Raw genomic sequence first — 71,674 nt, 5'->3', positions numbered from 1 at the left:
TTGGAATCAAATTTTAAAATTTTTGCTCTGCCTAAAGCCGATGTTTCTTCTTCTTCTTCTCGTGTTTTTCTTTTTATCTTTTATTTTATTTTGTTTTATTTTGTTTATTTTTATTTCTTTTATAAAAAGAAAAAAATTACTTTACCCACCAATTATTATTGCTCTACTAGATGGCTTGAGAATTTTTTTTATTTTTTATTTTTATTTAATAATTAAGGAAATAATTTTAAATATATTAATATATATTTTTTATTTTTTAAAAATATTAAAAAATATATAAATAAAAAAGATTTTAAAAAAATTTAATAACTTTCGGTCCGGTAGAGTAGCCGACTCTTGTAAAAAAAGCCCCTGCCATGTCGGCTTCGTGTCCGTCAAAACGCCTGTACCTGGACGGATTGTTAAATAACCACGAAATTCTTCTCAAAAAAAAAAAAAAAAAAAAAAGAAAACCCACGAAATTCTCAGCTTCGGGAAAATTTCCCGAAATTTTCTCACCAAACATTCGCTTTCCCGAGAAAATTTCCCGGCTACACCGAGTCTAAGCTATAGTCTAATTCATTCCCCGCCCCCTCAATTTCCCTCGTCGGCCACTAGATATATCCCTTCCCTTTGTATTTCTGCAGCTTTTGGTACTAGGTTTTATTTTTTTGGATCCGATTCTCGTGGCTTGGGGATGGGAAAGGTTCTTAGAGAAAGCCCCAATTCCAGGCCGTCTTTTTCTTATTCTTCTTCCTCTTCTTCTCCTTCGCCTTCCACTACGACATCGACGTCCATCACCGAGACCGTGAACGGCTCTCACCAGTTCAAGATCTCGGGGTACTCGCTCTCCAAGGGGATGGGAATTGGGAAGTATATGGCCTCCGATACCTTCGTCGTTGGCGGCTACTCGTGGGCGATCTATTTCTACCCCGATGGGAAGAGCGTTGAAGACAATGCCGCCTACGTTTCTCTCTTCATCGCGCTGGCCAGCGAAGGGACCGACGTCAGGGCGCTCTTCGAATTGACGCTCTTCGACCAGAGTGGCAAGGAGAGGCACAAGGTGCACACCCACTTCGGGAGGACTCCGGACAGTGGACCCTATACGCTCAAATATCGTGGTAGCATGTGGTAGGTTTTTCTAATTTTAGATTTCTTGATCATCGTCATAATGATGATGACGATGATGATGATTGATGATGAGTCTCGTGTTCAAATATTGCAAGCTGTGTATTTTGGCTCATAGATTGTTTTAATTAAAAATATGTTGTGAACGAGCAATTACCAAGCTTAAGGAATAAATATGATTCTTCTTTTCGTCTTTGGGAATTCTTTAATGATGTTGAGATGTCGAAGTGGGTGGTTTGCTGAATTAATTTTATAGGTTATGAGTTGTATTGGCGTCGTTTTCATTTTTCCAAATAAAATTGTTAGTGACAGAATCTCTTCTTGTTAGTGCAACGACGTAATTTTTCTTCGAACATTATACACATTATATGACTACGAGAAAGCCTTTATTCCAAATATTTGGAGTTGCCTACAGGGGCAATTTTCCCAGTTAATACTTACATGAATTTTCTTTCTTTTCCGCCACTTAGATATACCATAAACATAAGATTGACATACCAAATATTTGGAGTTGCCTACAAGGGCAATTTTCCCAATTAATACTTACATGAATTTTCTTTCTTTTCTGCCACCTAGACATACCATAAACATAAGATTGACGAATCGTTATAAGGTATAAAGCAATGATCATCTATTATTGGAGTCAGAAACTTCTAGAGAGCCTAGGATGCGGACAAGGGTTCAGCAAACATATTAGATCAATGGACTTAAGACTTTCTTATTATGCCATTTTTTGCTATAAATGGTACCACAAGATAGCTTTCCTAATTCATTGAATTTTTGGAGTACATATGCCAAGCCTTTTAACGCTTATTTATAATTCATTGGATGGATGTTTTATTTCATGAAGGATTACTTGTGAAAAAGTAGTGTTCTTATAAAATTTTTGTGTTTAGATTTATTTTGAGCTAGGCAGGAGTATATTAGAAGCCAGCGATTATTCATTTTAGGTTTCTACATTGCACCTGTACACTGTTTGATGTAATTGAACTGATTTTGGTCGGTTAAGTGGAAAGTACTGTATAATGGGTTTCTTTGTTGGATGCTGCAGGGGTTACAAGCGGTTTTTGAAAAGAACTGCTCTAGAGACATCCGACTACCTTAAAGATGATTGCCTTTCGGTTCACTGTAGCGTTGGTGTTGTGAGATCTTATACAGAGGGGCCTAAGATTTACTCCATTGCACCACCACCTTCTAGTATTGGTCAACATTTTGGGAAACTACTAGAAAGTGGAAAGGGAACGGATGTGAATTTTGAAGTTGATGGGGAAACGTTTGCAGCTCATAAGTTGGTACTTGCAGCTCGTTCACCTGTGTTTAGGGCTCAACTTGTTGGTCCAATGAGGGACCAGAATACCCAGTGTATAAAGGTTGAAGACATGGAGGCTCCTGTTTTTAAGGTTCAAAACAATACTCTTCTATTTTGGGTCCATTTTATGTATTAGTCAATTTGCATACGTGTGAATGTGGCTGTACTCTCTGTTAAACTGCCAGTAATGACTGTTTGCACTATTGTTATTTTCCATAATAATAATTTTCCAATATTTCCATCTACTTTTTCTTTTTGCGAGGCATGGATGCGTATTACCTTTTTTGCAGCATCCATTTGACTCTTCACTAGACAAAGATAATATAGCACCCTTTTCAAAGCCCCATTGTTGGGTTGGTCAATGATGCAGACACAATTTAATTCCTGTTTTGACTTGCTTGCCGATGCAGACTTTGCTTCATTTTATATACTGGGACTCTCTACCTGACATGCAAGAACTTACTGGTTTGAATTCAAAATGGGCTTCTACTTTGATGGCTCAGCATCTGCTTGCAGCAGCTGATCGGTATGGCCTTGAAAGACTCAGGATGCTATGTGAGGCCAAACTTTGTGAAGGTGTCGCAATAAACACAGTAGCAACGACGTTAGCTTTGGCAGAGCAGCATCACTGTTTCCAGCTGAAAGCTGTGTGTCTCAAATTTGTTGCAATGCTTGAAAATCTGAAAGGTGAGTTTTTTCTTTCTTATTGTTCTTGGAAATTTATAAATGAAGAATTGTAAAAATCCAGTATTTATAAGAAGAAAAAAAAGAAGAAAAACATCCAGAGGTCCTACTTTGTAACTAAGGACAGCAGCGATTTGATGCTTATGGTGTCGGTGTGTTTTCAGGGTTTATGATGATTAGAACTAGAGTTCTGTGGTGGAAAAGAGATAGGTAAAGACTAATGAATTTGAAATAAAAAGGGAAGGTAAGGGAAAGGATTTGGAGTCAACTTATGGTGGGAGAGGGCAAAAAGGTAGAGGCTGTTTTTGTGTTGTGAGCACTAACCTGAGAATGTTATTCTTATTTTATCTGTTTGGTTTGGGTGCTCATTAATGGGAAATGGACTAGAGTTTTTATCATAGGAGTGAAAATTAAAGGTGGAATTATGAGGTTTGAAGGTTGGATGGGTTGTCGGAAATTAAAAGACAAAAAGGATTGAATCATAGCTAATAAGAAATGCCTCTGGACATTGCCCTTATATTTCCTAGATTATACCTATGATTTCCTTGGCATCATACTTTGGAGAACATCTCACGGGTCACAAATCTCAAAGAATACTTTGTTGTTTTGAAATTTAAGATACTCTTCCTTGAATACCATGTACTTGGGCAATGCCTGTGTACTTGATTTTATAAAATTTTATCTTACAAAAAAAAATAAAGGAAAGATACTCTCCCTTCAATGGGAAAGTTTTATCTATATAGCTCGATGACAAATGCTTTACACTAATAAGTGGACTTAGGCTGCGTTTGGATATTGAGCTGAGCTCAACTGAATTTAGTTCTTTATGAATAGTAGTGAGTTGAGTAGTGAAGATAGTTATGTGAGATCCATCTAAACTGAGTTTAAAGTGTGTTTGAATGTTAAGATGAATTTAGTACTTTTTATGGGAAATTGAAAAAGGTTGTGGGTCCCATGTATAAAGATGTTTTAAGTTGAAAAAGGTTGTGGGTCTCACGTGTAAGAAGGTTTTGAGTTGATATGAGTTTAGTAATTTGAGAGTTGGGTATTTGGATGTTAAACTCAGTTTAAAATTAGACTGAACTCAGCTGAGCTCAGCAACCAAACGGAGCTTTAATAGGCTTTGATTATTAAGCGGACCAAATAACCGGCATAACCCACAATGAAAATGGCAATAACATGATAGAATCCAAAAAAAGAGATCTAGTAGAAAAAAATTGTAGCTCATTTTCCATAGTGGAAATTCTGAAAATGCTCATGACTCTTTAAGTTAGTGAAAATTGTAATATAAAACTGGCTTTTGGCTTCCTGCATCATTCTTCTCTGGTTGGAGAAAATTGTCTGTAAGTTTTAAAATGTTGGATAGAGAGTACTCTTGGTTCTTGAATTTCAACATCAAATAAAAGGCTGAACTGGTAGTTGGAATTTTCAGGAATGAAAAAATCAATGGCGTGCATGTTTCGAATAGGCAGTGCACTTTTTGTTTGCTTTGGTACCTGAACTTGGTATTAATCTCCAAGTTGTCCCCCATTTATTATGTTTTTAGTCACTTGTTCCCCCATTTTTCTGTATATATCTTACTGCACTAACTGTGAAGAATTTAGAACCTTCTTTTGGCACTACCTTACACTTGTCAGCTGCCACATCCCGTTTTTCTTTGGCTAAACGTTAGAGCAGTGTTGTAGAAAATCTCAGGTCGTTTAGTTGCTTATTATGGCACAATAGGGGCCTGACTGGAATCTGATTTGTCAATTTCTTCTGCCAAAACAGTGCATTCAACCCCTTTTCCTGTCTCATGTTCAAACTTTATTTTGTCCAGCAATTTGGGATCTTTCTTTCCAATGATATATGTCATATTTGACATTCTAGCAGTTGTGTCAACTCTTGTTGGCGGTTTAGGTAGTTTAGCTTGTTGAAGCTTTCCGCAAACTTTTGTCCCACATGGTTCTTTCTTACCTATCGAAAAAAAAAGTCTCACGTTATGATACTGTTTTGGAAACTCAGTTCATACATGTTACTCAAACTTTATTCTAGACAGTTCTAGCTTTTTAGCTTGCTTTCTTGTTAGTTCATTTCTGTGTTTAGGTTTGAAAACTGTTTCCTCCAATTTATTTTCATATCTCTAAATTGGTGATTTTCTTCCACACGATAATAGCTACCTGGACATAAGAAAACTTACTGGAGACATTTTCTTTTGACTTTCAAATCTCAACTGACCCTTGGATTGAGCAATTATTATATGCTCACCTTGGGTAAAAACCCTCATTATTAAGCATCTCTTGAAGTTTGTCTTGAAACATTTTTTCTTTAGGATGCATCTTCAGCTTTCTACCACATATAAATTGTAGGATCTTCCACAATGTGGAAATGTAGGGGCGTAACTGACTGATATCTAATGGACTTGGGATAAAGATCCCACCCATGGGTAGTCCAAGTGGTAAGGGCGAACTTGTGTGCATGAGCCTCATGTCACAGGTTTGATTCCCCCCGGGGATCAAACTGCGATTTAAGTGGGAGGTTATGGCTGTGGGTTGGTGCTAGTCTCCTCAGGGGTTTAGGTTTCATGGTTGAGTCCTAAGAGCTCTACCGTGGGGTGGTCATCACAAAAAAAAAAGGTCTCAAGAAATCAAATGTAATTTAGAATAGCAGCAACTTGAGTTTTTAGAATAAGTGATTGTATAGTTATGGTGAAAAGATTGAGGTCTTGATGTTCTATAGTTGCAGAATTCTTTTGGAAGCAATGGATTTTGGGGTTTTAGATTGTTAGGGTTAGGGTTTTGTGTTGGGGAGGAGAGATAAGGACTATTGATTTGGAGTTTCAAAAGGAAAAGGTATGGAATGGATTTGATGTCAAATTACGGTTACAGAATGGAAAAATCAGAGGCTTTTCTAGTGCTGTGAACATAATCCAAGAACAGTGTTTTAATGTTCTTGGAGACATTTTAGGAATTTTTTTTTTGATAAGTAAAAATATTATATTTATATATAAAAAAGGAGTAACCAAGTACACTGAATGTATACAAGAAAACACTTTGCCCATAATAGAAAAACCCCCTAATAACCCAAAAAGCCCGTGAAAAACAACCCAAAATATACCAAGCCCGACCCCAACCCCAACCCCAACTCTTTGCTTTCCGTTGAACTAAAACTCTACCCAGAAACCCCACCCCAACCTCTTGTTACCCTGTCTTCACAATGCCCTCCCTTTAGACTTCCCTCTAGTTGAGCTATCACCCTTAGCATTATAATTGATTGCCGAAAAAAGATGCCGTAACTCCCTGCTTTTCTTGAAACTTGATTTGGTTTCAAGTGCGCAGCTTACCTCAATCGATGGGGACATTTTAGGAATTTAGATATAATCAACTGGTTTTCCAAAGTATTTTGGTGATTATTCTTGTACTGTTTTGGAAATTTTCTCTGAATATTTGGCTGCTGCTGATCGTTATCATCTTTTTTTTTTTTTTTGACAGCTGTGATGCAGACAGATGGTTTTGAATACTTAAAGCAGAGCTGCCCCTCTGTCCTGACAGAACTCTTGGAGTATGTGGCTAGAGTTAGCGAACACTCTATCATTGTATGCAGGCATGGGAATGAAGCTATCCTCGATGGCAGCGACGTGAATGGTAGGCGGGTGAAGCAAAGACTATATAGTTAGCAGGTTTCCACAATTCTTTGTAGCCAAAGAAAGAAAGAAAAAAAGAAAATGACAATAACGTTTTCTAGGGATTAGAAACAATTTGCTAGCTTTCGGTTTTCATATCTGTAAGCGAATGTAAATTGAGATATGTTCATTTGTTGTCCCATTTTAGCTCCTATTGTGTATGCCTCCTTTTGTAGTTTGCCACTTCCACTTCCTCCCCCCTCCTTGCTCAAACTCTGCTTCTTTTTATATAATATATATATATATATATATATATATATATAATTTCTGTCTTGTAGTTCCACTTTTTTCGTGTATTTAAACCCCAATTTTTTTTGGATTACTGCTGTGTTTGGTTGCCATTCAGTTCAGTTCTGCTACGCATTTTTTAGTCTCAACCAAAGCTATTGCTTCTTATTTATTTTTTGTTTTTTTTTCCCTTACTGTTTGAGCAACCCCTGTTACAAAATTAGTGCTGGTTATGTCAAAAGAAGTAGCTGTTCCAACTTCCAAAGGTGCAACATCAAGGGAGGAGTTGGGAAATTGAGTAGGGCAGGACCAATGAAGAAAACTCCCATCTTATTTAGGGCTGCTACATGCCCTATACGGGGTGGGTAGCTGATCTTCCTAGCCCCTGCACCCGCCTGGGCGGGGGGCCAGGTTTTCAGCCCCGCCACCTGGCCTCACTATGGGCTCAGAAATGGCTTTCCATAAAAAATATATCCATTTCAAGCTAAAAATAAATAAAGTTTACATGTAAAGTATTACAATTCCTAAATAAAGTTTATAAATAAAAATTTAAAAATATTACAAATTAATATAAAATTATTACAAATAACTCCAAGAATGAGAAATTTATCTCTAACTGACTTTGATTCTTTTCAAGTAGGGCACATCGTATATAACTTTTCTTGCATTAGTCTTGTATATGGTTTTTCATTTGACAAATGCCATGTCGTTTACAGTGATAACTATAAATGACACCACAACAGTTACATTTTATCTGTGGGTCATTAAGGTCACCATTCTCTAATTTGATAAAATGATCTCACACTATAGAGGCATTTGTTTTCTTAGGTGGACTCATAGAAGTTTGGGTAGGGGTAGAGATAGGTGTAAGGGCGGTAACACTAGCACTAGTGTTTGGAGAGTTGACATGATCAATCACACTATTAGAATCATCGCTATCCATTTCAAAGTATCAAACAATTGACATAGCAGAAAGAATCAACCACACAAACTAAAATCACACAAAGTCACAAAGAATCAACCAATTTAGGTTTAGTTTAAATTGAAACCCTAACCAAAATCGGACATCAATTAAATCTAATTCTAAATCGAGATTCGAAGTATCCAAATCACAAATCAACTCCACAACATCCAAAAACAACCTCATCCTCCATTGAACATACAAAATAATCCAAAAACTATTAGCATTTTAGGGTTTTGAGTTACTTATACTAGAAACGACAATGAATTCTTGGCGACGAAGTGGAGATTTCAATGAAGGTGAGAGTAACCAAGAAGCGAGAGAGAGTGAGATAGAGAGAAGACCGAGAGGCGAGAGATTGAGAGGCAAGAGAGAGATAGAAAGGTAAGCGGATAGGGTTTATGGGTTCATTGGAGAGGGAGAATGTTTTATGTTTTTTCACATCTATCCCTACTTTTTCCCCGCTCGAAGGGGGGGGGGGGTGTACATGCCCTTCCACCTACCTTATGCTGGCGGGCTACCCGCTCATTCTAGGTAGGGCCCGAGCAAGTGTGCCAGGTAGGCCAGGTGCAGATACCCGGTCCCACCCCTAACCTTATTGGCCATCATGTTTTAAGATTTGAATGGGTTCATGTCCTCCACTTTACCTGTGTACAAATGACTTCTTTTACATTTTCTATTACGAGAATTTATTTTTGACTTAACAATGTCAATTTTCAAAACTTTAGAGATTTCTAGAGTCTCCCACCAAAAGAAAAGGTCTTTAACTCATTGAACAATTGGCTTAAACAATAAATATTTTTTTAATGAGGAATTCCTATTGAATTTGAAGTATTCTTCTTATTAATTGCCAAAATACCATCTAAATGCAAATTATCAGTCCTTGTAATGTCCTCTTAGTAGTTTCGTACCCTTAAAATATCGTAACATCATTGATGAAATGCATTTAATGTTACCTTCTGTTTTTTTTTATATATATATTTTTTAAGTTTTTTTATACTTAAGAGTAATGCCATTTACCAATGGTCTTTTAAAATAGCTTGTTGTATTTATCCCTTCTTTAAAAATCATACTTTCTTCATTCATTTTTAAAAAAATTATACTTATCTCCTCTACTACCAATAAATTTACAATATTCTTATCTTTTAATATTTTTGCAATGAGCCAGTATACTAATATGATAATAGTGTATCCTCCCCACCAAAAAAACACCAAAATAATCTTTATAAAAAATCTTTAAAAAATCACTCATCCTAAATTTTTTCCAAAATATTTTTATTTTATAACATTGTTTTATGAAGTTTTAATCATGACTCGATATTAAAATACAATATCTTTATAATAAAAATTATATTCATCATCTTCTAAATCACGATCCGTGATATTAAATAATTGGAAGATAAGTAATGAATGATAAATAATTTTTTAATTACTTAGTGTCACATTAGAAGATGATGGCAAAATAAATGATAAAAATAATATGATTGTGAAGATAAAAGAAAAGAGAGGGAAAATGAAAAAAATAATAAAAAAAGACTTAAATGATTAAATAGTGTTTATTCAAATGCAATGAATTATCGTAGGACGGTGCTAGAGCCACGGATCAAAGGTACCAAATTCGGTACCGACAATGTAATTTTTTTAAATCATTTGTGTTAATTAAAAAAAAACTAATACACACAAATGTTTTAAAGAAAAAATATTGATCGGCACACTTTGTCGGTGGAGAATCATTTTTCATTATCATAACACCAATGAATTTTACATTTATAAGACTATTTTCATTTGCTATTTTGCATTTAGATGAAGAATTTTTTTTTTGAACGCATAAGTTCTTCATTGCTTCAAACTGTATTATGGCCTTCAACCGTTACAAGAGACATAATCTCTGGGTTTACATAGTCTATATCTAAAACTTCATAACCCAATGAGAACTTTTTGAACCAGTTGATGTGCTACCTTATTTGCCTCCCTCTTAACATGCTGAATTTCCCATCTTATATCCATCAAGGCAGCTTTAGCATCCCCTACCATGCAGCTGAGTATGCCATTTGGCACTTTGCTTTGTATCATAGTATTGACTACTTAAGTTGAGTCCCCTCCTAAGACCACATTTTGCAGGTCCAGATTTTTACACAACATTGCTGCTGTGACCATACCCCTTGCTTCTGTAGTGGTTGATTGTGAACAAAAAGAAAGAGGTTGCATTAAAGTGGCTAGAACCTTACCTTCATTGTCTCGAATGACCATTCCAATACCAATTTTGTAGTTTGCTTCTCTGATAGTAACATCTCAATTCAATTTGAGCCAAGTTGGTGGTGAAGCTTTCCATATTGTGTTGACTTGTTGATTTATTAGTCTTTGTGAACCTCCATGCAATCCTTGTGCTTGTCTAAACTCTTGTTGTGCCTGTTGAGCTCTATTGAATAAAGATACTGGAGATAAGAAACCACCTTCAAAATTCCATTGATTTCTTCTAGTCCACAATGCCCTTGCTATTTTTGCAAATGAACATATTTCATCCTGGCCTATTCTTTGAAACATAGATAGAAAAATGGACTGAAAGTCTTCGTCTGTAATTGCAGCTTTTTATATTTTCCTGCTTCCTAAACTCCATACATCTTGTGCAGATGGGCATGACCAGAGAATATGTGTTGGAGTTTCACTTGCATTTTGAAAAATGAGGCATAATGGATCTGTTGTGATCTTCTTTTTATACAATTTCCATTTTGTAGGTAAAGCATCCGTACTTGCACGCCATATGAAACTTTAACTTAATTTCTTGTTTGTAACTTCCATATATGTTTCCATAAGTCTCTTTGGTCCCCTTTTGTTGAGGATTCTCCTATCTTACTTCTTTGTTGCTAATTATACAGATGATATGCACTTCTAACTGAGAAGTCCCCATTTGATGTACCTTTCCACACCAATTTATCTTCACTAGCATTCTGTGAAACAGGTATTTTCAGTATCTCTTTTACCTCTTCCTCATTGAAAGCATCTTTTAGAAGTTGTATGTTCCACCACCCATTGTTTTGATCAATTAATTCTGCAACCCTTGCATTTTTTGTTAAGACTTTCATTGGTGACTGAATGCTACATATCCCAGGTCTTGGAATCCATTTATCCTTCCACACTTTAATTTTTTGTCAATCTGCAACTCTCCATATGCATTATTCCTTTACTATATCAATTGCTGAGAATATGCTTTTCCAAGCAAAGGAGGGTCTTGATCCTAATTTAGCATGTAGAATAGAAGAGTTAGGAAAATAGTTTGCCTTCGATATTTTGGCTGCAAGTGATGTTGAATTCGTGAGTATTCTTCATACTTGTTTAAGTAGAAGAGCTAGATTGAAGCTCACCAAATCCATAAATCCCTAAATCCCATTCCTCATTCTGTTTTGCTTATGCTTAGGCTGTCCCAATTTTTTCAATGAATTTTTGAAGAGTTTTCTTGAGATCCCCACCAGAAATTTACCATCAAAGCATTCGGTTTATTACAAAATACATTTGGTAAAGAAAACACATTCATATTATATGTTGGAATGACCTAAATGACAACCTTAATTAGAATCACCTTGATAGCATGTGAAAGGAATTTGTTCTTCCAATTCTCAATTCTTTTATTGACTCTTTCAACTATGCTCTGAAATTCTCTAACTTTTGACCTTCCAATTAAAGATGGCAATCCCAAATATTTTTCCAAGTTAGAGGAGGCTCTTAAACTAGCTATCTCCATGATGTAATTCCTTGTTGATTGCTTAGTGTTTGTACTAAAAAATAATGATGTTTTCTCTCTGTTTAGTTGCTACCCGGATGCCTTCTCATAACCATATAAAATTTGATTTAACCTAGCCCATTCTTGCATAGATACCTAGCAAAACAGTAGGCTGTCATCTACAAAAAACACATGATTCATCCTTATCTTTCCCCTAGCCATTGGAACTCCTGAAATGAGACCTTTTTGTTCTGCTTGTTGCAGTTTGGTAGTTAAGGCTTCAGCACAAATAATGAATAAAAAAGGAGATAATGGACATCCTTGTCTTAATCCTCTTGAGGGTTTAAACACATCTTGAGGCACCCTATTAAGTAAAACTGAGAATGAAGATGATGTGATACACCTTTGAATTAAGTCAGTCCACTTTGTGTCAAATCCTATTTTGAGCATTGGTTCTTTAAGAAAAATCCACTTTACTTTATCATAAGCCTTGCTCATGTACAATTTCATTGCCATATAACCTTTTTTTTCCATGTATCTTTGTTTTCATTATGTGAAGTGTCTCATGTGCAGCCAAAATGTTGTCTGAAATTAGTCTTCATGGAACAAAGGCACACTGGTTTTGTAAAATGATAGCAGGCATAATTTCCTTCAATCGATTGGCCAACACTTTTGTTATAATTTTGTAAAGCACATTACAAAGACTTATAGGTCTATACTCTATGATATTCTTTGGATTGTTGTGCTTTGGTATCATCACTAAGTATGTATAGTTAATTGTTGACATATTTTGCTCAAAGTTTAAAAAGGGTAGGATAGCTCACATACCTCATCTCTCACTACTAGCCAATATCTTTTATAAAAACAGGCCCCATAACCATCTAGGCCAGGAGCTTTGTAGGGACCCGTTTGGAAAAGTGCCTCTTTGATTTCCTCTTTGTTGAAAGGTAACAGTAATTTGTCATTCATTTGTTGGGTTACTTTCCTTCCAGTTGCATTGAGAAAAGTCTCAATGTTAGCAGGCTTAGAGGTTGTAAACAAGCCCCTATAGAACTGAGTAAAAGCCTTCTCCATTTGTTCAGTGTCTGATATTCTTACACCATTCTCATCCATGATTTGTAGAATTGTGTTTCTCTTCTTTTTTTGAGTTGCACATAGATGATAATACTTTGTGTTTCGATCCCCTTGGTGTAGCCATGTCACCTTAGCTCTCTGCTTTCATTTTAAATGGTCTGTTTCAAGCAAATAATCTCTTTCTTGTTGAATCTGTTTCATCTACTGTACTGAGTCTGCAGTGAGTGTTTGCTGCATTTGTTGCAATATTTTGGTTTTCTGAAGTAAGCAACCTTTTGCCTCATATTCTTTTTTGTAACTCCATCTCCTTAATTCACTCATGCAACTCTCTAGTTTTTCCTTTATATTTTACAATCCATTTCATCTCACTTGCTGCCATGTCTTCTTTATCACATATTCACAATTAGAAAATGTTGACTATCTATCTTCATATCTTCTCAATTGAGTGTTTCTATTTGCCATATTATATTGCTGGCCTAGTGACATCAAAATAGGACAATGATCAGATGTAGAAGTAGCCATCACTTGCACCTCTTCTTCACCAAATGTTGCACACCATTCAGAATTTGCAAATGCTCTGTCAAGCCTCTCCTTAGTAAATGATTGGTCTGATCTATTATTAGCCTATGCATACTTGCCTTTTATTGAACCCAAATTAGTTAGCTTGTAATCTTGTAACACCTTTATGAATATTTCCATATGTTTTTCTTCTCTTCTAGACCCTTCATACTTCTCACTTTGATATAGGATCTCGTTGAAATATCCTATACAAAGCCACCTTTTAGGATGTTGAAATTTAAGGTGTCTCAAAATACTCCACCCTTGGTCCCTATTTTATGTTTGAGGGTGACCATAGAAACATGTCATCATCCAAGAGAAGTTTTTTTTATCAATCCATGAGTTAATATGCCTCTATGAATAAGTCTGGATTCTGAGATTGACATCTTCCTTCCAAAACAAAGCCAGTCCTCCAGTCATTCCTACTCCTTCAACTGAAAATAAACTTTTGAAACCCAACCTGTTTTTGATAACCTCTAGTTTATTTTTATGCATCTTGGTTTCCATAAGAAACAAGATGCTAGGCTGATGAGTCTTAACCAAAAGGTTAAGATCTCTAACTGTCTGAGGGTTGCCAAACCCTTAGTAGTTCCAACTTAAAAGCCTCATTTCTCCCGACGGGGCTGATTAACAGCTTCTGCCGATATATTCATTGCAGCTGCCATAGCTGGTTTTTTTTCCCTAACATCTTGATTATTCTCCAATGCAAAGAGAATCTTTTCATCTTCTGTTTTCCTTTTCCTTCTGGCATAAGGAATGGTAGGTACCATCTCAACATTAACCTGTCCCATTGCCCTCCTCTTCCATTTATTTACAGTAGCCTCAGAAATTTGTTGTGATATACTATGTTGATATTGATTTGTTGTGCCCTCCACAGTATTAGCCATCAGCTCTGGTGTGGAATCTATACTAGGTGTGTTCACTATGTTGTTTTCCATATCCAGAGCTAACATAGGTAAAACCTATTGCACCTATGATTCTGTCTTACTCTCCTTCATGTCATTATGTGGTGAGAGCTGCATCAAAAGCTTACTTCCTTCCTCGCTTAGTATACTGCCAGTTTGTATAAGACTATTTTCCCCTTTTTTCCTGGCCTTCAGAACTGGACATAGTGATACTTGCAAATTGTCTGCTTGAGCTACTGCCATAGCTTGAAGTGGTTCCTGAACTAGTTGGACTTATTCTTGAGTTAGTAGCCCTAAGCCATGTTCCATATTGATTTGTACTAGTATGCTTGGATGTATCTAATTTAGTATTTTGACCACTACAACCACTAGAAGCATGTTTAATTACTCCACAAGTAAAGAAAAACTTAGGGAGTTTTTCAATTTTAAATTGTACAAAACCTCTGTAGCCTAACATCTCCATCACTTTCCCTCTTGCCAATGGTTTCATCAAGTCCACTTCAATAAGAACTCTTAACCATATTCCCCAACAATTTTCATTCATGTAAGCATCCACCTTTAAAACAGTATCAATCGAGGATCCAATTCTACTCCCAACTTCCTTGTTCATGCATCCCAAAGGTAAGTTATGTAGTTGAACCCACAATTTAGTATGCGTAAAAGTCATTTCATTCGGTGGAGTGCAACCCTCAAAATTTTTTAAACATATCAAATTCATGTCAAACATCCATGGTTGGTCTTCCCATATCCTATTTAATTATGTTTCAGGTTGGAATTCAAATATGTAAAGATTCTCACCCACTTCTATGATCTTGGTCCCAATACAGAATTTCCAAATCTTAAGCATAGTATTTTTTAAGGCCTCTCTATTTATCTTCTTATCTGCTATTACTTTCCCCACTAAAGAAATCTTACATTTATCCATAGTTTTCTTGATATCCTTTGCAGTAATAACAATTTCATCATTTTCTTCCTCAAATAGTGAGAGTTTATTCCATAATTCAGTTATCTCTTCTGTCATCTTGTACCCAGGCATGGTTTAACTATTCTTGTGTGAAGCTCAGTTCTAGAATTCTATTTCTCTTCTCTCAGAAATTACCATTGGCAAAAAAACCTTCCACCAGAGTGAATGATGTTCTTCCACCTTGCTAGAGCACTCTAGAAACGAGAGGAAAAAGGTACCCCTGATAGTTCCTTGCATTTAAATAAAGATTATACAGTATTGCTACAGAGTAACCACTGTAGTTGTGCACACATTGCACACACTATGTGGCTATTTTTGGTCCTTTAGTTTTTTTATTTTTTTTGGTAAAAAACGCACCAGACCTTCCTTTCTCTCTCTCATCAGATCTCTCTCATTGACTCTCTCTCTCATCCGGCTCTCTCTCTTGCCGGGTCTCTCTCTCTCATCTGCTCTGTCTCTCATCTCAGCTCTCTCTCTCTTTCTCTAAAAAAGAAATGAATTCAAAATGTCAAATAGATCGTAGACGTCAATCAATCACTCAACAAAACACATCGTTTCAGACACGTCAAGTGTGTGCCAGCAGCTGTACTGTGGCTACTCTAAAGATTTATTCAAATGAAAAGTGACCAATCCTATATGCAAATTGGTGACGTCAGTAACTAAATTATTTAATAAAAAATAATTCAATAATAAAAAATATATCATATCTTACTAGTTTTTATAGAATTTTAATTTGTAGGTGTATTTCTGGGGGTCCCTTCGCTCTTTTCTCAGCTACAAGTGTAGTAGAAACCTCGACTCCGCCACCGGACTTCCTCTCCAGCGTACACACCAAATCCAAGTCCAAATCTCTTTCTCTCTCTCCGAAGAAAATATGGTAGACATTTTCTTTATTCACTTCTTTCTTTCTCTGTTGGTTTTGCTTTTGCTTTTTCTTAATTCCGTTTTTGTGTTATTATTTCCAGTATCCAATTTTCTGATGTCCCTCTCCATTTCTCTCAAATTCTTCTTTCCCGAGCCATTCATTTGGATTTAATTTTTCTGGGTGCAGTTGTTCTTCTCGTACTTCAAGGACTTGGTGGGGCGAGAAGTGACGGTGGAGTTGAAGAATGACCTTGCAATCAGGGGGACTCTACACTCCGTTGATCAATACCTCAACATCAAGCTCGAGAACACTAGGGTTGTCGACCAGGACAAGTATCCCCACATGGTATTTCTCATTCTTTTTTCTTTTTTCAATTTTCTATGCTTTAGTGTTTTCATGATCTAGGGTTTATTACACTTTTATGATTCTGTGGGTCAATCTATGCGTGCATATATTCTTCTAATTTTTTTAGGAAATATATTCTTCTAACTGATATGTGGTGTAGTGTTTTTAAATTATGAGTCTTTGTTATTGTATGTTCTTGGTCGGACTAGTTGCATTTTAAATGCCAGCGGGTTTACTGGTAGCAGTTAGACAGTATACTATTGTAGTTTGAAAATATGGATTTGGGAATTTCAGCTGTTTATGTTTCCTATACTGCTAAGATTGTGTTTTGAAACCTCTAGGGGTTGGCTCAAGTGGTAAAGGCCTTGGGCTTGGGGTATGCTCCCTGGTCTAAGGTTCAAATTTTCGTGGGTGCAAACAATCTCTAGGGGCCATCGGACGTGGGAATTTTTTCCTTGAATTACCCAAAGTGTACTTGTTGAAAACTCTTTGCAGAGGGCCGGTGCACCCCTGGGATTATTCGGGACGCTGTTCCCGGACACCTGGTGCCAATAAAAAAGGATAAATTACACTTTATCCTTTCGAACTTTCATTTAATTCACAATGTGGCTCCAAAACTACTAATTACATCAAAGTGAACTCTTGAACTTTCAAAACTTTCCAATGCCCCCCCTCTTCCGTCTACGAGCGGCGTTAAATCTAACAGAAATTCACTGCACGTGCTGCTCATGTGCATAATATTTACTGCAAAGATGTAATTTTCATCTAATTTATTATCATTGATCATATAAAATATAAAATAATATATGATATCAATTAATAATAAATCATAAATCATTAAATAATGAGGTATTATGAGGTATTCTGTAAATAGTAATGAAAAAGTAATAATAAAATATTGAATAATAGTGAAAAGTAGATAAAAAGTAATAATAAATCGTTAATTGATGAAAATTAGATGGTTAGATGAAAATTATATCTTTGTAGTGAATTTCCGTTAGATTTAATGCTATTGGTAGACAGTAGGGGGGGATTGAGAAGTTTTGAAAGTTTGAGGGTCTACTTTGATGCAATTAGTAGTTTCGGAGGCACATTGTGAATTGAATGAAAGTTCGAGGGGGCAAAGTGTAATTAACCCTAAAAAAAAAGATTGTGTTTTGATATTTGTGTTGTTCTGATATAATATTTGCTAATTCTTCAAATGATGGAAGGTTATTTTTTATGATCGTAGTTGCAAATAAGGGGGTAGTCTGGTGTCTGATCTAATAATCTGGGCTTTGGTACTTGTTTTGGCAGTAGTAAATATGAAAAAAGAAGTAAATGGAGAAAAGGGATCTAGGGCCCATATTTGAGCGAGCCTGAATGAAGATTTTATGTTTTGTGGGTTAACTTCTAGTGATGGACTCTGTTAGAGCTAGTTGCAACTCTTAAAAGGTTTTCTTTCATTTATTGCTTTTTGCAAAAGCTTATTTTTACTTTTAGTTAATCGTAGTTGGATATCCATGAGAGTGATGTCTTCCTGTATGGGGAGTTATGGATGTAATATGATAAGTCTTGAGTTTATAGATATCCGAAAGATCTCTCCCCATAACCACCCCACCCGCCCCCCCCCCCAAAAAAAAAAAAACCACCCCAACACACAAGAACAAATGTTCCAATAATATTTTTTGCTCAGTCTGACAACAGAAATTGAAGATTCATGGGTTTTGTAAAGACAATAATGAGACTATTGGTAGGAGGAGTTAGCCTTGACACATTAAGAACAGCTCATACAACTCCTTGTAAATCACAAGCCCTTTTCTGTACCTGAAGTGAGTGCTTTGGCTTCTAATTTCTCCTTACTTGGAGGTCTGAAAATAGTGCACCTTTTTTTTTTCCAAATGAAAGGTATGGCTAGTCAGATTACTTATAATCCTTCAAGTTTTCATTTTCTAACGCTGTTCTCTTTCCATCAACAAACTAATCAAGGTTCAAGGGTCTTTCTGTTTAGACTATTTAGCCCTCCAAAGAAAGTTTTAACCTTTTTATTTTAATAACTGTTGGCTGTCAAAAGAATTTTTATTTTGAACCCCCGAAGCCTTCAAGACCAGTATCCATATGGGCAAGCTTTTCAAGAGCTGAGAAGTGGGACTTGAGAGTTAATATTTTCTTGCATTTGGAATGATTTGAACTTCTTAACTTTGGGGAAAAGTGCAGAGAAAGATTTGAATTGGCTTCTGAAATTATAATTATGTACACACCAAGTTCATTGGAATATGATTAATTGGAAAATTAGACCCATTTAGTTTTATTGTGCTGAAAAAAACTTATTTACGTAAGTAATTTATTGAGGTTCTGTAAGTATGTTACTTCTCCTTTTGTTCTGGGCGATCTTATAAAATCTCTAGGTGAATTAAATAATAATTTTTGCTTCGTGGCTGGCAGCTTTCAGTGAGGAACTGTTTCATCAGGGGGTCAGTTGTGAGATATGTTCAACTACCTCCGGAGGGAGTTGACATTGAGCTACTTCATGATGCCACTAGAAGGGAAGCCCGGGGTGGATGAGTATTGTATTTGCTGTATTCTATAAATACTTGATTCAGGTTACTCATCGTTGAACTATTGGTTGTAGAAAATCATGCAGTGTGATATGATTTATGGTTAAACAAGCCCAGTGATTTTTCTCCTTAAGCTGGTTGCTTCCATAACATGTAACATGTTGCTCAAAACCATTGTCACAAAATCCCTATCTGTTTTGATTTAGGATCTCAAAAGGCTGAGACGATCCTGATGCAACTAAAATCTTAAATTATTAAGATCCTAAGAGATACTTGATTTAGATTGGAAGCTCTAGTAGTAGTATTGAATTGTTTTTAATGATTTTATCTGTGCAATGTGAAATATTTACGTTCATTGATACTTGTTTCCTTTCCCAATTACCGCATTGTTCACTTACATTAGACTAGGGACCAGGGTTTTCAACTTTTGCATTTGTTATGCAGAATAGATCCCATGGTGAAAAGTGTTATTTCATCGCTTCAATCAAATGGTTGTCAATGAACACTCTTTTTCTCTCATCGCATTCTCTTACTCACCAACGAGCTTCCCCTCCAATGATCATATCCCTCCTGTCCCAACCCGCCTCCTCTCCACTAGGATCCACCCTTGACTTCCACCCCAACTTGGATTACCCCCCACCCATTGTCATTTCCCAGTTTCTCTTATTTTCCAACTACATCTTCATTCTTTCTTAATTGCTCTTAACTTATTATTTATGCTATGAACATTTTCATAGCAATTAAATTTCATTCTAAAGTTTGTAGTTCAATGTTTTTTCTTTCCTCGCCTCCAGCAATCCTCTCTCTAGTAATGGTATATATCCAAGAGGACCTAGACTCGTGGATGGATATTAATACTTTGTATACAATATTTTGGTTCTATCGCATTGTCACATCCAAACAAATAGATAGTATCTATTACGGAAATTTGCCAGTGACTATTCTGAATTTTTGGCTTCTTTCATGTCGATCTTCTCTTTTTTTTATATTGATAATTTCTTGATTTGATAATTTTTGGCTTCAAAACCAATCCGCTATGGTACAATTATCTGGGCTTTGTTATATATTAGTCACTATTCATCTTCACACCTGATAGTTTTTTCTTTCTTTTCTTATTGAGTGTGAGGTGTATGTAGTGAATAGTGACTGATGGAAAGATTAATTCTTTCGATACACAATAATTCTAAGTAAATAGGTGTGTGAAACAAGGAAAAGGGGGAGTCCAGCCTACAACAGTGAATAGCATAGCATCTTGATCTTGCTGGAAGGATCATCCAAAACGCGTGTGTAATCTTTTGAGGTCAAAGATTACCAACACCATTACCAAGGTTGGTTTGGTGGGAACGCGCCATCATATTCGTAAGGCTTCTGAATTGGACTGGAGAGATCGAGTCAACCATTTAACCAACAGGCTCTTCCAGATATAAGAAGAACGCCGCCGCCCACCCCAAGCAGACATTCATTCATTCAAATTTGAATCAACCACTTAAACATCATTAGGTTAGGGATAGTGCCATTTCATATCCATAATAACATTAATAAAACTGCTCCAATTTCATGCCTTTTTGACCATTTTTGCTTGTATATTTGTCAACACCATTTCGCTTCGCTTGCATATATGTCAACACACTGTACTGCTGGCGGCTTAACTTTTGGTTCTCTCTCCACCAAATTTCTATAAGCAAAATGATAAAGTTTACCATTCTTTTATATTTATATAAAATTAAAATTATTTTTAATAAAGTGAAATAATTTTATTAATTGAATTGTAAAATAATTGTAAAAGAAATATAAATGTATCGTTACTTGTCTTGTAATCTCGTGCTCGGATTGCAAAACAATTTGGATTTTCTGTGTACTGAATGAAAATAGAAGAACTCGTTGATTCAGCTGTAACATGTCTGGATTACTCCTTCCAATTTGTTTAGGTTTATGTAAATGAAAGACATCAACGTATATTTATAATGATTTTTTTCAAACAATCAAACAACACATTTAAGATTTATTCTTGGCCGCCAAAAAGAAGTCTTTGAGGTTCATTACAGTTCATGTAAAAAATTTCTAGGATTACAAACAGGATTCACTTCCAAGGACCATTATGTTTTCTTGAGATACTTGGTCAGCCAATGCAACATGTCTTGATGGGATTCTTCAGCAGCCTTCACAGCCACCGGATCGGTATCGTTGTACCTTACTGTCCATCCATGCTTAACATTGGGAAATATCTTGATAAAATTATCAACCTGCAAATTGGAAGCATTAATCCAAGTCAGAAACTTGTTTAAAACCTATCGGATTAATCCTCGCGATCATGATTCAAAATTCTCACAGAAGCTTATCTTTAGGTATCATTTATATTAATTTCATAAACAAGTTGTCACGTGCAAGGCTCATAGTCTATAGTCTAGCAGCATGCCAAAAATCAGTATCTGAAGTTGGGGGGTCCTCACCTTATTTTTGGATAGAGCCTCCTCAAACTGTTTGAGAAGTTTGGCAGGAGTGCCATTGTCTAATTCAGCAGCCAATATGGAAAGAGGAACCTTGACAGCTGAAAAAGGAAATTTTGATAAGCATTTGAAAGTTTTACCAGCATTGTATCATTAAATGCTAAAGAAAGTGCATAGGATTATAATAACTTCTATAAAGCTTGCCAAGCCCGTTTGAAAATCTTTCACTACAACTTGAAGCAGCTCTCCTACCACTCTTTTGTATCAGATAAATTAGGGCAATTTTCTCATCTCCACATGTAAGGTGTTTATGGATACCCAGAAGATGTACAAGGCTAGATATTTACAATTGAGAAATACTCTAGTCACAAAGTGATTACACAAAAAGTAATCTCACAAACAAATGTGGCTTGATGTGATTTGTCAGATTGTAAAGTTACTTTTATTGTAAAACAGATCTAACGGATCACATGAAACCACGTCAGTTTGTGGGATTACTTATGTGTAATCCCTTTGTGGTATTGTATCTGTTCAAGGATTATTAGCCTTACATTCCAGTGGCATTTTATGTGAGAGTGCAAGACTGCTGTGGGTGAACCTTTAACATTTAAATTTGTATTAATATCCATACCCTCAATATCATCCAGAGTGACCCATGAAGGGTGTAACAACACTGCAGCTTTAATGTTATGAGTCTTTGACACTTTCACAATCACATTGCCTGAAAAAAAACAAAAAAATTAACACAAGAGACTAATATTTTAGCCAAGTTACCTCGTGAATGCTTCAGTCACAGATATCCTCAGCTTGATAATCCAAGCCAAAAAAGGGTTGGAAGATAAAAAATAAAAAAATAAAAATCAGAAAAAGGTAATTGGAGATCTCACCACCCCAGCAAATCCCTGCTGCTCCAACTGCAACTTTGCCTTTTCTTTTCAGAGCAGCAATTATTCGCGTAGCATTTTTGGAGCCGTCATCCTGAAGCAAACGGTTGAGAGGAATATTATAGCAACACTAGGAGAAGGATTCATGGCAGAGTGTTCTATGCCAATATGATCTGAATGCAAATTTTACACTCACATCGTGATTTATGAGTCAGACAATGGCAAATAAATCACATTTGCTAGATAATTGATAACCCAAATTCATGACAGACAATTAATTATAACTTCAGATTTATTTTGAGAAGAGTTGGGTACAAACTGTTCCATGAGTTTTTAACCATTCTTGGACTGTCCTCGAAGTATTGGCTACAAAGGGATCTCCAAAGAAGAAGTCAGGAACCACAGCATAGAATCCAGATTCAGCAACCTTGTCAGCGATTTTCCTTTGGAATGGCAGTTGAAAGAACTCAGCATAAATATTAAAAGAAAAAATGCAGTCAAATTCATGTATGCAGAATCAATGTACCGTCCAATGTCATGCATATTTCCATAAATTAGAATAAGGATTATTATCAGAAATTGAAGAATATTAAAAAAAAAAAAAAATCAATCACAGTAAATAACAGAATCAAGCAGCAGTAAATAGTGGGGATCAAAGCATGTTCTTCCTGAAACCTCAATTGCCGTTAGCTGCATATAAGTATTGTTCAATTTCCTCACTCTTCTGGGAATTAAATATTGAATTTACTGAAAATGAAGTGCCAGCACCATAAGCAGAACAAAACAAAGTCATGACACGTAGGGGTGAGGAATCTATTCCTCCATGGTATGAGAGTTCAACGTTGAAGCTTATTAGAGTCATCCAAGTTTTATGTATCAGAAAACCAAATTTCATTCATTTACTTTTTATGGGATTTCAGTAGCCTAGGTACAAAACTCTTCCATTGACATATTAGTACATGTAACTAAAAGCTTTATTACACCAAAAGATTATGGGAACTTCATTGCATTCATAAATATATTATAAATAGTCTAGTTTGAATTGAGGGTAAAAAAATGAGCTTGTAGTTTGAAAAAATGAAAATAAAATAAAGGCCGAAATATCGGTTGGTACGGACCGAAATACAGGCCAGTACAGGCCGAAATATAGGCCGGTATGGCCGGTATGAAATATACGTAATACCTATACCGGACCAGTGGCCGGTACGGCATATTTCGATCATACCGGCCGGTATGGTACAGTATTTAAAACAGTGACTGGAACACTTAGGCCCCGTTTAGATGGTGAGATGAGATGGTTTTAGATGAAAGTTGAATAAAATATTATTAGAATATTATTTTTTAATATTATTATTGTTTTGAGATTTGAAAAAGTTGAATTGTTTATTATATCTTGTGTGAGAATTTAGGAAAGTTGTAATAATGAGATGAGATGAGATGAAACCATTTTTGTATCCAAACGGAGTCTTAGTGCAGTTATTATTAAGTCAAAATCAGCAAATAATTGTCTAAAAAGACCAACATAGAATCTATGGGAATCAAACGTTTTCCCATTTGAGCTTTGCAACCAAGAAAGCCCCGGTTGAATTTAGATGATAACAGGTCATGCTAAGCTGTCTAGAATTTCGCACTCACCAGATCTGAGAGACCTACAACTAAACTATACAATTCTACTTATAAAAAAAAAAAAACTATAGAATTCTACTTAAGCCTTGGCTGAATATTTAATTTAAAGTACTGCTCTACGTAATCCCTGATCTTCTCCATATTTAAACAAGTTTAAATGTTAGAAAGAAGAAATTTTTCCTAATTGAAAACCAGCTTTTTCTCCATTTGCATAAACATATTCTTTGTCAATGGCCAAAGGAAGCAAAAAAAAAAATGTATCAATTTGAGTGAGCTGCAGTAACACAAAGCAGAAAAGGGGCAAGGAGGAGGTCCAGAGACAGCATACAAAGACTCCAGGTAATAACTAAGAAGTTAGCTAATCAATGGAGGAGGAGGGCAGTGTTGATAAGTGGGCATACCTCAAATGCGGAGCTTCATATCCTGCAAAGAAGACAAAAATTGTTAAAACCATATAGGGGAGTTTTTAATTGAGAATATGAAGTTGGAAACTGAAAAAGCTTAGAAATTTCCCAGTATGCACATGTTTCTTTGAATTAATTGATTATTCATTTAAAATGTAGTCCCCACCCCCGCCCCCTCCCCCTCCCCTCGAAGGGGAAAAATATATGGAATGAAGTGAGCGCAAATGATAATGAATCCAATTCTAAAGATGATACTTTTATCAATAGAAACGGAAACAGCCAGTAGAACAATTTGCAAAGCCAAGAAGCAAAATGAAACGATCCCCTTATAATGATGCGAGCGATTCGAAGGAAAATCAAGTTCCACAAAGTAATTAACCATGAAAAGCCACAAGTGACCAAAACCCAGATCTTAAAAAGAGAACTGTGCATAAACGAAGATAAAACTCACAAACTTCACGTGATACTTTAGATCTACTTTACATTAAAACTAACATACTAATCAAACATACTGCACCATGTATATAATCAAAGCTAAGGTATTTCTCGAATAGAAATGCCGTCCTGACTCACAATAGAAACAAAATAGTGAAGCAGGTAATTACCATAAACATCAGAAACAAGTAGGATTGCAAGCTTGGAATGACGATGGCCACTAACGTAAGCCTTGTGGCCTCCAATTTTGTGTACTGACCCAGCTCCATAGCTGGAGTTAACTACTGGAGGGTTCTCCAAGCAGTGACGGCTTAAGGTACCGTCCTCAGAATAGAAACCGAGAGGAAGAGATAGAAGAATGACAAGAGATAGAAGGAAAGCTAGCTTGGAGAGCGTTGAAGATAAAAAGGGGAGCTTCGGGAGACGAGCCATCTGAACCAAGATGAAGGCAACAGTGATGCTGGCTGGTGCTATTTGTAAGCAAAAAAATGTCGTCCTAACGTTTGAACATGGAAACCGAAACTTGGCCACGAAAACTGTAAAAATGGTAGTTGGTCAGCCTTTTATGGTATTTGCTACGCATCAAGGATTGTTGGCCAGAATTCTGGTCAACGCCCATTTGGAGCATTTGAATTTGTTTCCTTTCAATAGGGGATGCTGCCGAATCGCCAATAGACGAGGGCATTTCTTTCTCTCATTTTAAATATAATCATAGATTGTGTAATTATAGCACTTTCTTTCTGAAAAATAATAAAATTTATTATTATAAAAATTAATTTTTTTATATAAATTTTATATTTACTTATTTTTTGTTGTTAAAAAAAAATTACGATTATGGTACATTCTATAACTACAAATAAGATGATCGGATATAAAAATATTATCCATAATTCTTTTATTTTATTGTTTTTTATTTAGTAACAAATTTTCATTTACAAGTTAATATGGAGGATATATTTTTATATTACTGCATGACAATATTTAATTTAATTAAGATAAGAATTTAAATTTGACATGGCAATCAATTTTTTTAATAACATATATGAAATTGATAAAAGAATAATGCTTAAATGATGGTGAATTATACTTATCTTTGAGATCAAGCTTCCAAAAATATCTGAAAGAAAAAAGAAACACATAAAATAAGAAAAATTATTCTCATCAATCACTATTTATCACCATCTCATATCCTATGAAAAATACTTTCATACTCTATGAAAAATACTCTCACACTCTATGAAAAAGTTATAGGTGTGAGGTGTGAGAGTGAATAATGTCTGATACATAGTAAATCTCTATAAAATAAATCTATAATATATTTTGTATTCTGTCTAAAATAATATTAAAATATTCAATAAATTAATATCGTGAAATTTAATTTATGACTTTGTTTATTAAATTGTAAGCCGCCCTCCTAGAAATCTTTGATACATTTTTTAAAAAAAAGGCAGTGCTTATCTCACCACATTTTGAATGGCTTTATTAAATATATATATATAAATATAAAAGTTTGTCTTTGATTATAATGAATACTTTAGAATTAGTTGTTGAGTGGGTCCAAACTGGAATTCAAACATTTTGATAAAGACTTAATTTATAACAACCATATATGTAATCTAATCAATCAGATCTCAATGGTGTTACCTTTTTTTCTAAAAAAATAAAATAATTGGTCATATTGTCATGGGAGGAGATACCTTCCCCACGTTAAGATGCCATAAATAAAGGCCGATCGAACTACACCCACTACATTATGAGCAGTAAGATCATATAATTCATTCATCCATGCATATATATATATATATATATATATATATATATATATATATATATACTGCCTGCATGCATGCATGCCACTTAAATAAATATTCATCAATATCTATTTTGTTGGATGAAACAGCTCTATAGCTATAGACATTAGCTAGTGATGATCTATTCCTAGCAATTTTTGAGCCTTCAACATGATTCCAATTGTCTCGGCCTATCTGCAAAATCATTTCATCTTCATCTAATCTCTTTAATTTGTTTTTTTCTCTCCAATTAACCATTGAATCAATATAATATACGTAAAAAAAAAAATAGATTTAATTATTGATATTAACAAGCTAGCTAGCAGCTTACTCATACAATATCATACTAATCACAAAAGATTGTCTTTTATTGCAATGAGAACACATGAAATTGTTCAGCTGGACATTAATCTTGCAAATATTATTTAGTAAAACGCATGCAAAAAGCTGCTTGCTTCTAGACTTTGTCAAAGAACTTCTGCATTTTTTTTCCCCCAAGTACAGAAACTCTGTATCTGTCCAAGATGATATATATATATATATATATATATATATATATATATATAAATATATATTAAGGTTTCTTTACTCAACAATTTTTCAAGGCTCTTAAATATATATTAATATATATAGCATTCCAAATATCAACTTTCTTAGTCAACAAACAGTGCTATCATCTACTGATATATATATATATATATAAAAAAGTCTTCTTACAAGCGAGTTTGTGCATCAATTCACACACTGATATTGACATATAATGCATCTGTTTAATAAAATAGTGTGAATTAAAGACGAAAATGATTTTTACAAGATAGATGACCTTCTTATTCTCTAAAAAAAAAAATTCTTTTATTTTTCTTTTCAATAAAAAAGACTATGTAAACATCGGTACACAATTTAATGTGCGAACTCGCTTATACCTAGCAAGACTCTATATATATATATATATATATATATATATACACACACACACATATGGATGCAATGAATATGTTTTTTGCAATGACAACTTTTTCTATAAAAAATTAATGGTCCATTTTGTTGCAAATTAAAAAGAGACAAAACTCCATTAATATTCTATAGTTGATAGATTGATCTTTATCCCGACTCGAATGATCATATATATAGTAATCAATCAATGTTTTCATTTTCTTTCAAAAAATTTAATAATTCTTTTATGATTCTCTTTCATTGTATTTGCAGTGTAATACACGCATGCTTAAAGTAAATAATTAATTATTAAATATCTTCAGAATATAGATATGTGGTATTATCATTTTATCATAAAATGTCATGTCAATTAAATTTTATACTTACATAAATAATTTTAGTAACATCATATTTTGTGGTAATATAAAAATACTACGCCATATCGAGAGTACCTAATAATTTTCTAGAATAAAAAAAAACATGAATTGTTGCTGGGCATCTGAGGTAAAAACTTGAAAAAGGTAATTGAGATATAGAAACAGTTTCATCTCATTTTATTATTATAATTTTTTTAAATTTTTATACAAAATATATAATAAATATTAATTTAATTTTTTTAAATTTTTAAATAATAATATTATTAAAAAATAATATTTTAATAATTTTTAATTTAATTTTTAATTTTTATTTAAAATCATTTCATTATATTTTTACTATTCAAATGGGCTGAGAAAGAGAGAAAGTACACATTCCTTCCATTTTTTAGAATTATCTGTTCTCTTTCCATTAAAATTCCTCACTTTCTATGAATTAATTACCATGAAAAGCTAATTATATCTTAACTTTTCATTTATTTATTTTTATTTTTAATTTTGGCATAAGAGCATCAAGCATGTTCCATCTTTACAAAAGAAAAAGAAAAAAACTTGGTCCTTTACTACTTCTGGCAAAAGTAAACGCAACGTACGAAACTCGCACTTTTGCATGCAGAAATGGGTTTCGAATTTGGGTTTCAATGATTTTTATTTTTTTGTTGTTTTTATTTAGTGATTAAAAAAAATATTTTTTAATAATATTATAAATTTTTTATTTTTTTTAAATATTTATAATGATTAAAAAAAATATAAAATATATATATATTTATATATAAACACTTCTTTCGAGCCATTTTTCGGTAGCTGGCGGCCACTTTTTCGCATGCAATGAATGTGGAGCCTTGAAAAACCCTCCTTGTGCTCTGTTCCATCTTCATTTTCATGTGCTCTATCATGCATTACGAGGATTTTGAGGACCATAAAAGTTGGGACTTTGCCCCCACGTAACGATAACATCCACACAAGGAATTCGAGGAGGCATCTTCATGGTCATGGACCACCACATGCGCATGCATCTTCATCTCCATCCATCATCCTCACATTTTCAGTAACATGTCGTACTGACAACATTCTTCTCCCACTCCCAACGTTTTTTACTTTGTAAATTTTGATAATGATGTTTGTAGGCTTGTAGCTAGGTGTTGGCACAATCCCAACTCTACCCTCCAATAAAATAAGAGAAATATTTTTAGATATAGAGAGATTTTATAAAAATAAACTTACAAATTGATATAACTTGATCAAGTGAGAGCATTCTTATTAGATTTCCTATAAAATTCTCTATAATTTAGTTAAAAAGTACATTTTTTAAAAAAATTTCTTAAATTTTACTCATTTTTTAAAAACCTTCTACATCTTATTTCTTACTGTATTAAAATAATATTTATATATTCTTTCTTTATTACTTTTTTCTCTCACTTTCATTTACAAATTTAACTACTCAATATTTTTTCTTATGTTTTGAACTATTACTTTAGTGAATATTTTAAATCAAATTTTAATTATTTTTAAAATTTTTAAAATTATTTTATATTTTTTATATTTGTTGTAGTTATTTAAATTATTTTTAAAATTATTATTTAAAATTATAACAAATATGAGTATGAAAGAAAGTATAGATGGTTGGAAGAAGAATTAATTTAATTAAAATGAATAAAATATTGATAAAAGTGATTTAGGGGATGAATAGTAATTCTCCAAATATGGAGAACAACTATTCATTCTCTAAATCTTTTCCCTAAAATAAGAATCCGGATGGAATGGGATTTTGAGAGCATTCACTAAATTTTTCCTCAAATTATAAGAAAAATAGGTTATAAGGAATCCAATAGGAATGCTATGATATGTTAAATTGTAAAATTATATTTATTGTAAAGTAAATTTAACGTATCATATAAAATTATATTAATTTATAGATTTACTTCTCATAAAATAAATAGAGGACTGCTACATCTACAAAGAAATTACATAAAAATAATCCTATAAACTGACGTAATTTTATTTGATCCGTTAGATCTATTTTTTAATAAAAATAACTTTATAATCTGACGAACCAAAAGAAAAATGTAGGATGAAAATATCAATCTATAACAAAAGGAAAATAGGATGAAAATATTGCAAGTTGACATCAGTTTCCCGTTCAAAATGTAGGTACTACCTATGAAAGTTGGGACTTTGCCCCCACATATAATAGCATCCATACAAGCTGGAAGTTGAGGGGGCATCGAACCAGACATGTATATTTACTTAATGATTAAAGAAATATTTTTCATAAGTTTGTGATTTTTTTCTTTTTTAAAAAAAAAAAAAGTTTAAGAGGTTTAAAAAAATATTTGAAAAAAATACAAAAAAAAAAGATTTTACACAGTCGATAGAAATTCTCGATGAATTTCTTATGTGGCATAGCGTGGCTGAAAGGCCAATTTGGATGGGAAAGGAATGTTAATGGAGACAGGATGTTTGAGAGAAAATGATAAAAGATGAGTGATAATCCGTGTTGATCATCATCTCATGTCAACTCCAAACAATTCTCTCATTGCTTTGTGATAAATGCAAGGTTGTTTGAAAAGTTATTTTATTAAAGGAGAAAATTCACGAATTTTTACTGACAATAAGAAATAATAATAATCCTCTTTGAAAAATATATATTTTCTTTTTTTAAAAAAATAACAGTTGCAGTCGTGAGTTCATAACCGTCGTGCAATTATTTTAAAAAAAGTGAATAAATACGAGATTCATATAAAAAAATTAAGTTTTAAATAATGAATTTCACTCTTTTTTAAAATGACTATACGTCATTTGCATACTCTACCTTTACATGTAGCATTACTCTTTCTTTAATTCGGTCAAAAATATTGTAAAGTGGGATGTACTCTTTGGCAATTAAAAATATTATGTGGTGTACGAGTCATGTGTTCTTTCATCTTTTAGCAATTAAAAAATATATATTATTTTATTATTAAATCCATATGTAGAGTATATTATCCACATTATTTAAATGGTAAGATTTGATTTATAAGATTTAAATTTTAAATTTTATTTTTTAAATCAAATTATATCATGTAAGCAACAAACCAACTTAATAATATAATTTTTCAAGAAAAAAATTATTCGATTATGAAGTTAGTGTGTAGAGCAGTATATCATTTACATTACTTAAATGATAATATTTGATTTGTAATATTTAAATTTTAAAAATTATCTTTCAAATAAAATTATACCATGTAAATACGTTAATATGTGTATTATACATACCGAGTTGTAAATAGAATTTCTAGAGAAAAAAAATAACACAAATCTAATGGGATTTCTTGTACCATTATCAATGACGTCATTGCTAAAAGCTTATAACCGTTGTTACTCTCCTTATGATATCTTATAATCTAATTTGTATAATTATACTTAAATTCAATTTCTTTGTAGAAATGGATTTTGATCTATTTTTTATTTTTATTTATTTTTAAATATTTCAATATAATTAAGTTATATATATTTTTTTTATAAAAAACAAGAAAAAAAAAGTATGAGATTATGATATTAAAATTACTTTTGGGCCTCATATTAACAGTAATCGACTTAAGAAATAAATCAATTGGCCCAATGGACTCGTTTGGACCTTGGTAACGGTACTTATTGAGACATTACGCAGGACAAAAAACTCCTAAATTGTTTTTTTTTTTTTTGAAACAAAAAGTCCTTCATTGTTGTTGTATCGACTTTAATTTTAAAGAGGAACTTGTACAGGCAAATAATAGTTGACTTGATTAAATTAGGAGAAACGTTGCGGGATGGTTTGGCTATCTGGGTCCGACCAAGCTTGCTACACAATAGACTAATTAGATCTCACCACACAGAATCACCACACGCAAGACTAAGCTCTTCCTCATTTCATCTCTCCTAGCCTCTTCCTCATTTCGTCTTTGTCTAGGTCTCTTTGCATTGCCACCAAGTCTGCCACCCCCCTTTGCCATTTCCCAACCCCCTCTCCAGGAATTGCACAACCCCTCTCCATAAATCGCACAACCTACTCTCAGCAGGGAACCCCACTCTTGCACGGCTACCTTTGCACTCCGTCTCCACCCACTTCGTCTATCTCCCCTTCATCTCTAGTGACCCACTCCGTATAATGCCCCTTCTCTTCCGCTTTCCACGCCTTCATCTTCTTACTTTGCTTTCCGCTTGAACCAAATCTAGTTGAAGATTTATCGCGACAGTCTCCACTAGAAGGCACCACTGCAGTTGTAAGAGAATGGCGGCCTCTTCATTGCAACTATACATGCATGTGTGTGCGCGATTCTATTTTCTTTCACCTTTCTTTACATTAAATGCTCTAGTAAATATATATAAATTCACTCTTTTTTTATTTTCTTCCTTCAATGTTGCCTTTAATCTTTCCTTTTCTTTTTGCTTTTTCAATTGTTCATATGCATCACAACAATTATGGGTGGAGGATTTTAATGGAGGAGAAATAGGTCTTGAGCCATGGAGTATATAAAGGAGAATTAAGAAAATGAGAGAGGATTATTCGTGAGGGAGAGGGGGCACGCAGGATTCATTCGGGGGGAGAAAAAGATGAGAGAGAGAGAGGACATATCCAGATGGAAGATAGAGTGGGAAGGAAGGAAGGAGAGAGAGAGTGTGTGTGTGTGTGTGTGTGTGTGTGTCTGGGTTGAGCGCTGTCAGGGATGAGTGTGGGGTGAGATTTCGTTCGGGTTGGATCTCTTGGAAGTAGGGGTGCTACCCGCCCCCGCGTACCCCATCCGTTCGTCGGGGTGCAGGGGTGGACCCCCATCCGTCCCCCCCCCCCTATTGGGCCTTTGGCCCAGGTAATTTTTCTGGGCCCTAAATGGCCCAGAATCTATTTTTAGGCCACTTTGGGTCCATAATCCATTTTTGGGCCCATGATTTAACTAAAATAAATAAATATATTTAAAAATTGAAAACAAATATACATATATAGATAGAACTATTAACTATATACTAAATCTCAAATATTAACTAATTAAGTAATAATCATCACTAAGGCACTAAACTATTACAATTTACAATTTACAATTATACAAATTAAAACTCTAAGAGAACTAATAAACTTAAACTATTACAATATTACAAACTCCACTAAAATTATTAAATATTACAAATTGTACTATTAACTATTGTAACAACATTATACTTAATTGTAAATTAACAATAATAACTCATAATTTTTCAATTTGATCAATTTGAGATGGCGCTGTGGCGGTGAGTTCACTGAGTGGTGAGTTGTGTCGACTACTGTGAGACTGAAAATAAAGATCATAAATGTTAATAAGTTATAAAACCCGAAATATTAATAAGTTAAAAATAAAACAAATTAGAATTATAAAATTATAAAATGAAACAAAAATTTAAAATATTAAAATATTAAAATATAAAATATTGAAAGTACTAACCATGAACCAAGATAAGATTGAGATTGGGCAATTAGAATTTGAGATGAAGATGAGATAGATGAGCATAGATCGGTCATTAGGATTCGGCATATGTATAATTGTATATTGAGAATATAAAAACTAAAATAAAAGCAAGCAAAATAATTAGATACTAAAATGTGATATAAAATTATAAATGCAAAAAACAAATAAAGGACAAATTGTGCAAACTATGGCAATGGTGGGTCCAATACAAAGTCATACTGCATCGGAGGTAGCTGTAGACGTCGTCTCATGTATCATAATAACAATAAAATTTAAAATAAAATTACTGAATATCAATTAAATGAAAATAAATAAATTAATAAGAAATTAAAAAATTAAATTAAAATAAATACCAGATCCATGCTGAGCACCACCCTTCTCCTCGACGTTGGTCTCCTCATACTCAAGAACATATAGAATATGAATTGGAGTTCTCTTGATCCAATTCTGCGTATAAATCAAAGCCTCCACATTGGTAGGAGCTAATGAACTCCGAAATGAATCTAATACGGAGCTAAAGGCCGACTCTAAGGCTACGGTGCTAACAGGGATGACCAAAAGACTGCGGGCTATCTCTCCAAGGATGGGATACTTTACGGCATTCACCTTCTACCAATTTAATATATCGAAATCTCGTGAAAATGGTATTACCTCCGCTGTTAAGTATCTGTCTATCTCTGATTGAGCCTCTACATAACTCCGCATTAAGGGGGTCTGTTCAAACCACTCACCCCAGTCCAATCTACGTCTTTTCCCACTATCGACTTCTTGAACTAGTGTGGGGGTAGGTGTAGGTGCCGCAATATTATCACCCCGCAGGACGATAAACTCATCAAATAATCTACAAAGGGTTTCCCGAACCCTTGCTACAATAAGCTATGCCCATGCTTGCCCCTACGCAAAGCCCAATCCAAATATCATGACATACACCTTAAACCTCGGGTCAAGGACGACAGCTATATATAACAAAATATTAGTTCTAGTAAAATCTCCCTAATACTTGTCGTACTTTGACCTCATAACCAATGCCATCTCCCACAACCTATAATGACCACCCGCGACCATGTCATCTAATTCTTCTTTTACCCTACATATTTGCTGATAGAATTGATGTGATGTAGAGTACAAAATTCCATATATCGTCATGGTGACCTCATAAAAAAACTTAGAAAACTCTACAAAAATAGATACAATCTCCGAATCATCATCTACGGGTTTTCCCAATCCCCTGTGTTCATCAAAGTATTTAACATATTTAATGTCTTCATCACCCAATAGTGCAAATGCTAGCCTATATTTTTGAGTCGCCTCCAATATAAAAAATGTTGAGTTCCATTGTGTAGGCATATTAGTACAAAGACCCTTCTTGGATGTTAGGTCCACAGACCTTGAAGCAATCTTGAATTTCTCCAACCTCGAAGGAGAAGATCTTACCCATGTCACAGCAGTCCTGACTCAAGCAATCGAGTCATGAAGATCCCTCAAACCATCAGTAACAATAAGATTCAGAATATGTGCCGTACATCTCACATGCAGACACTTACCACCTAAGATTGTCTTATTTGCCTCTCTAAGATATGTCTTCAGATGTCCCAATGCGACATCATTAGATGAGACATTATCAACTGTGACAGTAAGAACTCAGGTCAACCCTCCTTTATTACGGCCTCTAAGGCATTTCCAATTGTCTCATCCTTATGATTGGTGATTTGACAAAATTTTATAATTTTCTTATGCAATGTCCAATTACAATCAACAAAATGCACAGTTAAAGACATATAATTAAAATTTTGGACTGATGTCCAAGTATCATTTGTAAGGCAAACAAAATGACCGGCCAATTCACCCCTCAACTTCTCTTTTTCAGACAAAATTTTTTTTTTACATCTTTTGCCACCGTGTAACGAGAAGGAATATTAAACTTTGGTTTTAAGTAGCGAGTAAACGCTTGGAACCTTTTCCCATCAACAACTTGAAAATGTAGTTCGTCCATGATGACCATACGAGTTAGGTGTCTTCTACACTCATCGAGATCATACTTAGTATACCCTCTCAAAGTTGCACCCCCACTAGTCCCATCCGCCATTTTTGAAGTCCAATTTTTAGCCCAGATTGGCTCTTCTCTTGTGATCTTAATATTAGACTTTTTTTGTATTACTCTTCTAAGTGCACATTTAATTGTGAGGTGTCATGTTTCCTATAATGACATCCATAGATTTTTTCACAATAGTTATACTTGGCTTGTGGGTTATTGGAGTCACCACCCTCTAGTTTGGTAAAATAAATTCAAACTATAGAATCATGTTTCTTGTTGGGCTTGAGGGCGGGTAAGGTGTCATAGGGGTAGGTGTTGGGCCAAGGGTAGGGGTAGGAGTAAAAGTAGGAGTAGGGGTAGGTGTAGGGGTAGGGGTACCCTGGGCATAGAAAGGAGAGTTCGCACTAGAATCTGCTGACATATCCATGAACTCAAGCAAAAATGAAATATGAAATTAAAACAAACATAGCAGCATGTCAAACAATTAACATCCAAGCATTAACATATATATTGAAAGTTGGAAGATCAAACATCAAACATAAAAAAAAAAATGAAATACCTAATTAAAATGTGTTATAAAAGTTGTAAAAAAAATAAAATACCCAATTAAAATTAGTTATAAAAGTTGTAAATACCCAATTAAAATGGGTTATAAAAGTTGTTAATGATCATATCTTATCCCACATTAATGTAAATCTTTGAAATTTCGTTAATAGCTTAAAGTGTAAATTGATAATTTTGGTAAAAAACTAAGAAAGTATTGATAGTAATTGGAATATATAATATATATTTTTTAACCTAAGATTAGTTTATTACCATCAGTTTAATAGCTCAAAATTTAGGATTGATAGTAATTGGAACCCTAATCTGAAACCTTAAAATAATTTAGGGTATTTCGAAAAAAATGAAAAAAAAAAACTAATCACGAGAGATTCACACACGAACACACTGTACACATTGTTCATCAACCATTCAAACCAGTGAACCACATGCACAATCAAGTCTCCACATCACCCAATTCACAAAATCACATCCTCCATCTCCGATGAAATCCCATCATTCTTCTAATCTCCATTCCATAAAATAAATATCACAAAGAATTGTAGTAGATTTAGGATTTCTTACCTTCGGTGACAGAGATGAAGATAGAATCACGGAAGGTTGCGGCGACGGCTACGGTTACGGTGAGTGAGTGAGAGAGAGAGAGAGAGAGAGAGAGAGAGAGTGGGAGGGTGATCTTGGGGGAGGGGAGAACAAAACGGCGTTGTTTCGTTATGGATATATTTATAAAAAAAAACCATGCCTGGTTTTTTTTTTAATATATATATATATATACTTATATATATAATATGGGCGGGATGGGGGATTTGCGGGGCGGGGTTTGCCCCTATCCCTCCCCCACCCCCCGCATCTGAAGGACTGGGTGCTCTGCCCCGTTGAAAGGGGGCGGATCTGTCCTCGCTACCTACCCGTACCTGGAAGAAGACGGAGTGATGGAGGGGTTGTATGTTTCTTTGATAAAGTGTATGCAAGTGTAGAGTAAACACTAGAAAGTGCACAACCATTGAAGAGCTACTTAATAAGGGGGAGCAGCTGGACCGCTCCCCAGCTTTTCTCTAAAATTAGTATGTCTTTGCAGTTTTGTATTCTTATTAAGTACTTTTATTAATTTGTCTTACTATTATCATACACTACAAACTGCTTATATGATATAATATAAAATTCAAATAATAAAATTTGATATGTTAAAATTTAAATTTTAAAATTTACTTTTTAAATTAAATCATGCAGATAAACAGTGTGTGGTGTAGAGGTTTAAAAATAGAATAATTCAAAAAATTAACAGCGACATTGATAGCTGATGCCACATGTTAATCTTTAATTGGCTAATGTAAGTATTGATGTCACACATTAGCTAGTAAAAATTGGCATGTAACTTTCCGTTAAAGGTATAAAATGACGGAGGTAATTAATTACGAATTTTATAAAATTTAAAAACTATTCTCAAATTATGAAAATGTACAAACTTCATGTACTGGTTTTCCAAAGCTTTATCAAAAGTTTGATTCGACACGGTCGAGTTAACAACTGGAAATTAGTCGCCGCTACAACGAGGCCTCTGATAATTCCGACATTCAGAGAATCAAACTTCACCTACATTTCGTGCTCTTATTTGTATAATTGTATTCTTCCGCCCGATTCTCACATAGCAATTACCCGCCATCTTTGGATTCTACAATCTGCATGGACTCCGAAGCAGCAGCAGACTTTTCCAAAACCCTAACTACAAGGTCCCGACTCCCTTTTCTCTCTTCCTCTTTCTCTCACACTTCTATTTTCGCTATTAGTGAGGTTTCTGCGGCAGTTTATAGCATGTATTTCAAAATGGGTGTGGTTGGTTGCTGGGAAAACTCTGAGTACAAATGGAAAGCTTGAGTTTTGATCTTCTTTGTTTTTGGGTGGGGTTCTATCAATTTGTTGGTTTGTTTGTTGCAAATGTTTTTATTGCCTTTGTTCGAGCAATGTTAGGATTTGAACAATATTTTCAATATTAAAAAGCTCACCTTGCTCTGTCCATTCATGCAATCGGATTGTGGTGAATAACTTATACTCGTTGATTTGTAACACAGTACCCCGGAGGTTTGTAACTGAACCTTGAATCTCTGGCTTCTCTTGTCCTAGTCCGGTTTCTAGAACCATTCTTTTTCCAATACTTCCTTACATGGAATACAGAATTAGAAAGTATCATACTACTCAAAGCCTTCCGCCTTCTCATGTTATTGAACCCTGACATGCCTTATTTTAATAATGTACTTGGTATTGAACAAGGAAGGATAACAATAGTGCAACTGACGTACTGTCTAATTCAATGATACACGTTAACGTTATGACTCTGAGGTTGTTTCTGTTTTGTCACTGTAATATATAGTCGTGGCTCCAAATTCTTGAAGCATTTTTTTAATGTATTTATTGACAGGCATAAATGTCCTGCATGCTACAAACAATATAAGAAAAAGGGCCATCTTGTCGAGCACATGAAGATCTCAAACCATTCAGTTCATGAGCCTAGATGTGGGGTGTGTCAAAAGCACTGCAAATCTTTTGAATCACTTAGGGAACATGTTATCGGTGGGATATTATTCCATATTCATTCTGATTAAAGTATTGCATATTTGTTTTGATTCATCTTTTAAATTGTTTATCTCAAGTTTTTTTCTTAAATATTCTTTATTGTATAGGTCCATTGCCAAAAGCAATTTGTTCAAAGATTTTCTCTGAACAGGGCTGTGATCTTTGCTTGAGAGTTTTTGATAGCCCCAGTTCTCTCAGCGAGCATAAGAGAAGCTGTTGTGTCTCTCCACCTACTCCAATAGTATGTTGATTGGTGATTTCTGTTTGTATACATCCTGTGTACTTGGGATTCACCTATTTTCTTCATTCAATGAAATTTTATTTACCTATAAAAGAAAAGTATGGTGATTAGTGAGAACTTCAAGCACCCCATGCAAAAACTGATGTTATCAATCAAAGAAACTCAGCAGAAACTGTATCTAGACATGAAAGCTTTTCTTATAAAACTTGGGTTGAACTGTTGCAGGGAACAGTGAAAATGCTGTATTCAGACTCAAATTTTGTAAACCAAAATTGCAGAGTTCCTGAAGCAATTGCTATAGATTGTGAAATGGTTGGTGGTGGAAGTGATGGATCACTTGACCTTTGTGCTAGCGTTTGCCTGATTGACGAAGATGAGAATGTAATTTTGCACACTTATGTGCGTCCCCAAATCCCAATCACTACTTATAGGTGCTTATGTGCTTTATGCCGTCTTAGTTTTAGAAGAATTATCTCGAATGTACCTTCTAATCATTCACCTATCATGCCATAAATGTTTGTCAGATTTGAAATAACTGGGTTAACAGAAGAGCATCTAAGAGATGCCTTGCCACTTAATGTAGTTCGAGAAAAGATTTTGCAAATTTTGTACAATGCAGAGCCCACGGGAAGGGAAAGGTTGAACGGTGGAAAGGCTAGGCTTCTTGTTGGGCATGCATTAGAGCATGATTTGGATTGCTTGGGAATGACTTATCCCGATCATCTGCTGAGGTATTAGAAATTCTTTCTAGATTCCACAAGTACTTAATACAAGGACATGTTAAAATTTAATCTTGAAAAATATCCATGATGAGTATAATGAAATGGAAGCCTAAAACCAGGACAGATTGAGGCATTTCCATGTGTTGCAATAATCAAGAAAGATTTTTTTTTTAATAAAATGAACAAAATGACATTTGAAACACTACTCATATTACACCATTGATGTAAAAAAAATGCAAAAATTGCTTGTACTTATTTTAATTAGATTTTTCTTTATGAGTAATGTAAATGTTACTAAGCACAAAGGGGTGCAACTTGAGTACATAGGAAGTATCTAAAAGGATACACTCAACTAGTAATAAGAAGAAAAACAACAATATTCCTTATGTTCAAATAAGCTGAAGAATTGTGAGCTATTGTGAGCAGGCATCCAAGAAGAGGGGTCGTTGAAAATTATGGCCTCTAATTCTAACACTATCCTCTCATGGTCTTCAAAGTTTGAGCATTATGTTCTTGCCAAACTTTATTGTGTTTTTTCACCTTATTAAATCAAGAAAAATTCTAAACATAAGCCCCACACCCTGCACACCCACTTAAAAACATGTGATTTTACTTTTTTATCCTCATATTTCATATTGAATTCAATATGAAATATGAGGATAAAAAAGTAAAATCACATGTTTTTAAGTGGGTGTGCAGGGTGTGGGGCTTATGTGTAGCACAACTCTTAAATCAAATACTTTATTTTTTTGTCATTCATCCCCCATGTCACCACTGTATTCTGCTAGTTTTGAATGAAACTCCAATCATGTCATACTTTGATCCAAGATGATCATATGCAACTGAGATGTGTAGTCCATAACTTATCTGCTACATCTTACGAAGTACCTTGTATGAGACTGTTTAATTATTTATAATTTTCTTTTTTTTTTTTGTAAAATTGTTTCATCATCTTTATGATCTATTCAAATTGAGCAATCTTGATTCTCTTGGCATTTAATAGCTCTCTCTCTCTGTCTCTCTCTCTCCCAGTGTCACCATAGGGATTTGGACAGTAACAATATTGGAATTAGTTATATGGACCCCAAGTCTGATAAAGACTGGATTTGCGCCTCCAATTTCAGCAGAAAACATCATGAACTTATATATTTTTGTTTTCAAATGTTTCCAGATGCATCTTAAATGCGTGTTAGGATCAGAGAATGATATGCAAGTATTATTTTTTTTCTCCTTTGTAGAAATTATCTGTAGTTTGTCTGTTGAAATGTATTTGTGAAATGTATGTTTCACTCATCAGGTCAGCCAAACCTAAGAAGTGTTGGCATTGACCATTGTAAATATTTGGAGAAACTAGTAGTTTAATCATATATATTCTATTTAGGCTGAAAAGTTCTGCCTGAAGATAAAAATTTCTGAATCATAACTTCCACGTTTTGGATGGTAAAGTGGAACGTATTTATGCTTTTATACTTTGATGTGAACCTAATTTTTATTTGAGTGAAGCTTTCTGTGTAGAAATCTACCTCAATTTTGTTCTCAACAGATACCTTTCCTTTTTGTTTGCATTCTAATGCAGGGATTCAGCAAAATACTACCCATTGATGAAAACAAATCTTGTTAGCCACTCTCTCAAATACCTCATCCGTACATATCTGGGGCAAGTTCTTGTCCTCTTTTTTGTTTTATTTTTTTATTTGTTTGTGCTCTCGAGTTTTCTTTGGATTCTCTTAAAATTACTTTAGATTGCGGATGGTTTTTATCCAAAGAAACTTGGTCCTATGGCTTGGTATTGTGCTCATGGTAAATTCTTCTTCTCTTGAACCATAAAGATTTAAATTTGACTTCATAAAATTTGTGAAGTCATTATTTATGGTGGAAATGACAAATTTGGCATGTTTTCCTCCATGGAACATTAGATGTCACTCTCTTAGTTTTGTTGCTTTTGGGAATTGTTTTCAGTTTGTCTATCATAAACTTTATTTTCCAATATAAAGCCGAGTGAATGGAAACATATTATCAGAACAACCAAGAGGGACCTCGAGAAAGGATAAAGAAAGACTCGTTAAATACACACACGTTTATGTAGTAAACATCAAATTTAGACTTGTTTAGGTCGTAGTTCTTAGAATCTTCATCGAGCATACTTCATTGGGTTGTGAACTTGTGAGTGATTGCAGTTTTGTTTTAGAGAAGTCAACTATATAAAATAGTTTGCTCTTGTTCTGTTCATCTATTCCTAAAGCTGTGGGACTTGGCATAGAAGTCCTGCTCTAATTTACTTGGAAAAGTGGTGCTGACTATGTAAGTGCTTTAGTTAATATTTAGGGTCACAAGGTTTTGGTTTCACAGGTACGATATCCAGGCTGGTGTTCATGATCCATATGAAGATTGTGTGTCTGTGATGCGGCTCTACAAGAGAATGCGTAGCCTAAATCATCAGCAAGATGGTATTGAGATATCAACTGCTGCTTACCATTCCCAAAACACTATCAGCAACTATGGTTCCTTTAAAGCCGAGGAACTTGAGCAGATGACTGCAGATGAGCTTTATGAGATTTCACAACCAAACTATAGGTGCTGGTGTCTGGACTCAAAGTGAAGCAATGCCAGCCTTAGCAACTGATTTCTTTCTTCATCCATATGGCCTTATAATCTTCTCTGAGAATGGAAGGTTATAATTTTGTAGCTGGCGTTGGAGAGGCAATATAGTTTTAAAAATACTATACTTCCATATATATATATATATATATATATATATATATATATATATATTGTTGTTGGTATTTCCTTTGTCTTTTTTGGCTTGAAATTTTGAGGGAAAAGGGTGCCTTCAAGTTTTATGCGACTTTCTTTAGCATCTTTGATACTTTCAACTGGAAAAATGAAGAATATTACACTGCCTACTTCTACGGCATTTCAACCACGTGTCTTTAACAATTTCTTGGGCTACATGAACATCCCACTCCCCGAATATGGTAAACATATTTCTAGCCATGAAAAAAATTAAAAATTAAAAAACTAAACAAATCTTCAATCACGACTATTTATTAAATGAATTCAATTTGAGTCTTATGATTCATTTAAAAACTTTTTTTTTAATTTAAAACTGTATTTAAGATGGTATATTTCAACCCACAGTACTAAAAATCAGATTTGGATCTTCTAAAAATACTATGAGATGTATTTGTAATGTTAAATACAGTCGTAGAGTGTACAAGCGCAATGTAATCATTTTAAAAAAAAATGTAGTCTACTATTAAAAAATTAATTTTTTTATCACGTGGATATCATATTTTCTTACTTTCTCAAAAGGATTATGTGATGCTTGCGCATTCCACCACTGCAAATATAATTTTCTCTTGATTTATTTCTCATTTTAAACTTTAAAATTCTGTCAGCAGATCCAAATCCCTAAAAAGCCACCTTCGGCAGTCATTTATTCCCAGAGGCCAACGGCCCAAAACCAAACCGAGTGTCGAAAAGCTCTCTTGCTTTCTTTCTAGGCCCAAGTAGTAATTGCTGCACTATTCTAAGTATAAATATATCCCCGGCTGTCTTTGGGTATTTATCTCTTAAAGAGTGAAAATGGAGGCAAAGGTGTTGAAGCTAACGTGCTTACTTCCCCCGCCATTACCAACTCACTCCGCAGTGCTCGCTAGGCTTCCAGTGCTTCCATTCCCTTATCCTTTTAAACCCAAGTACTCATCCCTCTCAGGTTAGTTCCCAGCACCACAGATACCTTTTACCCTTTTAAAGTCTAGTATTTGCTAATCTCTTAGAAGTTTTTTCTTTCCTCCCTCTTTTTTTGTTGGGATTCGGTAACCAGTTCTGAGGAGGAGCGTGAGCAAAGATGAACCGCTCATAGATGGGCTTCCGAAGGAGTATTATGATGATGTATGTAGCCTTTGATATAAGCTATGACTTGCTTTGCACCTTTTGCTTAATTGGGTGTCTCTTCTTTTCTTGTCTTTCCATATTCTTGATGATTATCGGTAATCTCCCTTTTTTTTTTTTTTTTTTCTCTTGAAGATTCGGCTGAATTCCTTGGATTTCTAAGATCGGTGTATCTTGTAGATTAGCTATATCTGCCACTGAATCATTAATTTGTAATATTTTTTGATATAATGCCTTTACAGCTAACAGATTGACCAATCTGAGTTTATGTTTCTGAAATTGCAATTGAAATGGAAGTTAAAGATGAGGCTCTTTTCATGGTCACCTATTATGAAATAAGAAAATCTTCCCATGTTACTACTTATAAGTTATATCATATATTGTTTTTTCCCATGTTAAATTTTTCCTATGTTTTTACTTTTTGTGTTCTTGATCTACGCCTATTTACTTGATTCAATAAAACTTTAGCTACCTATAAAAAAGGGTATTGATGTTAATATTTAATTCGTTAATTTGATGGATCGGCTGACCTAGCTTTATGGACTACTTAGATATTGATTTATGAATATTGGGGGCATAGTCTGAATTCTGCCTACAACAATGTTATGTAGCCTGAATATTAAACCTAATCTGTAATCCTTGTAATGTTGAAGTTGTGATATGTGTAATATACACTATTTGGAGTTGGCATTAACCTTCTCTAGGTTAGGAATGGCAAGCCCGGCAGCGGGGGAAGACAGAGGAGTTGCATAGAAGACGTCAAGAGGAAGATGAAGAAGAGGAGAGAAAGGTCCAAGAGTATCGTGAAATTGCCATGCGTTTGCAGGGATATCCGGAACAAGATGTCAAAAAAGCACGGAGATTAGTTTCAAGCTTCATCATAGCTGCTGAAGAAGTGGAAGAGGTAATCAGAAACTACATTAGCAATAGCCATTACTTCATGAATGGCTTAATTTGTCAAGAGATTCTGCCTCTAAAACTAGGAGAATATTTTCTTTCTACATTGTTTTTTGCACACATATAAGCATGTAGAAATTTTTTATGAGAGGAAATCCCCATTATCTTTGGTTGGTTTTCTTCACATAGTCATTACAATGAAAATTTTGTCTTCACTATAAGGACACTTCATCTCATTTCTGTCTGCCCACATGCATCTCTTTGGTAGCATGTTCATTAAATAATAAGTTATGTTGGATGGTTGTCACTGTGGAGCACTTTATTTTGTGCAGAAAATTGAGGAAGCTGCAGAGAGAGGAGAACTCACTGAACTTGTACTGATGGTCATATGGAATCGCCTTGATCTTGCTCGCCGAGATGTCAGTTGGTCTTTTGATGTCTTTTAAGATTTCTTTTCATCTTTTTTTTTTTTTTTTTTCCTAAAGCAATGCTACAACATTCATTTTTGTTTTTTCATAAGTAGGAAAGTTTATTCAGACATAAAATGGGTGTTTCTTCAGTACACAGGAAGTATACAAGAGATCCACCTAACTAGGAAATGGGAAAACTGCTAGCAAATCCTGAAAAGAAGAAACAGAAAAAGCTACATTGTTTTGGAGCACTATCCAATGAAAGAGGGTGTTAGGAAAAGATGTCTGCAGCTCCCACATTGATTTTAACACTCTTAAAACTATACTCATTTTTTCTCGCCAAGTACACCACAATAAGCAAGAGAGGATCATCCTTAAGCAAGAGCGGATCATCCTCCATAATAAATCACATTGATTGCTACTAAGTTGTCCTTTTTAACATGCTAACGATCCACCACTCGAGTAGCCATAGCTCAACCAATCCCAAATAGGCCAAAAACCATGACCTGTAAGGCGTTGGAAACCTTGCAATGCAGCTGAAGATGATCATCAACAGATTTCTCATTCTTCTTACACATGCAGCACTGGTTAATCACTGTGATGCCTGCTTCCTCATGTTGTCTGTGATAAGAATCTTCACTTGGGGGGTGGGGGCTAGTTCTCCAAGTAAGATTCCATAGGAAAGGTCTCTAGCCTTGAATGTCAATTCATCCAAGGATTTGTGGCATTCTTTCTTTGTGAAGTGACTTTTTAATGTGCCGATTTCAAAGTTTGCAATCCCAGTAACATTCAAATTAACATTTCTCTTTAGTTGGAGAAATGTTATTGCATTTTAGAATCAGTCTAACAAATCTCAAATATTTGTATATGATACAGTGCCACTTATTTTGTAAAGAAAGTTCGATTTTTCACAAAAGTTTGAAGATAACAATTTGTATCAAAGATTAAAATCTGGAATTTCTATATAGAAATCATGAACCTGAATACTATTTCTCTTATCCTATAGAAGTTGGTGATATGTGCCATTTCTTATGAGCGAAGCATCGTTATTGAATAAGGACTCTGATGACCAAAGCTGTTCTGTAACATATGATTGTTTTAACAAAGCGGTATTTAGATGTCATCTTCTTGGAGGCACTTATCAAAAAAAAAAAGATGTCATCTTCTTGGAGGCTTGTCACTTAGAAAGAACAAGATATCCCACCAATAGCTCAATAAAATAACCTTTATTTACTGATAAAAAATATATTTATTTATTTTTTGGTATGTAACCTGTATTTATATTTATAACAAATATATTTAGTAGGACTTACAAAAGGGAAATTTGGGAACTCCTTCATTCTTTTCAGTATATGGTTCTCCCTTGTCCTTTTTTTTTTGTGTGCAAATCTTACAACTAGAGTACGAGGTCAATAGAAATTTTGATATGATGTCTTCTCTCTCTCTCTCTCTCTCTCTAGTGTTGATTCCGATATTTCTCACACTTTTATAGGAGGAAAAGGATGCTATAAGAAGTCTTGATCTGTTATACAGAAGGGTTGAGGTATGTGCTTTGCTAAACTTCTCTTGAACTTCAGTGCAAGTCATCTTAAATTTTTTTAAGCCAATATGCAAAAGGTTTTGAACTTTCTTAAAATTTCTCAAGAACTTCAGTGTAAGTCAGCTTAAATTTTTTAAGACAATTGTAAAAGCAATTTTAGTTGTATACTTAATTTTCTTCTTCTAACATTTCTAATGCTGAATTTTTTCGCCTTGATAATATGTATTATCTCCTAATAAAATGCCTCTTTAAGTAATTTGTATCATCTGAATCTAAAAAACATGCGTGGCTTATCTTTCAATGGCTCCAATGGTGAAGGAGTCTATCTCTATGCCTATAATTTCCTTTTGTAAGAAAATGTCATATTTGGAAGTGAAGTACTATTAGGTGTCTTCCAATCTGATTTTTTATATTCGTTATTCTAATGAAGTTTACTGCATTTCTTAATCTGGTTTGTGTCATTAAGTCCTAATCAAAGTTCTGCCTTTCTTGTTTAGATATTTTGCAAGATTTTTCTTGAACTAGCAGTTGATTTGTAGAACTGGCTTGAAGCTCAAAATATCTTGGAGCTGAAACTAATTGATATACTTTTTCACATATTATCTGAGATCATGCTGATTTTAAGTTGAGTTCCAGACATGTTTATGTCCACCCTAGTACATCTTGTACCATAATAATCCTTTAGGCCCTCTCTTTTCATTTTCTATTTTTCTTCTTGGGGGAAAATTATAAAGATCTAAATTTACTTCGAATTTTAGACTGAGATTCTGAAAAGGGAGGCCACCCCTGCCATGAGACTGCTCAATGATCTTTTGAGTATCCATGATGAGTTTGGTGATGAAGGCTGGCTGAAGGAATGCAAAAAGCTCATGGTTGATACCTTTCCAAGAGAGGATCCGTTTAGCATTCTTGTTCCAGCTGGATTTGACATTGATAAGGTAACCTGCAAATATTCAAACCATTTATGGTTTTTATTGAATTACATGATAGACACAGCTACGAAGTGTGTTTCTTGCTGAACTCAAGGATCTGTTATAAGTTATAACGTCTTATACCTGCCCTACTCTTTTTCTTTTTTCTTTTTGGCTCTGGATGTCTGTTCTATGGTTTTAATCTCAACCATATGCTGCTCTTCCCTTATCAATGATACTAAAGAAATCTTTTTTTTACATGTATACAGTCACATGATTCTCTAAAATCTGCCACACTCTTTAGTGTATGCACAGTTGGAATCAGAAGTGGCACAAGCCGTATTGAGTCAGAACCATAGCCATCTCTCCATGTAGGGGCAAATGCATCAACTACTTATTTTATTAAAGCACAGAATGAGATATCAATAAGAATTGGTTTTGATTGTTTTTTGTTTTATTGGCACGGGGTGTCCGAGAACAAAGTTCCTACTTATCCCAGGGGTGCACTGGCCCGCAACAAGGAGTTTTCCGTAAGTGCACCTCAGATAATTCAAGGGGAAATTCCCTTAGTCCGATGGACCCAAGAAATTGTTTGAATAGGATTTGAACCTTAGACTTGGAAGGAGCAAACCATTAAGACCAAGGCCTTTGCCACCCGAGCCAACCTCTAGGAGTTTGGTTTTGATTGTTAATAACATGTAGAACATAACTAGACTAATTGGAGGAAAAAACAAATTTCTCTTTCGTTGGGTTGCATGTGGAGCCTGATTCATGAGCAGAAAAGGTGCAACTCGTGAGTTCACTCGACTGTCGCTTGACCTGGCGCTTGAGCGAAGCTCAACCCATGAGTTCGTAGGTTGAGTTTCGCTCGAGGTGTGCACAACAGTGGGCTCGAGCGAAGCTCCACCTGTGAGTTTGCTTGAGTCTTGCACGACAGTGGATTCAAGTGAGACACAAACTTTAGTGTTCGCTCGAGCTGTGCTCGACACACCGCTCCAGCCAATGTTTATTGGCTGTTTGCTCGAAGCGCGCTTGACACGCCGCTCGAGCGAACGACGTATTGTTTTGCCAATTGGGGTTTCTAGTGCCCTTTTTTATAAATATGTAATATTTTGATCTCTTTTACATGATTTTCAGTAGTTTTCAGAGTGAACAAAAGAGGCAAAGTGTGAGTGCATATTGTGAGGGAGAAAAAGCCCTAGAGAGTGTGAGTTGAGATTGTATGATTGTAATCTTCTCTGAATCAATAAAACTTTTGCAGCTCTGTGAACGTAGGCACGTTGCTGAATCACGTAAATTGTGTGGTGTAATTTTTTATCGTTGCTTTAATTTGTTTGCCATCGTTGGTGTGTGTTTTGTTCAACATCTTTCTGTTAGAGGGAAAACAAAAGCACAATTCTACACTTCTGATTCCATCCAAGTTAATAGAGCACTTTCCCAGTGGGAGACTATTTACTTTTTGGATAATATTAGGCATTCTGGGATTTTTCATTTAATTTTAGGTAAGCTACACATGTAACAAGATTTGATGCAAATGCTATATGATAATGATAAAATTAGTCTGTCATATAACTTTGTGACAGCTTTTATTTTTTATTTTTTTGTTTTGTTCTCTAAACAGCATCAAGGGCCAATTCGACCTCCACTTGAGGATGATGATACACTTTTGAGGGTAGACTTTGTTAGAGAGGTTGATGCGTTGCTTCAAGAGGTCCGGTGTGAACTAAGTGAAGCACAGAATGCACAAGGGTTTGATCCTGAATCTGTTGCAAGTCGGTTGAAGCAGCAGGAGAAAAAACAAACCATACGTCAAGTAGAAGCTCTTCTAGACCTGGCCATAAATTTGAAATGGTAGACATACCATATCCCTTCTTTGGCCATTTCCTCTAGTGGGAGAAAGAGGGGATGTGGATTTTTCTTTATTCTATTCCCCCCTTTCGTGTTTTTCTTTACTTAATATTTTTGTGGGGGGTGGATGTGGGGTGATGAATGGAAGTATAACATTACTCTCACTACTCTCACCTATAAAATCCACTGACAAAACCCACCGATTGAGTTTTTTTTTTTTTTTACTTAATGATCAAGGAAGTGTTTTTGTATTTTAACTTCCTCTCCCTCCTTCTCCAACCCTTCAAAACATCTCAACTCAAATTATTTTATTATTATTTACAGATCATTTCATCTCAATTCACTATCTAATTGAGGCCTAGTGTTTCATTTTTTCCATTACATCTAATTCACTAGAAAATAAGCCATTTTGGGCCCACTTACATTTCTGTAAGCTGCATGAGACAAAGATCATGCCAAAATTTTCAAGAACCCAGCAGTATTATTATATAATGTGTAAATGTGGTGCCGGCGAAAGAAAGCAATAGCATGGCGGGGAACCACGTTCCTAATGCTGTGATGCAACGAACTCATGCAATTGATCATTGAAAAAAATTATTTGTAAGCCTGAATACTCGGCAATCTTACGAAACATGTTTTTCCACTTACTATACAACCGGGTTTGAACATGTGCTGAAGTCCCGTCCATGTTCACAAATGTTAGATATATAATCATGAGTTGTGCAAGCGTCGTGCGTTCTTTTTAAAAAAGAGTTAGATCCACAAGTAAAAAATTAATTTTTTTTTATATAAATCTTATATTTATTTATTTTTTTCAAAATGAGTGTGCGATGTTTACGTACTTTATGATTGTAAATATTATTTTTTAAAATAAAATAATAATCTTAATGAAGAAATTAATTAATTTATATTTATATACACGGTTTTCAGCTTGCCATTTGCTTATCAGAGGGCATTCAATTTGTAACATTTTAGTTTCATTATCGCATTAAACTACAAACAAAGGACTCAACCGTTTTTTTTTTTTTTTTTTTAATTTTGTATATGACGGGAGAATTAACCACCCCACATCAAAGTCCTTAAGACTCACCAATGTAACCTAAACTCTCGGGAAGACAACACAATCTCTACATCTTCGTTTGGAGGAAGAGGTTTAGTCTTTTATTTATTTAATGACATCGGGTGTCCGAGATAGAGTGCCGATTAATTTCGAGAATACACAAACTTTAGGCAAAGAGATTTTCATAAGTGTACATCGGGTAATTTCAAGAAAAAATCTCACTCTGATGGCCTCAAGAGTGTGAACATGATGAGTTTCGAAATTAAGACGTCGACATATACTGCTCACCCCTAGATTATTGCATCATCCCTTAGGATTGGAAAAGGTTGGGTTACTTGGGTTGCTAGTTTCAAATAGAGCATAAATTGTCTCAAATACGAGAGAAAAAAACATATAAAATGGACCTATAACATTTATTCATGTCTGTGTAGATTTTTTGCAACTTGTTTGAATTTTCGTCTCATGTAAAATAGTTTTGAAAAAGAGAAATGATTTGCATAGTCTTAGGGTGTGTAACCCTCATGAACACTTAAGTTGTTTTATACCCAGTTGAAATATGCCGATACTACAGTTATACTTTAAAATAAATATGATTAAATTTCAAGTTTACAAAATGTAAATTTTCTTAAACTAGAATTTGTTAACTCACATTCATCTGAACTATACGACTAATTATCCGGGCCAGGTTTTTTCCCAGGTCGGTCCAAAACCTGGATAATCGAGTTTCGGCTCGTATAAGAAAACCTGGGTATACAGGGTTCGGGTATAGGGTTTAAATCTAGGTTTTGTGTTTGTACCCGGATTTTATAAGGAAAAAAATTTTAGAACATTTAGTATCCCCAGAGTTTCGACCGCTCCTCGCTCTCTCTCTCTAAACCAACAAAACCCTAGGTTCAAGTTTTGTAGTTGTCTCTCTCTCTCTCTCTCTCTTCTCTTGTTTCGAAACCCTAGCCTTCCAGCCATTCTTCCTTTGCCGACGAAGCTTCGTTGTCTCCATCTTCATGACTGTGTCTCTCCGCCAGTCGACGGCCTCTCCGTCGTTGATGTCAAGAACCCAAGGTTAGGTTCTCTCTCTCTCTCTCTCTCTCTCTCTTTCTCTCTGTGTGTGTTGATTTGGGTAAGTGTGCTTTTGCAAGTTTAGCCAAGCAAGGACTAGCTTCACTGCTAGCCTAGTGATCTACTTTTGACGACTCCAGGATGGTTTGTTTTCATCTCGTTCTGTGTTATGAGATCTACAACTTTGAGATAATGAGAAAAGGCTTGTCTTCTGTCAATTTTATTTTGTGTTTGTGTGTGTTTGTTTAAACTTAATATGAATGAGGAAGTAGAGCTTCTGTCTAATATATGACGTGAAAAAGGCTAAAACTAATGAGACCCAGATCTAGATTTTGCATTCTTCTGTTTTGTGAATGATGAATCATGATTCAGACCTAGGTCTGAGTTTACCCATATTTTGGGTTTGATTCTCAAGTTTTTTTATGCATTTTTTTTTTTGTGTTAGATTCATGTTTTGAAATATTCTTACCACAAATTAATTGATACGCTTTTACAGAAATGGAGAGTTGGGGAAGAGATACGAGAAAGAGATACTGTTGTGTTATAGGCGCATAATAAAATAAATATTACATGTATAAAGAAGGATATAAAGCAACAATACAGTCTACGAATCTGATACAGTCTACCATTTTACAAGTATTACTTGATGTATTCTATGACTAGCTTTAACTTGGTTGGAACTTAACTTGTCAATGTGATTTCTTAGAGTTTTTGCTCATTGTTCTTGATTATTTGTGTTGTACCACAGTTAATGGTACATCAAAATAATATTATTTTGCTACTAGGCTGTCAAAAGGATGCTTAGAATTTGAGCTCTAGGTACTTTAGGTAGGTTTCTAATTCACACAGAAGTCGTTCTTCAAGGAAGAACATCTTGTTTTGGGTTGTTCATGTGACATGTAGATATTCTTAGATATATAAGATGGAGAGATTTATTACCAAATGAATGAAATACATTCAATTCATTTTCAGTGACTGGAATATTTATGGTCTGATGCACTATTTGATATTGCAGTTGCACAATAAAATAGCAACATGTTTTCCAAATCATGTCACTATTTGATATTGCAGTTTCATTTTAAGGGACATTTTAGGAAGTTGATTGCACATCTTGTCTGGTGTTAATTTTGAATGAAATACCTAGATTGAAGTAGTTTTATTGTTTGAGGCCATCTTGTCTTTTTTTTTTCTTCTTTTAAACCCACTTATAAACTGCAAAGTTTTAAAAATTGGTAAATACGTTTGGGTGGGTTGCAGTTTTTGAAATGCTAATTTCACATCTGGCAACCTGGTTCATGTTAGCTGCAGGTTATGCTTCTGGTTACTAGTCTTCTATATACTTTCCATATCTGCAGTTATATTGACATTCTTTATGGAATACACTATATATTCATTCCCCTCCCTTTTGACTAATTTAGGTTTTAATAAATTTTTCCTACATTTTCCTTTCATATTCACAATCGTAATCCTTTGAAGCATTGCTGAACATGGTGGCAACAAAATTATTGGGTAGTGGTTAGGGCTGTACAGAAAATTGCAAAACCGGCCGAGACCGACTCAGACCGACCGCCGGAGCTCGGAACCGGCCGAAACCGGCAGGGAATCGGTCGGCCGTCGGTGATAAATCATCAAAACCGGCGTCGGCCGGTTCGGTCGCGGTTTGAACCAACCAAAAACTGAAAAACCAGCCGACGCCGTATATATATATATATATTTTTTGAATATATTCATTTGATAAACGATGCCGTTTCACTTAAATAAGTGAAACGATGTCGTTTTTATCTTAAAGTTAGAAAAAAAAAATAAAGGGAACGGCGCCGTTTGGCATTTCCAACTAGGGCATATTGTCCCCGAGCTGGCCCTCCCCGAGTCCCCAGGTCCATTTCTCATCTCTAATCCTCTCCGCCTCCCTCAGTCCCTCTCTTAGACTCTCATTGAGTCATTCTGAGTCCCGACGATTTCGTCACTTCCACTTTCGGTGGGCAGTGACTCAGACCGACAGCGGTGAGTTCGTGAGTCGATTTCGACGATTTCAGCAATCGGATTCGGCTCTACTTCAGTGACTCAGTCCGTGAGTCCGTGACGCCGCATCGCCGTCCACGCCTCCAGCCACTCACGGCTCACCGACGCCCAGCGGTCCACCGTCCATTGTTGTTTTTAGGTATGATTTTGTTTTTTATTTATTTATTTATAAGTATTTTGTGAGATTTTATTTAGAACCCGAGAGACTCAGTATTTTGTTTTCTGATTTGGTATTTCAATCTAGGGTTAGGGATTGTGTTTGCTTTGTTTGAGATGATTGAAATAGTGAATATCATTTTGAGGAAGAATTGTGGTGATTTTTTTCGGCAGTGTGCAATGCCATTCACGGATTGATGTAATTTTGTTGAAAAAAAAATAATTTGTGATGTTTATTGAAAGTAAAATTTATGATGTGTTTATGTTATAAATAATTTGTGATGTTTATTGAAAGTAAAATAATTTGTGAGATTTATGAGCGATCTAAAATGTAGATTAGAATCTTAGATTTGTGATGTTTGCCACTTTGCAAACTAGCTGCTGTGTAATTAACAATTGTGGTGATTTTTTGTTCTTTCTTGTTTTTACATGTTAGATGGATTCTTCGTCAAGTCCAATTGATCTTGATTCGAACTCTCAAATACCAAAACCCCCGACTTCAAGTGCCCCTAATAGTAGTAATTGTCCACTTCCTAAGAAACGGAAGGGGAAGGATCCGTCAATTGTTTGGGATCATTTTACAAAAGTTGAGGGTTGTTCCGTAGATGATCCTAAGGCCAAGTGCAATTATTGTGGCAAGATATACACTTGCCACTCGAAGAGGAACGGAACTTCAACTATACAAAACCATCTACCTTCATGTCCCAAAAATCCTCATAAGCGTGGGCCTTTAGATAAATACCAAACAACATTGGCAGGTGAGGTATCCTCGGAGGGGTTTGGAGAGAGTGATAATTCTTTAAGAAATCTTGTAACTCATAAATATAGTGAGGAGGCTGTGAGGATGGCGCTTGCGGAGATGGTAATTCTCGATGAATTACCATTTAGAATTGTTGAAGGGCAAGGATTTAAGAAGATGGTTTGGTTGCTTGAACATAGATTTAAAGTGCCATGTCGAGTGACGGTTGCAAGAGATTGTATGAAACTATTTGCAGCTGAAAAAGCCAAACTTAAAAAGTTATTCAAAGATGGGGGAATGAGGATTTCATTAACTACCGATACGTGGACATCGGTACAAAATCTTAATTATATGTGTCTAACTGCCCATTTCATTGATAGTGATTGGAAATTACAGAAGAAAATTATAAATTTTTGTTTAATCCCTAATCATCGAGGGGATACCATTGGAAAATATGTTGAATCGTGCCTCCTTCATTGGGGCATTGATAAGATATTTACTGTTACTGTTGATAATGCTAGCTCAAATGATACTGCAATTGCATATTTGAGACATTTTTTGACGGAGAATATGTTGCAAGGGAAGTATATGCACATGAGATGTTGTGCTCATATTCTGAATCTTGTCGTGAATGAGGGTCTTAAGGATTGTGATGATGCCATTACAATGGTTAGAAATGCGGTTAGATATGTTCGCTCCTCCCCTGCAAGATTAGACAAGTTTAAGAGATGTGTAGAAAAAGAAAAAATTAATTGTAAAAAAATGTTGTGCCTTGATGTACAAACCCGATGGAATTCAACTTACATGATGTTGGAGGCTGCTGAAAAATTTGAAAAGGCTTTTAGGCGAATGGAGAGTGAGGACTACAATTTTCTTTCTTACTTTAAAGATGGAAACATTGGGCCTCCTAGAGCTGACGAGTGGGAGACAGTGCGGGTTTTTGTGAAATTTTTGAAGATGTTTTATGATGCTACTTGTCGATTTTCTGGTTCTTTACATGTCACGGCAAACACAAGTTTTTTGGAGATTTGTAGGCTCCAAAAAGAGTTGGTTAGACTGTGTGAGAGTCAGAATACTTGTTTGATGAGCATGGCCATAAGCATAAGAATGAAATTTGATAAGTATTGGGGTTCATTGGATAGATTGAATTTGTTGTTGTTGATTGCAGTTCTCCTTGATCCACGTAGTAAGTTGGGGCTTCTTACTTTTCACTTGAAAAAAATTTATGATCACAATTGGGCAGAAGATTTATTGTCGAGGGTGAGAGAATTATTATCAGACATGTATGAGGAGTATAATGCTACATTCAGTTCTTCCTCGAGTAGCAGAGAACATGTTTCCCCTCCGTCATCTGCACCTCCAGATGATGTTGAAGACAATCTTGAGTCACAACTTTTTATGAGTGGTTGCAAGCATCGACTGCCTCTGGATCTACATCTACCAAAACAGAGATTGATCGGTATTTATCAAATGCTTGTGAGACATTCAGTCAATCTTTTGATTTGTTGAATTGGTGGAAAGTGAATGAGCTTAACTATCCTATACTTGCGAGAATTGCACGAGACGTGTTAGCCATGCCTGTTTCCACGGTTGCATCAGAGTCCGCATTTAGTACGGGAGGTCGGGTACTTGATCCTTTTCGGAGTTCCTTGGCTCCAAGAACTGTTGAGGCACTTATTTGTACTCAGAATTGGTTGCGACATCCGTCAACGCCAATTGATATTCGAGACTCCATGGATAATGTTGAGAGCTTTGTAGTAGAATCTGGTAACGTGTTTTTAACTTTTTCTCATTCAATTCCATATTCATTTATTTTTATTATTTAATTTAATTTGTTTTCATTATCCTAATTTATTAATATTGATAATTTGATTATTTGGTGTTTTCTTATAGAGTTAGGAGCATCATACATCACAACTATTGATGATTGAAGAGTTGAAGACTGCAGACTGAAGAATGAAGATTTTTTGGGTTTTATTCAAAAACAATTGTTATTTGTTGCTTAAGACAATTTAATTTTGTTTGTAATGTGTATTAAACATCTAGTGGAGTTTTTTTATTTATCTAGTAATTAATAATTTAGTATATAAGATAATAAGACTATAAAATATAAGTAGTATATATGTAGTAGTTACTAGTTAATAGTTATTAGTTACTAATAATATATGCATGGCATGATTAAAATTAAAAAACAAATTGATTAAATTAATTAATTTTAAAAATTCTGCAAAAAAAAGTCTTTGTAGTAGATGATTTTGAATAACAAAATGAGCTTAAAAAGAGGTTGAATTGGGTCTTAAAATGGCCCAAATAGTGCCCAAACCGGCCCAAACACAGTGGCCCAAACCGACCCAAACCCGACAAACCGACCGTGAACCGGCCGGTAACCGAACCGGTCGGTTTCCATACACTGATTCGGTCGGGTTCGGCCGGTTTTGAGACCCCTCCAAAACCGACCGGTCGGTCTCGGTTTGGGCCCAAAACCGAACCGACCAGTCGGTTTTTCAGCTCTAGTAGTGGTTGTTGGAGTTTTGGCTACCTTGGTTCTCAAACTATCAATTTCTGGGGCATGGTTGATTTGAAGATCTAGACAAGGGAATGTATCATATGAACATGTAGGTGTTGTTGTTGTAACTCCTATTGTAATTGTGTTTTGTAATCTAATGAATAAATGCCAAACAATATAATATGTAGTGGATTGCATTGTATTGTATGTATTTTACAAGATGAATATTTTATTTTATTTTTTATTTTACATGCATTTAGCTAAGAAGTTAATTAGTTGTTTCTAGCTTTAGTTATTTTTTACATAAATTTACTTTTCCAGTTTGATAAATTTTTATTATATGTATAATGCATTTGTTTTGGATGTGTTTCACTGCCACCACCGAACGATCGCCTGCAACCAAAGAATAAAGTGGCTTAAGGGTTCGAGGGAACGCCTCTGATGCCTCCAAGGCTACACGGTCGAGGATCTCTCTTGTTACGCCCATCGCCAAGAGTTACACGGTCGAAGGCATCTCTTGCTACACTCCACTCGCCAAAGTTATGCAGTTGAGAGCATCTCCCGCTACCCCTATTCGCCAAGGCTACACGGTCAAGGATCTCTCCCGTTACGCCAATCGCCAAGAGTTACCCAGTCGAGGGCATCTCTCGCTACACCTATTTGCCAAGGCTACACAGTTGAGGATCTCTCCCTTTACGCCCATTGCCAAGAGTCACGCAGTTGAGGGCATCTCCCGTTACACTCCACTCGCCAAGGTTGCACGGTCGAGGACATCTCCCGCTACACCTATTCGCCAAGGCTACACAGTTGAGGATCTCTCTCGTTATGCCCATCGCCAAGAGTTACGCGGTACAACCAATGGAGTCCATTGCATTGCCAGTATGTGTAGGCACAGACCCTCATGTTGCCATGGCGATGACTGAGTTTCTAGTGGTGAAAACTCGGTCAGCATACAATGCAATCATTGGGTGACCCACGTTGAATGCCTTAAAGGCTATTACCTCTACCTATCATCTGAAAATGAAATTCCCGACGAGAGTTGGAATATGTGAGGTACGAGGCGAGCAGGTTCTAGCCAGAGAGTGTTATGTGCAGGAATTCAGGCCAGGACAAGGAAAAGTCAGTATTGTGGATACTGAGGAAAAGGCAGTTCTCCCTCTAGCGCCTCAGGTAATGATGATGGAACTGGAGACTAGAGATGAAAGTACTTTAAAGCAAGGAGAGGCAGATGAGCCCCTCAAGTTGCTCACTCTCGAGCAGGGTCACCTTGAGAGCCATGAGAAGATCGGGACTAAATTAACAAAGGAAGAAAGACAACAATTAATAGACTTCCTTTTAGATCATAAAGATGTGTTTGCATAAAGTCATAAGATTATGCCCGGGATAGGCGAGGAGATAATTGCACACAAGTTGAGTGTAGATCCAAAGGTACACCCAATAAGACAGAAGAAAAGAAACTTCAGTATTGAGAAGTACGAGGCGATCGCGGAAGAAGTGGATCGGTTGCTGGCAACATGATTCATCAGAGAAGCACAATATTCGGATTGGCTGTCCAACGTAGTATTGGTAAAAACTCCAACAGGAAGTGGCGAATGTGCGTGGATTTCACCGACCTTAACAAAGCTTGCCCAAAAGACAGTTTTTCGTTAACACATATATATTTAATAGTAGACGCAATGGCAGGGCATAGGATGTTAAGTTTTATGGATGCCTACTTGGGGTACAATTAACTCAGGATGAATGAGGTTGATTAAGAAAAGATTGCTTTCATAACTGACCAAGGACTATACTACTATAAGGTGATGCCCTTCAGCTTGAAGAATGCTGGGGCAACCTATCAAAGCTTAGTAAACAAAATGTTTAAAGAACAGATTGGGAGAAAAATGGAAGTATATGTTGATGATATACTAGTAAAAAGTATGGAGTTTGCCCAGCATGTGGAGGACCATAAGGAGGCTTTCCAGGTTTTACAACAATATCGAATAAAGCTCAACCCAATGAAGTGTGCATTCGGAGTGCAATTGGGAAAGTTCCTCGATTTTATGGTGTCAAAAAGACGGATTGAAGCAAAGTCCAAGAAGTTAAGAGCAATAATAGAAATGAAGTCGCCCACAAACCTGAATGAAGTACAGAAGCTGGTACGAAAGATAGCAGCTCTTAACAGGCTTGTATCCCGATCGACAGATAAATGTCTTCCATTCTTTCAGGTGCTTAAGAAGGCACAAGATTGGGAATTACCAAGTGCGAGGAAGCATTCATCTAGCTGAACGAGTATTTGGCTAACCCACCATTGCTCAGCCACACCAAGCAAGGGGAGCCGTTGTCGTTATACCTGGCAGTGACCCCGGACGCTGTGTCAGCAACCTTGGTGCGAGAGGATGGGAATGAACAAAAGCCGGTATATTACGTAAGCAGAGCTTTGAGAGGAGCTGAAACCATGTACCCAAAAGTAGAGTTAGTCGCCTTCGCCGTCGTGGTAGCAGCAAGGTGATCATGACCATATTTCCAAGCACATCCGATAAATGTGATTACCTCATCACCCTTATAAAAGGTGTTGCAAAAATCGGAAACCTTGGAGCAGCTGGTCAAATGGTCAATTGAATTAAGTGAGTATGATATCAGTTACATACCAAAGAGCGCCATGAAAGGATAGATCTTGGTAGATTTCGTAGTGAAGTTTTCAAATTTCCAGGAAGAAGCCCATAAGTCACCAAAGAAGAATCCATGACAAGTGTATGTGGATGGATCATCCTGCCGAGTAGGGGGAGGAGTTGGTATGTACGTGGTGACAAATGAAGGGGGAGAGTCGTACCATGCAGTACGATTAGACTTCAAAGTAACAAACAACGAAACTGAATACGAAGCAGTGCTCGTTGGTTTAGCAATAACAAAGATGTTACGGGGGAGGAGATTGAAATGAAAGTAGAGTCGCAGGTAGTGGTCGGGATAATCACGGGGGAATACCTGGCGAGAGGGATCACACTCATAAAATATCTCCACCAGGTTTAGGAACAATGCAAATGCCCTAAGTACTTTCAAATCAAGAAAATACCTCGATGAGATAATTTCAAGGCTGATCGATTAGCACGAGCGGCCTCAGCAAAGTAGGAAGAGGCGTTGCCGTGGAAGGTTGATTTACGAATGATAGCCAGTCCAGTAATAGGAGAGAAAAGTTTGCAGATTGAAGAGAATACGCCGGGACGGGCTGATGATATAAGGAAGTGTGGAGATGGGTGATCTACCCCCATCCCTGGAAAAGGCGAGGAAGGTAAAGAGTAGGGAAACTCGGTTTACTATGGTAGACGGGGCACTTTATAGGTGAGGTTTTTCAAATCCATTATTAAGATGAGTAACAAAGGAGGAAGCAGAATACGTAATGAAAGCAATACACGAGGGGATATACAGAAGTCATTCGGGAGGACAATCACTCTTGGCAAAGATTGTAAGGGAAGGATATTATTGGCCAAACACGCTCAAGGATGTAAAGGAGTTCGTAAATGCACCTCTCGAGGAGTTGCGATCTATAACTTCACCTTGGTCATTCTCCCAGTGGGGAGTAGACCTAGTAGGCCCTATACCTCCCAGAAAAGGAGGAACCAAGTTCATCATTGTAGTCGTCGACTACTTTACGAAGTGGGCAAAGGCTGAGGCAATGACAATAATAACAGCCCAAAGTGTGACAAGGTTCTTATGGAAGGCAGTAGTATGCAGATTTGGGATACCTTAGTGTATCATTTCTGATAACGGAAGGCAATTTGATTCCGAACATTATTGCCAATGGTGTGCGGAGCTAGGAATCAAACTCAACTATTCTTCCCCAGGCCACCCCCAGGTAAACGGGCAAGTTGAAGCAACTAATAAAACCATCATGGGGATACTGAAAAAGAAAATGGGCGACAGAATGGGGCTGTGGGTCGACGAGCTTCTAGAGATTTTATGGGCATACAGAACAACACCAAAAACCTCAACGGTTGAAACACCTTTCGCCCTAGCATATGGAAGTGAGGCAATGGCATCGGTGGAAGTCGGGTTACCAAGCTACAAGAGGAAAAACTTTGATCCAAAAGCAAATGCAGCAGGGTTAGAAGAAGACTTAGATCTGTTGGAAGAGATAAGGGCGGATGCAGAAGTAAGGGTTGCAGTTTCTAAAAAGAAGCAGAGCAATACTTCAACAAACGAGTCAGACCTATATCTTTCAAAGCTGGCGACTTAGTGTTGAAAGAAACCAGTGTCACCACGAGAGAAGAAGGGAAATTAGGCCCTCGATGAAAAGGCCCTTATGTTGTTGTAGCAAGTCACAAACCGGGAGCTTACCACCTCAAGGATGCCGCAGGGCATGAGCTACCCCACCAATGGAATGCAGAACATTTACGAAAGTACTACGTCTAAGGGAAAGATATGTAATTTTTCTTTCATTTGTTGACTTCATTTTTTCAATAATAAATACCTGCACATTTTTTCCACCTATCTTTGGCTTTTCGACAAATTCAAAAATGTGACTAAGACCTGAAGACAAAAGGTGACTTGGTCGAGGGATCTCCCACTAGTCTAATAATTAAAGGTAAAACGGTCGAGAGATCTCCCACTAGCCTGATAATTAAAGGTAAAACGATTGAGGGATCTCCCGTTAACACCTTCTTGTCAAAAGGCGACATGGTCGAAAGATTTCCCACTAGCTTGATAATTAAAAGTAAAACGGTCGAGGGATCTTCCGTTAACATCTTCTCGCCAAAAGGGGACATGGTCTAGGGATCTCCCACTAGCCTAAAAATTAAAGGTAAAATGGTCGATGGATCTCCCACTAGCCTAATAATTAAAGGTAAAACGGTCGATGGATCTCCTGTTAACACTTTCTCGCCAAAAGTTAACGTGGTCAAGGGATCTCCCACTAGCCTAATAATTAAAGGTAAAACAGTCGAGGGATCTCTCGTTAATACCCACTCGCCAAGGTTACACTGTCGATGGCATCTCTCGCTACACCTATTCGCCAAGGCTACACGGTCGAGGATCTCTCTCGTTACACCCATCACCAAGAGTTATGCGGTCGAGGGCATCTCCCGTTACACCAATTCGCCAAGGTTACATGGTCGAAGATCTCTCCCGTTATGCCCATTGCCAAGAGTTACGCAGTCGAGGGCATCTCCCGCCACACTCCACTCGCCAAGGTTACGTGGTCGAAGGCATCTCCCGCTACACCTATTCGTCAAGGCTACATGGTCAAGGATTTCTCCCATTACGCCCATCGCCAAGAGTTACCTAGTCGAGGGCATCTCCCTCTACACTCCGCTCACCAAGGTTACGTGGTCGAGGGCATCTCCCGCTACACCTATTCGCCAGGGTTACATGGTCGAGGATCTCTCCCGTTACGCCCATCGCCAAGAGTTACGCTATCGAGGGCATCTCCTGCTACACTCCACTCGCCAAGGTTACTCGATCGAGGACATCTCCCGCTACACATATTCTCCAAGGCTACACGGTTGAGGATCTCTCCCATTATGCTTATCGCCAAGAGTTACGCAGTCGAGGGCATCTCCCGCTACACTTCACTCGCCAAGGTTTCACAATCAAGCGGCCAATTCGTCTCTCTCTTTGTTGAAGACCTCCACTTGTGCAGCCAAATCATCCATCTCCTGCATGGCCACTTCTGGTTGACAAAGGCGAGCAACCAAGTCATCCCGTTCCTACACAGCCATCTCTGCCTGGCGAAGACGAGCAGCAAAGTCATCTCGCTCCTGCTCTACGTTCTTCGCTTGGTTTAGGCGGGTAGATTTGATGGTTGACATGCCCGAGGAATGGAAATGAAATGACGCCCTGACACGCCTCGAAAAATGAAACGGCGCTTAGAGTCAAGTCCCATCACACTGTGTAATGAGACTTCGCGGGGTACTAGAGAGGGCATCCTGCCTGCCCGATCAGTACAGTATGGGCCTAGGCCTTCACTTATTCCTGATTCTAGCCCCAATATCGAAGAGGCCCATTAATACCGAGAGGGCCCAACCCACTGCCAAAACCTACTGGGTAACCATCCAGCAGCGATAAATGATAAGAACAGTTACAATGATGATCCATTAAAGGATGAACCTTCATCTCCAAGTTTGAATTTGAATCATAGATATATCTATTATCATTTAAGCAACAGAATGGTTCAGAAGCTCTATATAAGAGGAAAGCCTAGGTACGTAAAATGGATTTGATTTCTTTGATATTAAGGGTGATTTGTAATTACTGACTTAGACATCTGAGACATTTTCTCGAACCTCCAAGCTGCCTTATTCTTTGGTTGCAAGTGATCGTTTGGTGGTGGCAGTGAAACACGTCCAAAACAGCATTAGTATTATACTTTTTGAAAAATTTAATAATATATAAGCTTTTATATATAAAAACAAAACGAGAATAGTGTAAATTCGCCTTTTTTTCCTTTTGAATAGTGATATGTAATGGTTTTTCTCTCTCTTTAATGCAAGTAATTGATTATTGTTCTGTAGTTGTGTAGCATGTAATATCATAAATTTTAATTTTAAAAATCATAATACAGATACACTCTTCTATATAAATCTTAAAAATGGACAGAAAAAGGATAATATGATGCCTCCAATAGTACATATTGGTTAGTGTAAAGTGCTATGAGTTTAAGATACGAGTCTAGTTCTAAGTTTGAGAGTTACTTAAGTAATTTATTTATATTGCTTACATTAAGCGTCGTTTGTTTTCATAGTTTATCTCAACTCATCTAATCATTACAACCACATAAAATAAAATAAACAATAATTTAACTTTTTTAAATCCCAAAACAAAAATAATATTAAAAAAATATATTCTAATAATATTTTATTTAACTTTTAATTTTAATCTCAACTCATCTCATCTCATCTACAAAAACAAACAAGGCCAGGTCTCTGTATATAGAAAAATGCTTTTAAATCAGATTTGTTTCTAAAGAAAATAACAGTATCTCAATTTTATTGATTATTATCCTCACTTATAGAACTTTGGGGGTTATAATGAGAGACAAATTTTAAAAAGCCTCAGAACCAAATTCCTTATAAAAAAATGTATAAAGACCTTATAATAGCATAGTATAATGATACTAGGGAATAAAAGAGAACAGTTCTACTCCTAAGCGGTCGGTCTGATAATAGATGAATAACAGCCCTCCAGTTATGTGATGACACCTCAACAAATATAAGAAAGTAATGGTAGACTCGTGCGCATGGGATAGATGAATAACAACCCTCCATTTCTGCTTCTAGTCAATGCACTTCTAAGTCCGTCTGCTTCTAGAACGCGAACTCACCTCCTCGTCTAGCGGCAACTGCCACCAATCCACCACGTCCACGAGTTCTCCGTCGGCCACTACACAATCACAACCGACCGCAACCGATTTCTCCTTGCCATTGATCCGTCACCCACAATTTATTCCATTACGCACCACCACTCCACCGCCACTAGTCCGTCGCCCACCATAGCATTCACCAACTAACTCATGGCTGAGTCTAGTGGTTTTGGTGTTGCTCAAGTATTTCTCTTACGTTATATGCTTTGGTTGTTCATGGCTAACCATGTGTTTGACAAAATGTTTGAAAGACACATCCGGATCTCAACGGTGATAATCTTTAAGATTTTTTTTCATCTTTTCAAGTCTTGATCTTGTTTGATGGCTAATGAATACATGGTACTATTTCCAGATTAGGGTTTGTGAAATGGGAAATTGGGGGGATTGCGAAATGGGAAACACGATAGATGAAACCTTCTGAGAGAGGAGGTCTTACGAAATGAGAAGGATCTTCGGAAAAGTGGGGAGGAAAAACAAATGTGTTTGACAATCTGATCCTCTGCTTCCACACAATACTTTCCATAGAACTCTACGTGTCACAATGTTATTCGTGGGCTGTTATTTGCTTAAAACAGCCCGACCAGTCTGCAGGTTAACTCAAAAGAGAATACTAGTTTCAAATAGAAGGAAGACTTGCATGATAACAGAACAATGAATTGAAAAGAGACGCTTTTATATTAGATACTCATGTAAAATTATCTAGGTTTACTCTTTCCCAAAGCCCATTCGGCTTAGGTCACTCAGTCAACAGACTCGGCTTCGGGTTCCAAACCTGCCCAGCGAATTGGAATGGCAGAAAAGAGGTTCTCAGAGCTCTTACCTTGTTTTCTCATTCTCATTTTTTTAATTAAAGATGACGTGGAATTTTGCCACGTCAGCGGAGTACTTGATGCCTCCGCAGTGTGTGTACCAAGTAGAACTGTTTTATTTTGATTTCCTCTTTCAACTACCAGACTAGCACCAATTAGAATGAATTCATACCGATGTTTATCACAAACTCTTTTTATAAGCTCTTCATAGGGGAGTTTGTTGATCTTGGGTACTCTCTTGTTCGAGCTCGAAAATCTCACGATCGCAAACTTTCTTGTTATTCTTGGGTACTCTCTATGGGAAGGAAGCTGCAAGACTTTCTTGTTATTCTTGGATTTGGGTTTTTAAGGCCTTATTTGGTTATATAGATAAGATGAAACGAAATGAAAGTTAAATAAAATTTTGTTAGAATATAATTTTTATTTTATGATTTGAAAAAGTTGAATTATTTTTTATATTTTACTTGAGAGTTCTAAAAAGTTATAATAACTATATGAGATGAGATGGTTTGTGAAAACAAACTAGGCTTAAGAAGCCTCAATGCTGGTGTCAGAAAGCTCCCAGCTCCTAGCTTAGATTCAGACTCACATTTTGCTCCTACTCTGAAAACCCAAGTTGAAAATAACTTATTTTGAGCATAAAACTCTTTTTTTTTCCCTAAAAACTGGGTTGATCTGAATTTTACTATATTGGTTCTACCTGATTATAGTTCTCTTGGGTTTTCTTTAGGCCAGAGATATGAGAGTGTGGGTTCTTTTCTTTCTCTATGGATGAGTTATGGTGAAGGGAGTTCAAAAATCTGGAATTTGAAAGGGTGCTGCTACTTAGCACCATCATTTTGCCCCCTCAAAATTATCACTAGTTCAAATTAATTTTTTGTGTGTTTTTTATTTTTAAATGTTAAAGAAAAAAAGCACACAAATGCACTATTGATAATATTTTTAACCATTTTGAAAACATCAAATACATGACTGGCAGTAACTTTAAAGGGTCAAAAGTCTAATCAGTTATGATGTATTATTATTTATTTTGTTCTTTGTAAATTAATATTTTGCATTGTGATGTAACAACAATAGTATTTATTTTGCATTGTTATTTATTTTGTTATTTATTTTATTTTATTAAAAAAACTTTTAATAAGTGTTGAAATTATTTTTAAAAAAAAATCTGGGCAATTTAAACATGATATCATAATTTAAAAAAAAAGTGCTACAAAAATGTTTTTTAAAGTTTAAACAGTTTTTTATTGAATCCAATAATCTGCACATATTATTTCCAGATTAATCTGGGCGGATAACTGCTAGGTTTTTAGAATCCGGATCTAGATCCGGTTATGATCGGATATCTGGATCTGGTTGCACACCCCTAAAATGCTGCATTTCATTAATCCGACATGCAGGTACACGTCGGCTCGTGCACAGTGCCTTTGAAAATCCATGCCTGCATTTAGAGATTTCCTAATGACAATGCTACTTAACGATTAAGAAAGTGATTTTGAATGTATTGGTATATTTTATTTTTAATTTTTAAAACTATTTAAATATGTTAAAAAAATATGAAAAAAAATGAGTCAAAATGACGTAAAGGTCAAATGGAGCTGTGCTGGTCAAAATAGCACCGCTCATTTTCTAATGAGGCTCTACAATTTTTACTACATAGGTTTTAATATTTTATTAGTTGTATGTGACCAATCACACGAAGTTCGCAAGTCTTTACATGAAGATTTACGAACTACAATCTTAAAACGCCTATTGCTGCCATGATATATACACTGAACGAAACAAAGTTTTCTTCTGGCTCTCTATTGATCGTTTGCGCTAGCTTTTAATCTTCATGCAATCATAGAAGATCTTTGATTGAAATTAAAAACAAAGTTTTCTCGGGAATGCCATTGGTGAGCTTTCACCCCCACCAAATGGTCTCTTTTTTTCACCCCCACCAAATGGTCTTGTTATACAGTTTACTAGGAAGAAATATGGACTCCCTGGTTAAAACCAAACTTGTCACTAGAAAGTTAGTGTTGGAGCAAGAGAAAAACTCCACTAACTCTTATGCTCGAAATGGGGTAAGACTTAAGAGTTCACCAGAATACTCAAGAGGCACTGCTCCGGTCTGTGCATTCTTGAGCCTAATTCTTGATATGTAGGAAACAAAGTATCTACATTGCAAGTGGAATGACTAAATGACATTTTCCTAACTTCTAAATTAAACACCAGCTTCAGAACTGACATTAGAACCATATTCACTACCAAGACGAGAATTCCTCAAATACTGGATTGTTCTCTTCCTCATCGATTGCTACCGGTCTACCCAACTGTCGGCTGGCCCTTGAAGACCAGGCATACCATGTGAATTCTGATAAGTGATGGTAGGTGGTATATGAGATTTCATATAGTTTAGGAATGTGAAGTTATTGCTCTTTATAATATTTTAATATGACTCTAATTATATCATTGACTAGTCCTTTTAGAGTATAGATAATTTAGTTTAGGCCTTTTATTAGGACATTACATACCTATACATCTTGAAGATAGGCTTTCAAGTTCACCCTTAGATCCTGTCATCAAAATTCATATGGAATCTTATAAAAGGAATCATGGGCCATGAAAAGGGCAAAAAAACAGAGTCGGTTCCTGTCCATTGTTGATCCTCAGTAGCTCAAAACAGGGTAGTTGGCTACTAACTTGTTTTTATCAGAGCTTCACTTCAGGTAACATATATATATATATAAATATCAGGCGTATCCTGAGTTTTCAAAGGACATGGTCACAGGCACCCCCACATCAGGTTTATCAGGCTAAATGACATTCATAAGGAAAAGGAATACAATGAATTTCCAAATTCAGACCCCATGCTATATATATATGGTCTTGATGTGTAAGTGGTAACTCTCAATTAATGCAATTTAATTGAGTTGGGGAAGTTTGTGGCAGTGCTTATGCTAATTAGAAAGAATGGTCTAATAAGTTGTATATCATAAATAGTCATGTTGATGATCATTTTATGGGCCATATAATAAAATCAAGTGAACTATTGATATATAAATTCTTCTCGCATGGAAATGATGTTGAGATATAAAATAAATAATAAAATTTATTAATTTAAATTTTTAAAAGAAGTAATGAATAAAGTTAAGAGTTTGAAATCCAGACCATTTCATATATATAGGATTGGCTTGTCCTCAAAACAAGCCTATTTTCCACAACTGGTCCTAAGAAAAGGCATATAAAAGAAATGCTGGTGTTATATAATATATTTAATAAAAAGTCAGAAGTAAAAATTTTCTTATATAAAAATATAACAACAACTTAAATAAACAAGAAGGAAGAAGCTGACATGACCGAATCGTATAATCATTTTAAAAAAAATAAATAAATATAAAATTTATATAAAAGAATAATATTTTTTTTAATTATAAACCTCAATCTTTTTTAAAATGACTGCATAACACTTACTAACTCTACAACCGCATATAATATTACTCTTAATTAAGATGGCACTGTTCATGATCAGACCATTATAATTACATGTTTTTGGAAAAAATCTTGACATATAAAATCACTCCAGTTTTTGTGTTTTTAGTGATAAATAGAGGATTGAGTTTCAAGTACAAGAATTGTTCACAATTAATAAAAAATATATATATATATATATATATATATATTTGATTGAGAGAGGTATCATCAAAACAGTAATCTTTGAATGGGAGGAGACTGTTAGATTAGATTAATAATTAGATGGGCACATTGGCATATATGATTTTTCAGTATGAAATAGATGCCATAAGGAAAAAGGTGATCATGATCTCTCAATTCTAATTTCCTTATAAATATAAAAGCACATGATGATTAATATTCTTCTTATTGACCCACCCAACAATTATTATGTATATAGTGTGCACAAACACTAAACCTCTTTTGTACATTACATTTAACGATACCCTACAACATCTCCAATATCTATATTAATGCATTTCTAATCAACTCTCAAAATTTAACTACTCAACACTTCTGACTTCTGATGAATCCCCACCAGCACTTCATGGGGACCCACTAAGGAATTCCCCATCTCCATTTTCCCTCGTCCTTTGAACTCCATACCCATGTGATTCGCCGTCCGATCCTGATTATCAACTCCGCGGATCCCACAATCGCCGTCGCTACCTTCCTCCTCTTCCTCCTTTTCGTCTTCGCCTTCGTCCTCGTCCGACGATAACGGCACCAGCCAACACATCCCATGCAAGTGCCCGTTCACGCACACGAAATAATCTAAGCCTCCAGAGTGCGAGCCCAGCCTCCTAGCCGCGCTCTTTGGCACCAGCCCAGCCGTCGTCATGCTCCATACGCGTGCCCCACAGTATGGACATCTCATTCTCTCCTCCAGCTCCACCTGCCGTCCGATCAAGCACGCCCTCGTCTTCGATCTGCTAAATCCCTTGAATACCCCTCTATAGATCCCCAGATCATCTTCCTTGTCCCCTGTCGGATGCTCGCACGGGTCGCTTACGTACAACAAGTCGCCCCGACACTTCTTGGCCAGGAAACTTCGGCCTGAAGTTTTCGAGAACCGAGAGGCCTTCGCGAAGTGGCCCGGAGAGGGTTGACTCACCTTGAAATGTCGAGTTGACTCGAACCCACAGCAGAAGAACATCAGCTTCGCCAGCGCGTGCCACCCGCCGCAGAACCGGCCGTTGGGCATGCCGTTGGCCAATGTGGCTACCATGCGCGGGGCGCGGTACAGGCAGACCTCGCGCCAGAGTAGCCGCTTCGCTATGGCTCGGAGCTTTCGGTTAACGGAAGATGCCGAGCACAGGGTGTGGATGTCCCATCTGATGGTCTCGAAGAGCAGGACGAGTACGCGCTCGTTGAATATGCCGGACTCAGCTGACTCAGAACCTTGACTCGGCGGGTTTGGTTTGAGACGCTGGTTCCGACTCATGGCAACACTGCGGGCCGATTTCTCCGCGCTTGGATATATAAATCTGTCCGAGTACGAAACGTGGCTTTCAGAGAATGGCTGGTTAAAGTGTATCAGAGCCTGGGTTTGGGACTATGGATAACGTGTTATGTTTCTATTCGCAAACGGACGCGTGTAGGCATTGTATTGCTGAGATGCCTGCCGTGATAGAGAATCGAGAATAACGTCAGGGATCCCCATTGTGGATGGAGGAGGGCACGATTGGACACGTGTCCCGCTGGGGCTCAGATTCGAAAATATCTTTTTCGTAGCTCAAAAATATCTCAGGGTTCTACACGCGTTTGTCTTGTTTTGCGTGTTTTGACACGAGTCCACTGGGATTATCCATGTACTTTTTTTCTTTCTTCTTTATTATTTATTCCCCAGCACTCCTGCTAATAATGCTTCCACACGTGGACAAGCGCTGGGGTTACACGTATATTTTAGATTTTATTTATTTTTGGATAATTTAATATTTTTTATATTAGGAGTGGTCGCTTTTGCCATTGCATCACGTGGTGTCGAGCAAAACAAACAAAAGTGAAGGTCGGAAGGTTGGGTTTATAATTTTATTTGGTATGGGAAGAGACTAGAGAGAGGAAAGAGAGAAAGTGGGTTGGTGAGTGGTAAACTGGTAATTTATGGAAAAAATAACGTTTACTTTGTCAGCAGTTGCCAGGAGGAGGCATGGCACTGTCTGCAATCTCAAAGGAAGCTGAAATGCCCATAGATCACTTGGTGAGTGGGAGATTTTGGAAGTAGCATGCATTAACTTTGGGATGCTTGGCTGTCACACACTCACTTTCCTTTTCAATTTTCCATTTTTGGCGTGAGATTTGGTTGATTGACAAATAAGCCCTACTTTGAATTGTAAATTCATCTCATTTTATTATTATAATTTTTTTAAATTTTTATATAAAATATAATAAATAATTTAACTTTTTCAAGTTTTAAAATAATAATAATATTAAAAATTAATATTCTAATAATATTTTATTCAACTAATCTAAAACTATCTCAATTCATTTCAACTCATCTCTAAATTCAAATGTCATTCTCATATAATAAATAATAAAACAATTTTAATAAATATTAAAAAAAAAATTATCATTGTGGCAATGCTCCATAGGTGGATTGTGCTATCATTTTCCTTTATGAACACGTTTAATATGCATTTTAATGAATTTATTAGATTATTATTTTATGAGCTTCTACTTATCATCTCTACACAGTGAGTAGTACACACTATATTTTTTTTTATTCTTTTTAAACTAATTAAATTCTTCGATTCATCATCCATACACCATACATTTAGTAAGAAAAAAAATTTAAAAATTAAGGGTAGTATGTGGTGTGAGAATGATGAGTAAAATTTTTTAATTTTTATTTTTAAATCAAATATTTCATATTTTGATAAAGAACTTTGTTATACATTAGTTGGTAACTTAACACACTACTTATAATGCAATTTGTTATAATTTTTAAAAAATTAAAAAATTAATATATTAATTATTTTTTAACATAGCTGATGTTGAAAATTTCTACACAAACAATGTGTTAATTATGTAAAAAATAAATTTTATCTTTACGAATAGTCCTCCACTTGCGAGTAAGCTTTATCACGTAAATAATAATATTTTTACTTTTATAACGATTGGAAAATGGGAGCCGGTGCCCGTGGCAAAAGGCAAGATATGGAACGAGTTTTTGAAGAGTAATGATATATAAATAATATATTGTATAATATATTATATAATAATATTATAAAATAAAAATATTTTTATAAAATTATATTATTTTTATAAGATGTTTTATAAAAATATTTTTAATTTAAAATATAATTATATTAAATATTATAAAAAATACTGTACAAATCATTTTTCTTTTGACGAAGAGTTGGACCTTGTTTTGTCAGGACAAATTCACAGCTGTCGTGTTCTCATTCGTCTTAATTCCGCGTACCGCACATGATGCTCCATGTAACTGAAACAGTACGATTTTTCTGAATTCAGGCGTGTAGTATTACGCCGCGTGTTCATTAAAGACCTTTGGGAGGGGTACGTGGCACTCCCCAGCATCTTTCCGTTGGGTAATGGATTAGACTGACTGTGTATTGTACTGGAAACGAAACGTGGTGAGTC

General features: G+C 35.7%; 6 protein-coding genes across 6 annotated transcripts; 4 read left to right on the top strand and 2 right to left on the bottom strand.

The window, feature by feature from the left end:
- The first annotated feature begins 376 nt into the window (after positions 1-376).
- On the top strand, positions 377-6,910 carry LOC109010924 (BTB/POZ and MATH domain-containing protein 2-like). The gene is made up of 4 exons (XM_018991892.2): positions 377-1,110; positions 2,159-2,507; positions 2,827-3,103; positions 6,571-6,910. Exons 1-4 carry the CDS (start codon positions 677-679, stop codon positions 6,753-6,755), a joined length of 1,245 nt encoding a protein of 414 aa, XP_018847437.1. The 5' UTR covers positions 377-676; the 3' UTR covers positions 6,756-6,910.
- A 9,002-nt stretch (positions 6,911-15,912) lies between these two features.
- On the top strand, positions 15,913-19,271 carry LOC109010925 (sm-like protein LSM2). Its single transcript, XM_018991893.2, has 3 exons — positions 15,913-16,046; positions 16,221-16,379; positions 18,804-19,271. Exons 1-3 carry the CDS (start codon positions 16,044-16,046, stop codon positions 18,921-18,923), a joined length of 282 nt encoding a protein of 93 aa, XP_018847438.2. The 5' UTR covers positions 15,913-16,043; the 3' UTR covers positions 18,924-19,271.
- A 1,580-nt stretch (positions 19,272-20,851) lies between these two features.
- LOC109010923 (endo-1,3;1,4-beta-D-glucanase-like) lies at positions 20,852-25,326 on the bottom strand. The gene is made up of 7 exons (XM_018991891.2): positions 24,883-25,326; positions 24,275-24,296; positions 22,567-22,690; positions 22,251-22,341; positions 21,995-22,084; positions 21,367-21,464; positions 20,852-21,159 (listed from the first exon to the last, which is right to left on the bottom strand). Exons 1-7 carry the CDS (start codon positions 25,142-25,144, stop codon positions 21,013-21,015), a joined length of 834 nt encoding a protein of 277 aa, XP_018847436.1. The 5' UTR covers positions 25,145-25,326; the 3' UTR covers positions 20,852-21,012.
- Positions 25,327-37,368: 12,042 nt separating this feature from the next.
- Positions 37,369-42,108, top strand: LOC109010922 (apoptosis-enhancing nuclease). The gene is made up of 7 exons (XM_018991889.2): positions 37,369-37,591; positions 38,278-38,429; positions 38,540-38,673; positions 38,899-39,104; positions 39,198-39,404; positions 40,972-41,052; positions 41,745-42,108. The coding sequence occupies exons 1-7, from the start codon at positions 37,545-37,547 to the stop codon at positions 41,992-41,994; spliced, it is 1,077 nt and encodes a 358-aa protein (XP_018847434.2). The 5' UTR covers positions 37,369-37,544; the 3' UTR covers positions 41,995-42,108.
- Positions 42,109-42,975: 867 nt separating this feature from the next.
- Positions 42,976-49,152, top strand: LOC109010921 (protein PALE CRESS, chloroplastic). Its single transcript, XM_018991888.2, has 7 exons — positions 42,976-43,110; positions 43,222-43,289; positions 43,999-44,193; positions 44,519-44,605; positions 46,089-46,139; positions 46,895-47,074; positions 48,669-49,152. The coding sequence occupies exons 1-7, from the start codon at positions 42,981-42,983 to the stop codon at positions 48,900-48,902; spliced, it is 945 nt and encodes a 314-aa protein (XP_018847433.2). The 5' UTR covers positions 42,976-42,980; the 3' UTR covers positions 48,903-49,152.
- Positions 49,153-68,407: 19,255 nt separating this feature from the next.
- On the bottom strand, positions 68,408-69,946 carry LOC109010920 (EID1-like F-box protein 3). Its single transcript, XM_018991887.2, has one exon. The coding sequence runs from the start codon at positions 69,513-69,515 to the stop codon at positions 68,571-68,573; it is 945 nt and encodes a 314-aa protein (XP_018847432.1). The 5' UTR covers positions 69,516-69,946; the 3' UTR covers positions 68,408-68,570.
- Positions 69,947-71,674: the final 1,728 nt, after the last annotated feature.

This window comes from Juglans regia, chromosome 11, assembly GCF_001411555.2.
Source record: "Juglans regia cultivar Chandler chromosome 11, Walnut 2.0, whole genome shotgun sequence".
In the NCBI taxonomy this organism is placed as follows: Eukaryota; Viridiplantae; Streptophyta; class Magnoliopsida; order Fagales; family Juglandaceae; genus Juglans; species Juglans regia.
The sequence above is the reverse complement of the archived record's forward strand: the minus strand, read 5'-3'. Positions and strand labels throughout refer to the sequence as shown.

What these genes read in the sequence shown, in the direction of transcription:
- LOC109010924 (XM_018991892.2), top strand. Translation starts at nt 677, where the DNA reads ATGGGAAAGGTTCTTAGAGAAAGCCCCAATTCCAGGCCGTCTTTTTCT. An exon ending in AAATATCGTGGTAGCATGTG is followed by an intron (nt 1,111 to 2,158) that starts GTAGGTTTTTCT and finishes TGGATGCTGCAG; the next exon opens with GGGTTACAAGCGGTTTTTGA. An exon ending in TGGAGGCTCCTGTTTTTAAG is followed by an intron (nt 2,508 to 2,826) that starts GTTCAAAACAAT and finishes TTGCCGATGCAG; the next exon opens with ACTTTGCTTCATTTTATATA.
- LOC109010925 (XM_018991893.2), top strand. An exon ending in AGGACAAGTATCCCCACATG is followed by an intron (nt 16,380 to 18,803) that starts GTATTTCTCATT and finishes CGTGGCTGGCAG; the next exon opens with CTTTCAGTGAGGAACTGTTT.
- LOC109010923 (XM_018991891.2), bottom strand. Translation starts at nt 25,144, where the DNA reads ATGGCTCGTCTCCCGAAGCTCCCCTTTTTATCTTCAACGCTCTCCAAG. An exon ending in ACTTGTTTCTGATGTTTATG is followed by an intron (nt 24,297 to 24,882) that starts GTAATTACCTGC and finishes TCTTCTTTGCAG; the next exon opens with GATATGAAGCTCCGCATTTG. An exon ending in GGTTAAAAACTCATGGAACA is followed by an intron (nt 22,342 to 22,566) that starts GTTTGTACCCAA and finishes CGTTTGCTTCAG; the next exon opens with GATGACGGCTCCAAAAATGC.
- LOC109010922 (XM_018991889.2), top strand. Translation starts at nt 37,545, where the DNA reads ATGGACTCCGAAGCAGCAGCAGACTTTTCCAAAACCCTAACTACAAG. An exon ending in TCCAAAACCCTAACTACAAG is followed by an intron (nt 37,592 to 38,277) that starts GTCCCGACTCCC and finishes ATTTATTGACAG; the next exon opens with GCATAAATGTCCTGCATGCT. An exon ending in TATCCCGATCATCTGCTGAG is followed by an intron (nt 39,405 to 40,971) that starts GTATTAGAAATT and finishes ATTCTAATGCAG; the next exon opens with GGATTCAGCAAAATACTACC.
- LOC109010921 (XM_018991888.2), top strand. Translation starts at nt 42,981, where the DNA reads ATGGAGGCAAAGGTGTTGAAGCTAACGTGCTTACTTCCCCCGCCATTA. An exon ending in CAAGTACTCATCCCTCTCAG is followed by an intron (nt 43,111 to 43,221) that starts GTTAGTTCCCAG and finishes TTCGGTAACCAG; the next exon opens with TTCTGAGGAGGAGCGTGAGC. An exon ending in CTGGATTTGACATTGATAAG is followed by an intron (nt 47,075 to 48,668) that starts GTAACCTGCAAA and finishes TTCTCTAAACAG; the next exon opens with CATCAAGGGCCAATTCGACC.
- LOC109010920 (XM_018991887.2), bottom strand. Translation starts at nt 69,515, where the DNA reads ATGAGTCGGAACCAGCGTCTCAAACCAAACCCGCCGAGTCAAGGTTCT.